Source organism: Musca vetustissima, unplaced genomic scaffold (assembly GCF_032173495.1).
Source record: "Musca vetustissima isolate MV318-11 ecotype Yass unplaced genomic scaffold, APGP_CSIRO_Mvet_v1 utg217942, whole genome shotgun sequence".
NCBI lineage: Eukaryota > Metazoa > Arthropoda > Insecta > Diptera > Muscidae > Musca > Musca vetustissima.
The window spans coordinates 1-56,905 of NW_026884438.1; the positions used below are offsets into that span (position 1 = coordinate 1).

General features: G+C 33.3%; 1 protein-coding gene and 1 non-coding gene across 2 annotated transcripts; one reads left to right on the forward strand and one right to left on the reverse strand.

Moving 5' to 3' along the window:
• Positions 1-4,854: 4,854 nt before the first annotated feature.
• Positions 4,855-10,399, reverse strand: LOC133331452 (cytochrome P450 4g15-like; the record flags this gene model as incomplete). Its single annotated transcript, XM_061539844.1, has 3 exons — positions 10,197-10,399; positions 5,328-5,525; positions 4,855-5,037 (listed from the first exon to the last, which is right to left on the reverse strand). Coding segments are annotated over exons 1-3 (583 nt in total), but the record flags the coding sequence as incomplete, so codon positions are not given.
• Positions 10,400-36,564: 26,165 nt separating this feature from the next.
• Positions 36,565-36,636, forward strand: Trnag-ucc (transfer RNA glycine (anticodon UCC)). Its single transcript has one exon. It is a non-coding gene; the product is annotated as a tRNA-Gly (tRNA).
• Positions 36,637-56,905: the final 20,269 nt, after the last annotated feature.

Consider the following 56,905-nt stretch of genomic DNA (forward strand, 5'->3'; position numbering starts at 1 on the left):
AAGTGGGCATTAAAAATACCTGAAATCCCAACCGTTCTTGCGAGTATTTATTCATTAAGTAAAATGGAATATTAAAACAAACAATTATCTATGTAGGAAAACTTGAAAAGGACTTTCAAGATACTCAAAATAATTCGAAAACTTAAAACAACAAAATTTACCTATTTTAAAATTGTTTTGCAATATTTTATACTCTGAAACCATTAACAATAATTGTATGCAGATATTGTTTTTCGACATCGAAGAAACCTCAATGCGGAAAAGTGAACGTGACCTAATAACCCAATGTGAAAATTTCAACGCACTATGTTAAATATTTTATATCTATATCTACAGACATAATAATCTCGAATATATAAACTTTATGGAGTCTCCGACGAATATTTTGGAAAAATAAATTGAATACCACACAATGGAAATGGGTTTTGTATATAATATGGTGTAATTTTTCAAACATACGTTGGCCCTTTCCTTGCTGTGTTTTTCTAAGCGCTTGGATAGGTTAATGCCCCCTAAAATATGACCTAATTTCTTTAAATTATATTGACCACTTTTATGGTATATAAATACCAGAAAACCACCTCCTTCACAATTAAAACACTAGTGGCCAATATTCCCAGAAATAAACGCCTCCTCTTGTTGTCTATGCAATCTTTTACTATTTCATCAGCTGTTTGTTGTGTGGCTTTGTAATGGATTAATGCCACCTTGCAGTTGCAAGTCAACAACCGACCTAACTGACGACCAAAAAACAACAATTTTTGTGATGTATATTGCATAACCTGAAAGTCTGGATAGAGTAGTGGATAAATAGTAGTGGTAGTTAGAGTTTGTGTTTAGATGGTACTAACTTTTGGCGAAATGCAACTAACCAAACAAACAACCAGCCAGCCATTAATTCTTGTTGCCGGTTTCTCAACATCTTTTAAACCACCATGACCAGACTAGCATTCATTCATTTATAATCAGAGAGGCTTAGTAACTGGTAAAAAGTGTTAGTGTTACTCAAAGAGGACGATCACTGACGTCGTTGTCTACATCTTTTGCCAAAGAAAAATGCAAGTTGAGTACAAAATTTTCATTTCATTTGAAAATTCGCCTATCAGCACCACAGTTTGACTTACTTCAAGTTGGTCGCGTGAATGGCTAACAAATGACTGAATAAATGTTGGCTTTATGGTTGATATTTCTGGTTTCTCTTTTCATGCTTTTTCCGCTTAACGTCATCATCGGACACGGGGAGAGAGTATGCATGCAAACAGTTGTTTGATTAGTTTTTACTGCACTTAGCGAAATTCTGGTTTTTTGCTCATTCACAGGTGGGTCATTTGTTGATTTGAATATGTAACTCTTTTATAATAGATGATTTGAATAGGTAACTCTTTTATAATAGAAACCGCGTCAGCTATTAACAACTAATAAAAAAGCATCTTCAAAAAATGCATCTTTGAATCTGCCAAATATTTATGTATGCATATTTTTTTGCGTGTAACCATTATAGCTTTTAGGCCAAAAGAAATGAAAAGCCATTTGCCTGGTATTGCAACCAGCCACGCAAATGGGACACCAGGTTAAGTAAATAGCATAGTCTCACACACATAGATATAAATGGGTAATATTTTATACGGTATTATATAATACGTTTGTTTATTTGTTTAGTTAATATGATTTTGATAATATCTAACGGCTGGCTTTGAGTTTTAAAACTTGCCGAAGTAGAGGTGATTAGGGAAATCACATCGGTTATATATCTAAATCTTAGTGATAAGAGACGGAGTGACTGACTGACAGATCATCGCCCAGACGAAACTGCTAAAGCCAGAAGCTTGAAATTTTAATTTACATTTTTTGGAAATTCGAACAAGAAGGGTGCAAAAAGTACTAAAATGTACTAAATATGGTATACTAGGCAAACGTGAAGAGCTAGAATTCTGATATTTAGAATGTGGGTCACTGATGAAAAGTTAGAAAGGGTTATGGAAAATTCGATTCGAAGTGTACGAGAACTACTAAACTGTACTAAATTTAGTTCTAATTATATAATATTGAGCGTATATAGCTAGAAGGGGTGTTTATGTATGGAAATGTTTTTAGAAATTCGTAGTTATGTGTATGAAAAGTACTACATGGTACTAAATTTGGTACTATTTGTATTTAATTGAGCGTATAATGAGGTGGAATTCTGAAAATAGGAATTAGGATTACTATTGGAATACAGGATTGAGGTAACTTTAAAAAAAATCGTACTTATTGGTATGAACAATACTAAATTTAGTACACTTTAGATTTTGGGTGAACGGGTGGAATTTATGTTAACGTTGAAGAGTAGGATATGGAGAGAGCTTTGGAGTTTCGTAATTGGGTGTACGAAAGTACTAAACGGCAACAAATTTGGCAAAATTTACGTGTACTAAATAGTACTAACTTTGGTACAATTTGATTTTGTGTGGATTGAGGTAGTTTAGGAAATTTTTAATTATGGAAACAAAAGTACTAAATGGTTTTGGTACCAATTGTTACAATTTGTTTTGGTGTGAACGGATAGGGCTGAAATCGTAAAATTTGGAGGATAGGATTGAGGCATGGAGGTACTTTTGAAAATTCGTAATTGAAAGATTGGAGTGAACGGATAGAGATAGAAAACTTATAGATGTAGAAAAGAACTTAATGACACTAAATATGGCACAATTAGGATATATGTGAATGGTACGTACGAAAAATAATAATTGGCACTAAATATGGTACAATTTGGATGTATGTGAACGGTACGTACGAAAAGTACTAAATGACACTAAATATTGTACAATTTGGAACTATGTGAACGGAGAAACGAATAAATCCGGAAAATTTGTGATTAAAAGACGTACTTACGTCTATGAAATGTGATAAATGGTACTATATTTTGTACAACTTAAATGATGGTGAACTGATAGACCTGGAATCCTTAGATGTGGACTTATGATTATTATTATTGGAGTGCATGACTAAGGTAGTTTTGGAAATCCGTACTTATGGGTACGATTTGGACTTTGGGGAACTAGATTGAGATAGTATTGATATCTGGGGAGGATTGTGAAAATCGTCTACTAGAGTTTTTTTGCAAATAGAGAGCAGGACTTCTATGACAGAGGCATTATGAAGTTACCTTTAAAATGGCAACAAATCATACAACAAATCGTTTCATTCCGAAGCATGTTAAATAATGTATTATAGTTCATATAAAAATAATGGAATTCTGTTTTCCCCAACCTAACATTTTAAAACAGGATTGAGTTAGGTTTGGAAATTCGTACTTATGAGTACTAAATTTGGTACAAGTAGGATATTGGTGAACATAATGAGCTGGAATCTTGAAATTGGGAATTAAAATTACTGTTGGAGTGTGTATTGAGGTAGTTAATTAATTCGTACTTATGGGAACAAAATGTACTAAATGGTATCAAATATTTTACAATCGGTTTCTGGATGAACTGATAGGTCTGAAATTCTTAAATTTGGGATTAAAATTATTGTTTGAATGGTTGTATATTGACATATGGAGATAATTTTGACAATTCGTAATAATGGTAATAAACTTGATATTAGATGTAGGAATAAAGGTGGAATTCAGAATTATAGTACCACAAATTATAAAGTTTTCACGATTTCCATACTATTTGTAAGTTTTGTATTGTATTTTGCACACGAAGTAGCGGGTACTTCGGTAGTATACATATAAAATTCATAATTCGATTTTAATAAAATCGTATATTTACAGATTGCTGGTCCATATATCCCCTACCATAATGAGGAGACCCCATACACAAAGTGTATATACAGTCGAAATCATCTATAATGTCAATGTGTTTAAAGACATATCGGATATATCGGCAGTATCCAAACGTACGCTCTGGTCTTAATTTGATATTGATATTATATATCGATAATTTCACAGGCCACTTTACCGTCGTTTCAAGCCATTTCGACTGAATTCCCAATTAGGATAAAATTCTATGCCAGTCTGTTCGTTGGAATCATGATACTGCTTTCAATATTTAAGATAGATCGTAGAAATTTTGACTACCAAACTACCCAACTACTACCCAAGGATGTTTGGTATTAGTCAACATTTTGGTAAAACCAACATATAAATATTCGGTATTTTAGTCACATTTTAACTGAATTGAATAGCCCCCATTTAACCACACCTCCTAAATTTTGGTACCTTATGGAGTTAGGGATGGAACTCCATCAAATTGACTGACATTTTATATTTTGGATTAATTTTGGGTAAAAAAGTCCCTACCAAAAAATTATCAATATTGGCCACAATTCCGGGTAAGCTTTCATAAAATTGTACCTCCATTTTTCGGTGTTTTCGGGAGTTTGGACACATTAATATTTATTTGTAGAGCTTCATATAATAGAAGGTATAAAAAGTCCAGTTTATTTTCTACTCGCGTGCAAATTTTACCTCCTGAAAATTGGGAAACAATTTAAGAACTTTAAAAAATCATTCATTCTTTTTGAGCCTTAAAGAGGTCTAGAGTTATCAGTCTCTCACTCTATCTGTCTTTACATACAAACTATGCATTTTCTTTACATCTCACATCAAATTTGTGTCCATCAATTTCCACCCGGTCATCGAAGTGTTAATATGTAAATTTGATGTACATATAATTGTCACAATAACCCATAAAAATATGACTATCTATTGTCCAACCAATAACAATAATAGTTATAATATTATTAATAACCGCAATAACCATCATCCTCATCATCGCAGTGTCCAACAATGAAAAGACTATCTTTATTCACACTAACATGGCAAATATCGTGTGAGCAGTTAGATTTTTCTTCACTATGACTACTTACCCAATAGAATCTCTACGGTGGCCTCACTCATATAATCGTGACAATCGAATGTTTTGCCACCCTCCGACTGAAGTTTGCGGACCACATTGCGTGAATTTTCATTGAATAGATCAATGAAACTTTTCAGAACGTTCAAATGGAATGTGGGTGCAATCAACTTGCGGTGTGATCGCCATTTATGACCTGTGTGTTTAAATTAGAATAAAAAGTGTCAATTAATAATAGCCAGCGATAACAAAGCGGAATAGATAGATATATATGTTCTATTGTGTGTGTTATTAAATATTTAAAAAAAAAACATATTAAGGAATTTTTCTCATTTGAGACTTTGTTGGTTTTTATTAATAAAAATGAAGAGAAGAAATGGTTAGAAATAGAGGGAGAGAAAGCTTGAACAAATTTAACTTCCTTAAGAAATAATTTTCCTTTGAATAGTAAAAATATATTCTGTTTTGATTTATAAGTTGACTCACCTGTACTAATTAGCAGACCATCACCAAGCCATGGCTTAAAGAATTTATATTCTGATGCCTTGTCAATATAGACCTGACTGCTGAGTAGTATTTCAACATCTTTCGGATCATAGATGAATACCACCAGTTTCGGACCAATCCACATTTTACATACATAGGGAAATTCAGAACTTTTTCGTATGACCGTTCTGAAAACCGCTGAAATTAAAGAGAAAAAATAATAAATTACGATATTTTAGGAATTATATAATTTTTTCGAAGGTATATTATTCTTAAATAGGAATATGACACCTCGCTAGATATATTTAACATAACCAACTCGTTAGAGAATATCAAGATTCAAAAATGTATATTCTTTGTGAATTCTTTGGCAAATTTCTGGTGCAATGGAATAACACATTTAAGGTACATTCCACCTTATGGTGGAAAATCTCTGTAAAAAGTCAGAACGATTTTCGTCATTATTGCAAGAATATTAAATTTTAACTGCGGAACAAATTAAACATGTAGAAACTGGGAACTGACAGAGGCCAGAAAAACTATTAAAATACACCACTGTCAAAAAGAAAGACAACGAAAAACGTACCAATATTACGAACGAAATGCTTTACATAATTTAAACTGTTAAATATTTTTTAAGATCCTTTAGCAATTAAGTAACGGTCAACTATGTTAACCATACATTTTACTATATTTAAGGGGACACCACCTAGGATTATTAAAATCGCACAATTGTTAACATAATTCTAGATTTGATTTTTAGAAAATTAGCTATTTCAAATTCCAAGTTAGAAAATAAGGAACCTCTTGCCCGATTTCATTTATCATACCTAGTTCATAAGACAGCTGTGTACGTACAGATTAACGGGTTAAAATTTTGAACGGATTCGATAATTAGTTTTTGAGTTATCGTGGCCGCCATTTGTAAAAACAGAAGTTCTAGATAAACGTGCTTAATGTTTGAGAGGGACTTGGGCTATATCTTTAAGAGTTTTTAAGATTTTCACTTAAAAAGATATTCTTGAATTAGTGGGAGGTGCCCCTTAACGCAATTTCATTCACATTGATTGACCAAAGTATATAATAATTTCACTTAAAAAAATTAATAAAAAATCAAGGACTATCTTCTCAAAAACATTTCTTAAATCCACGTTTATGTGCTATTTATTCTCAAAAAATAGATCTTAAAAATTTTAATTTTTTGTGAGCTTAACTAAATACTTGGCTGAAATCCCTAAGCAATTTAAAATCAGTACCATTTTATAGGAATAATAAAAAAATAAGTAAAAAAGTGTCAGTTTGTGTTGCAGACAGATAAATACCCTTAGCCTCAGATTTGCGGAGATCTTCGAATTTACTCACAAGTTTTATTATTGGCTTTATATAAGGTAGGGGAGACTGGGGCACATTCGGTACTTTTTTAGAGCTCTATATTTCAGTACTTATTCAATAGATATAAAAACTTTATGGGTGAGTATTGTCCTCAGATACTTTATTTTAAATAAATTGTACCAAACGCATATAATAAATTAGTATTAGTTAAATATTTTTACAGTTTTGTCAAAAAAGTTAAATTCTTTGAATGTGCTCCAAACCCGGGGCGTTTAAATTTAAAACGTTTTATACGTGAAATGGAATGGAAATATTACAAAAACATCTGTAAAAACACAAAAAAAACCTTGCATCTAAATAATATTATTAGCTAGAGATTTCAACCCTTGGGACAGTTCTTTATTTTGATATTCGATATATCGAAAATGCCATTGTCGAATGTGTCCCGATGCCGAAGGTGTCCCTGTCTCTCCTACTTCTCTTGGACATACAAGAATGCCATGGAATGTGTCAGTGTCAGTTGGTGTTGCCGACAGATATTTACCTTCAGACTATGGATAGCGGAGTTCTACGGAATTTAACGCAGGTTTTATTATTTTTATCGGGATGTACTAAGGAGAGTGGAACGATGGTTTCCACCTTCCGACTTGATAAAATATTTCTATTTGCAAAGTTTCGATCAAATCGGATTTAATTTGATTGATATTGGATTAACAAATGAAAAAAAAACTTTGATATAGTGTATATTTACCAGAAGGAGTAGACCGACGATTTTGCAAAGTTTAATTCAAATCGGATAGGTCGTTCGCATGATGTTACAGCAATTTTTTTTTAGCAATAAATTATTAATGGATTGGTCTCATCATTGGATTCGATCTAGTCTACGTGAACAAAATTCTTTACAATTTTTCCAAATTATGACCCTTTGTGAGGAGGTACTAGAAAGAATGTCCCTATAACTCCAATATCCCAATAATATACAGGCATGATTAAAATATTAGGTTGTATAATCTTTGGTTTGAATCGCATGTTCTCTTCTCTCTAAAATGAAATTTTAGCTTAATTTTGACCATTTTATGGGTGAGGTACCACCGACATCATCTAACTTAATATGAGTTTGAAAGACATTTTACGATGTGCATAATTTGGTTCGGACGTTCCATTAGCCTAATATTGGATTTATAAATATTGAAAATTTTGACCATTTTGTGGGGAGGTACCAAATAGAGAGAGGACCAATGGCTTCTATCTTTGAAATTGATCAGATAATAGGTTGTTCAGTCTTAGGTTCAAATCGGATCGTCCGTTCGCATAATATTATAAAAATAATTGTCAGTAAAATGTTGACCATTTTTTGAGGGAGGTACCAGAGGGAGTGCACCGATATTCCTCATCTTCGAACTTAAACTTAGTTTGAAAGAAATGTTACAATGTGCGAAGTTTGGCACAGCCACAGAGACGAACGGACATTTGTAAATCTACCTGTTTGAAATTTGGTCCAAAGAAAAAGGTTTCTTATACATAATATTAAAACAAATTGGAATAAAACAAAATTTTCAAAAAAATAAATAGTAAGAACTTTGCTGTTGGTCGGTAGGTCTTCGAAACATATTTAAAAAATATTTTTTTTGTCTAAATTACCTTCAAAAACATTCTTAGAAACCAATAATTATTGGAATACCGCTCTTAAGAAATATTTTCTAAAAAATCGGGTTTATTGACCAATTTTTATTTGAATAACTATGTTATATTCCAAAGATTGGATTTTTCATTCACTTTTACTGGCCAAAGTTTTTTTTCAATAAATTAAAAAAACATCTTCTCTAAAAAATTGTAAACAATCAAGGAACTGTTTTTAAAAACATCTTTGACATCCATGTTTATTTTCTAACTATACTTGAAAATATATCTTAAAAAATTTAATTTTTTGCGAAATTAATAAATACCTACTTCGCTGAAATCCTCCCCTGTTATTTAAATTCCAATTTCAAAACGTTACTCTAGGCCGTGAAGATCTTTCTTACGTTTTAACTTGACTTGTGGTTAAAAATTGGAGATTTTCCAAAAATTAAATTTGATATGTCTGCCATTTTGGTAATTTTTATGCAAAAATAATACTAGTTCACACCAGAGCCAGACATGTACCCTTTCAAATCGGAAATCATGCGCGCCGTCTAAAAGAAAAGCTATTCTTTAAATGCTATTCTTTCCAGATATTTTCTTCTTGAAGTCTTCAAATGAGTCTTCTCTTTGCGCCGTTGAGCGTATGGTCTAGGGGTGAAAGCCCTAGTGTATTAAGCCCGAGTATATTAACATTAAAGAACTTTTTTCACCAGTACTCATAAAGAATACTTTTGGAAAGAACATCCTTCTTGTATGTTGAGCCCTTGTCGAATTTTATATACTTATAAGCTTGCACGGTAATTTAAATAGAACATCATGAGAATTGTTGGCCTACTAATATTTCACAAAAATGCCTCCAAATATTTTACTTAAGATTTTAGATGGGACCTCCAAAGACAAGAAATCGATATTCGCCTGTTTCCATCCTGATGTTCCACTTTTACCCGATCCTTTCTCAGAAACCCATATCCCATATATCCACGAACATTAATAAATTTTACATTTGAAGTAGGATCCTTCTAAAATATTTACCTTAGGGGACCCTCCCATTTTCAATTTTAAATTTTGGTAAATTTTAAACGGCTGACAAAGGAACGTGAATTAATTAAGACTATGTATTTAAAGACTTAAGGGATAAGAAAAATAACAAAAATATGTAATTTTTGTTGTTTTGTAGTTGATTTTTGTAACTAAAGAACATTTATTCTTATCAATGGCAGCCATGATTTCCGACCACGAAAATTCCAACGGCATTCGAAAGGGTTTATGTCTGGCTTGGGTATGAACTTAGATTATTACCATCGCACAAAAATTAACAAAAATGGTGGACTTTGGAGATTTGATTTTTTTAAATTCCTTCCTTTCGTAAAGACACTGTTTAGAGCGTTTAAAGTTTCTGCGGTCACTGGATGCTAATATAAGAAATCGTCTATATCTTTCACACTTGTTGAGTTTTTCACTTGAAATTTTATAGTGACATTCTTGAATCGGTGTAGGTAGGAAATAATTAAAGCTCACAAAAGAAACTATTCACCAAGAAAGAAAATTAAAAAAACTTAAAATCCAATTTCTAAAAAAACATTTCCATACATGATTTAAATCGTTTCACTCCAATATGACAATTTTTATTTTTAAATACCTATATATTATATTTAAATTCACGATTGCTTACTGGTTTATTTTTGGAAATAGATTCAATTTTTTTCTTAATATTATTTGTAAATATTGAAACCATTACTGTTTTTATTACAATTCAAGAAGAAATATTTTTTTAAGATTTCGGCTAGTTTAATATTCATAATGTTTTCAATCCATATAGTTTACACACATTTTTATCTTATGTTTGGGTTTATATATATTTTTCGATATTTCGTCATATTTCTAATTAAACACAAACACCAAATTAACACATACATGATGCTGGTCCAACGACATCGAATAAATGCCCAACAATGGGTAATCCTTTGGGTCCTGGCAATTTCTCAGCCAATTCGTACAGATGGCGACGTGATAGACGCCAATAGGTAAACCATAGCGTCAGCAGCGGCAACAGCAAAAAACAAAAGACGCTTGCGGGTGATATCAGTTGTGGGTCTTTGAGCACTTCCAGAGTCATTTTGGTTGTCTAATTTCTGACAATGGCGTCGAGAAGCGTTTCCGTTTTATTTTCTTGTATTTTTTTGCTTTTCTTCAATTAAACATTTACTTTGCAATGAATTAGACGAAGGAAAAAAAACACAAACAACTATGAAAAGGAAACGTAATTTGTCGCTGTTTTGTCCACTTATTTAGTTTAGATTTAAGTTTAGTTCATTCATTAAAGCGAACAATTAAGTAAAATTTATCAACCGAGCAGACACATTTTTTTCTTCAAAAAATCTTATTTTGTTCACTGGCTTTTTGTGTCCGCTTTGTATTATGTGGTCGATTGGTTGGTTTGTGTGGGGGTATATCTGGATTTTCTGTTTTTTATTCGTTTCGAAATGTTACTCCCGCAACCGTCGTCCGAGTTAAGTTAGAAAAGCGCGTCCGCGTATAACTGTGAATTGTGCCACAAAGTGTAGCTTACTTTTATAGCTTGCGCTTGGCCTAAGTTACCTAGTAGTCCCGGGTTCGTTTTCCATTCTGCTTTCAGGTTGCTTCGATTCCTCCATACACATTTACTTATTTTTAAAATGTGCCATACAGGCACACAACAACAATCCGCAATCATCATCGTGTGGCAATCGGGTTTTAAAAACGCATTGCACAATGGGAATGAGTAATAATAAATATATGTGTTTTATACAAATTCGGAATAGCTTGTATTTAATAAAGTCAAATTCGGCAAATATTCTGGAATGTCAAAAGAAAAATATGTATTACATTTCTGGTTTAAATTTTAGAGACCATTTGTTATTAATACCCATACGTTCGATTGCTGATTTTTTTCGAGCTTCAGATTCGTCACCAATTGACAAGCGACTTTTTTGAACGTTTTTTTTGTTCATACTTCACGATCATTCAAATTTTTTTTTTTTAAATTTATTTTTCACGTCGTCGTCAAACCGTCTAAGTAGGTTTATCCTAAAAACGTCAAACTTTCAGATGGATCATGGCAACAAGTAAAATTTAGGAATAATTTTAAAAATTAAAAATGTTTTATATCATAATATTTAGCATTTGTTTTGAAAATTTCAAATTGAAAATATATTTGAAACATTTTTAATAACTGTCCAAAAATATATATTTTTAATATATGATTTTTTAAATTAATTCTTCTATTTTTTGTCTATAGGAGAAAATTCTAATAAAGCTTCTTCGTTTGCAGGTTAGTAAATTAATGGCGGAAAAATTTATTATCATCAGTTACTTCCATTTTGACATATTTGCATTTAAAGTTATATTGAGTACGAATTGCAATAACTCGAAATATTCACCGAGGAACCATAAAGTATTTATATACATTCTTGGTTACAATAAAATAATATGTCGTTTTAAGTATGTCTGTCAAACTCACGTAGTGCTCGCAATATTAAAGAGCTTTTAAACTGTGTACTGAAATGGGATACATCGGTCCACGTTTTGTCCTTCACAAACCATTTGTACAGACAATTTTATACATAGGTCTTTAAAACCCTCTTGTCAATGTTATATCCTACTTGCGTATTTTTAAGGATTTCCAAGCATTTACTCATCGAAGTGGTTGTAATTTGAAATCTATGTTAGCCGAAAAAACATCACCCTCGCTAGTCTGTAATTTATCGGTAACTAGCATATGCCCGCTACTTCGTTAACCTACAAACCTACATATTTCAAAGGAGCTATCAACAATGTAAGTACCATTTAGTACATTTGTTCCCTTTAGCACGTATTTCCAAAACTACCTCATATCTCAACACTATATGCAAATTTTGACCGCAGCAGAAATGTAGCTCTATTCTAAATTTGGTACCATTTTGTTCTCTTGTAATATTTTTTTTCCCAAATTCGAGCTATAGGTTTACCAAATTCGAAATTCACAATTCCAAATTTTACCAAATTTAGTACACATTACTATAAAGTTGCATATTTACCTACCTTAACAATGCAATCCTAACTCCAAATTTCAGGATTCCAGCTCTATCGGTTCAACCAAAATTCGAATTGTTCGAAATTAAGTACAATTTTAGTACACATAAGTTTGAATTTCAAAAACCACCAATATCATACAACTATTAGAATTATTAATTCCCAGACCTATCGGTCCACCCAAATCCAAATTTAGTACCATTTAGTACACATTAGTATAAATTTCCAAATCTTCATACATATCCCAATCCTACACCCCAACAGTGATCCTATCTCCAAATTTCAGCATTCTAGCTCTATAAGTTCAGCCAAAATTCAAATTATAGCAATAGAATTCGTTTTTTCCAGTTTCAATACTTCAATAATATTTAGTACACATTAGAACGAATTTCCAAAACTTCCTACAAAGTCCAATTGAACATCCTACCTACAAATTTGAGGATTTCAACTAAATCGGATCATCAAAAATTCAAATTATACCAAATTAAGTACCATTTAGTACACATAATTACGAATTTCCAAAACAACCTATACAATACAATCAATATAAACCTTATTTCCCAATTTCAGGATCGGTTCAACCAAATCCAAATTTACTACAATTTAGTACACTTTAGTACGAATTTCCAAAACTCCATACACCCTAACAACGATCTTAACTCCAAAGTTGAGGATTCCAGCTTAATCAGTTGACCCAAAATCCAAATTTTACCAAATTTAGTGGAGAAGAGGGGGCCTTTTGAACACTTATTGCTTTCAAGCCTCATACAGTTTTTATACCCTTCATCACACTGTGGTACAGGGTATTATGTCTTTGTGCATATGTTTGTAACAGGCAAAAGTAATCAAGATAGACCCATGGTTCCTTTTGAGAATATTCATAGAATCACTTTCTGAGTCGATTTACGCATGTCCGCTTGTCCGTCCGTCCATGTGTTTTTGTGAACAAAGTACAGGTCGCATTTATGATCCGATTTGGATGAAATTTGACATAGGTCACTTATTTGACCCAAGGACAAACCCTATTGAAATTGGGGAAAATCGGTTCAGATTGAGATATAGCTCCCATATATATTTTCGTCCGACTTAATGTAAACGGTCCCTATATATATTTCGATTTGCATTCGATTTTCACGAAATTTGGTACAGCCTAATGATTTGGGTCTAAAATGATGTGTGTTAAGTTTCCAGAAAATCGGTTAAAATTTAGATATAGATCCCATATATATTTTCGTCCGGTTTAATGTAAATGGTGCATCGAAGTCCCTATATATCTTTCATTTGCACGAAATTTGGCATAGCGTACTGATGTGTGGTAAGTTTAGGGAAAATCGATTCAGATTTCGACATATCTACAACATATACATAAATACTCGTCCGATTTTACATATATGGTGCACCAAACTCCTAATGTTTGTCCGATTAACACGAAATTTTGCACAATGTATCAAATTGAGACTTGAATGACGGTATTGCGTTTTGTTGACATTGGTGCAGCTGCAACCATAGCTTCCATATGTATTTCGAACGGGTGTCTGATTGAGATTAAATTTTTTTTGCTATAAATCGTTTTCCATAAATTTGTCTCATGGTACTCAGACGACTCTAAATCTGCCCGAATGAAATTAAATTTAGCATAGGTTGTAGAAAGACATGAGTATGTTCCTTCGAGGGAACATTGACATACAATTGTAAGGATACATATGTACAATGTACACAAAGCGGTGAAGGGTATAATATAGTCGGCCCAGTGCGACTTTACTACTTGCCTTACTTACTAAATTTTAATTGATAGGTCGATTTCCAAAACTACCCACATACCTCAATTCTACAATGCAGTAGTAATCTTATTTCCAAAATTTAGTGTTCCGGTTCCCCCAAAACCAAGTTGTACCATATATTATTTTTCGTACACATAAGTACAAATTTCCATATTTACCTACATATTGCTATCCTACACTCCGACGGTAGTGTTATTTTCCAATTCCAGCTCCATCTTCCAAATTAAAATTGTACCAAATTTAGACCGACGGGTCCCACCTTCGGACTTGGTAAAGGCAATAGGTTGTGCAAAATTTGGTTCATTTAATTCGCCTGCTTTTGAATTAATAAATACTGGAAATTTTGACCATTTTTTTCGGAGGTACTAGAAGGAGTGGATCAATGTTTCACATCTTTGGGCTAGATCTAGGTTTGGTAAAGATACAATGAAAGCACACATTTCTAATTTTTCCATTGTAAAAAAATTGCGGATTCGTCTTTTTTGAACACCTGTTTCTATATGAAGGAGTCGAATCTAAGAACTTTCCGAACTGCCCTCGTATGGGCATAGTTTGCATCAAATGGCATATTCCAACAAAATTTCAAAAGATTGATAATTTGTGGACCTATTTTTGTGCCAAGTTTGATATAGATTTCCAGCAAAATTTTTACCATTTTGTGTGGGAGCTACTACAAAGCGTGTACCGATATTCCCAATCATCGATCTTTATTTATGTATGGAAGACGTAAAAACGGTTATTTCGAGGGTTATCTTGCGCATCAGCCAGACAGATAGACGGACATTTGTAAATCGACTCTAAATTCTATTAAAAAGACTTGATCCAAGGTAGCATGGGTTAAAATGTCAAAATCTCAATGTGGCACATTTGTGTCGTAGCAAAGTGTATATACCCTCATTAGTCTGTTTCTCTTTGCAACGCTTTTATGATTATTGCCCATTGTGCAAACGTCGTAGGCCTTTTCCTCGCTGCAATGCCAGAGCGGACAGCATAACTTTTGCTATGAATATTTGAATAAATGCAGTTTTTTTCTATATGTATTTGTAACTGCAGCAGTTACATATTCGATTTCGTGTAACTTCGTCTATTTGAAGAAAACACATTCATACACACACATACTTACAAATCATGTTCACACAATGAAGCCCAGATGCAAATGCATTTATTGTCATCACAATTATTATTGTGGATTTGTAATAATAATTTTGTTTACACTTTTCATTCAACAAGTTGTTGTAGTTTTTTCCCACCGAAAATTGTTTTAGGAAAATTACCAAAAAAATTTTACGGGAATTTTAAGAAAATTTAACGTTTGATTTGTATTTGAAAAATGAAGAGAAAAGAGGTCCTCACATTTAATATTTAACTTCAGGGTATATTTTTTTTAGCTTTTGAATTGTTGGGCATAAATTGTTTAGGAAAAAAATTGAGCGGGAATTTCAAGAAATTTTATATATATCCTATCGGAAATCCCAAATATACAGCCAATCAAATTTTCTTTCAAATATAAGAAAATTTGCAAAAATATGGTGGATGTTTACAGTTGATATAAAATAATGCCAAACAAACATTGAGAATAAACATTTGGAGGCCTCAAATTAAGATTTATATCTTTGCTTTGGATTTGAATTGTGACAATAACAACAACATATGTTACTGATGAAATACTTTCATACATGCATCCATGCATATGATGATGGGATGAAGCTACCAACCAATCCGACAAACAGCCTGCCAACAAACTGGCGTAATAATCTCAACACTTCTAGTCAGATGATGACTGATGGTCACTCGCTCGCTCAACACTCACAATCATACACACATGTTTATTCTGGATTTTTGCTTGTTTTAATGTTGTTCTTCTCACCTTAGGTCACAGATCCAACACTTCCTTTAATGTCGTTGCTGTCGTCGTTACTGTCTGCCTAAATTATTAATTAATTCGATTAATTAATTAAAACAATTTGTTTGTTTGTTTCTCTATTTATTTATTATTAGTATTTATGCTTTCATAAATACTAAATTCCAAGCACGTGAGTGGAACAATTCCATGTACAAAATAATCTGGCGCTGACGACTAGCTTTTTGTGATAGTCAAAAAAATGAGTACAAAAATACAAGTTAAAGGTGTGACATCAATTTGTAAACATTACACAAAACTAGATGAAGAAAAATAAGTGTCGACAACAACAGGTTGTTGAATGAACGGAAAACAGTTTTTTGTATGTTGTGCTACATCTACTTCCTGGCGGGTTAACAAATAAGCTAATTTATTACCGTAAGGCTAAGAACAATGTTGAGGATTATTTAACCTTGCGAATATTTTCCTAAATTGTTGTAGTGGTATATAAATTAAGCATTGGGCGCCAAATGTGAGCAGAATTTCGTGATGGTAGGAAAACTACAACTACTACATACGAAGGATTGCCTTTTTTATTGCATCTACAGAGTCGTAAAAGAGTATACAATTATAAAGTTTATTATGGACTTCACATATAGCACGAAAGGGAGAAGCGGGTGAGCTAAATCTGCATTCCATGGTAAATCAGCAGAAAAAAGAAATTGCATTTGAACGGATTCTAATTTGGGAGAATAACGCTTATAGAAAGGACTCCAAAGTACGCAACAATATTCCAAGGTAGGTCTTCGGCACTTTTTTAGAGCTCTATAGATCAGTACTTATTCAACAGATATACAAATTTTATGGCTGGTTATTGTCGTCTGATACTTAGTTATAAAAACTAGTAACAAAAATATATAATAAATTAGTATTAGTTAAAAATTTTTATAGTTTTGTAAAAAAGGTCAAATTCGCCGAATGTGCCCCTACCCCATTCCGTACCATAGTCATAGCCTGGTAATTATCACCGCTTTCAGTCTGGTTGAAATAAAGGCTCTATTTTGTTTTAATATGCGACTTAAAGTTTTGCTTTTATAGATTTATTTTCTAGCGGCGGACGTTGACGTCTCAATAATATAGCACTCTGTATATTGCCGAATGTACCCCAATTCAAAATGCCGAATCTTCCCCGAAGGCACTTTCTATACCCTCCACCATAGTATGGAGGGTATATTAATTTTGTCATTCCGTTTGTAACTCACCGAAATATTCATTTCCGACCCTATAAAGTATATATATTCTTGATCAGGGTAAAATTCTAAGACGATCTAGTCATGTCCGTCCGTCTGACCGTCCGTCCGTCTGTTGTAATCACGCTATCTTCCGAAGGAATTTAGATAGGGTGCTGAAATATTGCATAGGGTTGTCTTTTGTCTGCAGGCAGGTCAAGTTCGAAGATTGGATATATCGGTCCACGTTTAGGCATAGCTCCCATATAAGGGTACCCCCAAATTTTCGGAATTTTGGGGTTCTTGAGCGCGTTTTTCAACCGAATTCGCTGAAATTTGGTACATTGGGTTCTTATTGGGTACAAAAAATTCTAAATATAGGTCCACTTTTTCTGGTAGCCCCCATATAACGGTACCTCCTAATTTTCAGTATTTTGGGGGTTTTGGTCGTATTTTTCCACCAAATTGGCTGTAATTTAATACTTTGAGTTCTAAATAGATTCCAAATCACTCCACAAAAAATTATGAATATAGGTCAATTTTTTCTGGTAGCCCCCCATATAAGGGTACCCCCAATTTTCGGTATTTTGGGGTTCTTTTTCGACCGAATTCGCTGAAATTTGGTATATTGGGTTCTTATTGGGTACCAAATATCTCCACTAAAAATTATAAATATAAGTCAATTTTTTTCTGTTAGCCCCCATATAAAGGTACCCCCAAATTTCGGCATTTGGAGGTTCTTGAGCGCGTTTTTCAACCGAAATCACTGAAATTTGGTATTTTGTAGCCGTATATGGAAACAAATCTCCCTACCAAAAATTATTTATAGTCAACCCCTTTTAGGCGTAGTCCCCATATAACCCCATTTCTAACACTCTGTTGTAATCATTTCACCTGCGAAGGATATCGAGATAAAAAACTAGAACGTACGGTTCGATAATGAACAATATATGAACTATAACCCGTATTTAGACCTAGCCCCTGTGTGGGAGGTACCAGAAGGAGTGGACCGATGTTCCCCATCTTCGAACTTGAACTAAGTTTGGAAGATTGCCAAAGTTTGGATGAAATCGAAATTTTCTGAAGCAAATTTGATCCAAAGAAACATGAATCTAGAACCATTTTAACCGTGTCAAAGTGTATATGCCCTCATTATACATAAAGCTGAGAGAATAATTGTCCATTAAAAATTTCTGAAATTTGTTTTATCGTTTACATTGTGGTTTATATAACCGGTTTGTGGAAATGTCGATATAGGTGCACTTTTTGGTATTTTCCCTATATTTTTGTGTGTCCGTCTGTCTGTCCATTATCATTTGTAAACACGATACAGGCCACAGTTATGGACCAATCTTCACGAAATTTTGCATGTAGGATGGGTTCTGGCCAATGAAGACCCTTATTGTCTTTGGGAAAGATCGGTTAATATTTAGGGGATGAAATGGACCAAATACTAAATTTTTGTCGGTTTTTCTGGTCGCTCCAGAATCGGGCCAGAGGGTGCAAATATCACGAAATATTGCCCAGACACGGAATAAACATCCGCAGAAAATTTGAGTTCCGTGGTAGTTGTGTAGGGTATCGTATGGTCGGCCCCGTCCGACTATACTGCTCCGCTCACTGGTTTTTAACTTAGTTTGTAGTCAAAAATAGGCGAAATAACAAAAAGCCCGCCACCCTTGGAATTTTCGGATTCCGATGTTCCAGTGAGGAGTTGTTATGCCCGCCATCAAATAAGGACGTTTCTTTAATCACCAAAATAACAACCAAAATTTTCAAATTATTTTTCGTCTCTTTTAAATCTTCAATTATATATGTGTAAAGTTACAAACTTTAACATGCGTAACATAATTTTCAAATATACTACTACTGTGTGAAGGGAAATTATAAAACTAGATCTCCAAAAATCAGGAAAATATCCAGAACACAACGAATCATTAAATTTATTAGTAAAAGGAATACAAAATTCATGAGCACAGAATTTAAGGATATATGCAGGAACACCATCAGGACCGAGGGATTTAAAGTATGTACTTTGAAAAAATCTTCAAACATATTAGATATCAAAAATATATCTTCGAAATTACATGCAGATAACAGCTGGCCTTAATGCAGTAAGCTGCTATCGACTTAACGTTTGCCAATAAATGTAGATGTAGGGTGGTATTTTTGTAGGAATTCGCTATTTGGATGGCCTTATAATTGGGCCAGGATTCCAATACAGTTTTTTAATAATGTTAACCGCCAAGACCAGCTGTAGTCTTTATCGAGTGTGAAAATTTCTAGTTTGAAGAATGAATATACAAACCGGTGAGCGGAGCAGTATACTCGGACGGAGCCGACCATACGATACCCTACACAACTACCACAGAACTCTATCTTTCTGCGGATTTTTTATTCCGAATATGGGTAGTATTTCGTGATAGTTGCACCCTCTTACCCGATTAAAGGTCAACAGCACCTTTTCCTTACACGGACATATTTTCCGAATATTACCAATATTCAGTACAGCCCTTCTAATTACTTGTTATAATTGTAGCCTATAGATCGAACCAGAAAAAAACACACAAAATAAGTTTTCGGTCCACTTCATCTCAAAATTATTTTCTGTTCATCACCCAAAATTATAGGCGTTGCCCTTGACCATAACAGGAACCTCATGGAATATTTCAAAACGATCAGCGATATATTTCCACCCTCTATATACATTTAACTTCTCGGCTCTATGTCCACCAAGAGTAAATATATACCCTATAGAATAAAAATTTTGTCATTTTTCACACAAAAGTCAGGGTCCATTTGACCCGCTAAATATTAACCTATGTCCACCAAGAGTAAATATATACCCTATAGAATAAAAATTTTGTCATTTTTCACACAAAAGTCAGGGTCCATTTGACCCGCTAAATATTAACCATCAAAATATGCATGCTTATTCTTTGGCCCAACCCCCTTCTCCGTGTAAAAATTTGGGATGTTTGGGCCATAATTGCCGCCTCTGGAGCGACAAGAAAAACCGACAAAAATTAAGTATTTGGTCCATTTCATCCCCAAAATATTAACCGATCTTTACCAAAAACAATAAGGGTCTTCATTGGCCAGAACCCATCCTACATGCAAAATTTTGTAAATATTGGTCCAAAATTTTGGCCTGCAACGTGTTTACAAATTATAAGGGACAGACGGACGGACACACATGTCTAAATCGATCGGTATATTTAAAAGTGGGTCTAGGACCAATATTTCGCGGGTATTATAGCTTTGGGGCTGCACAAAGCTATAACACCCTGACAACTTAGTTGTGTAGGGTATAATTAAGCTTTCAGCCCACTTCATTCCAAAATAATTATCTGATCATCACCGAAAATTATGGGCGTTGTCCTTGACCATACCTGAATCCTCATGGAAAATTTCAAAGCGATCAGCGCTATATTTCCGCCCTCTATGTGGCAATGGGTTACTAAATAATATCTAAATACGTAACCACCTGTAAATATTTAAGTGTAACTCCCACATCTGTGTACATACGTCAATATAATTGGTATCAATTTAAAGGCCAACCACTCCTCTTAGATATTATATCAACTTCTTGAGTATATGTCCTTCAGAAGTAAATATATACGCTACAAATTTTGTAATTTTTCACACATAAGTCAGGGTCCATTTGACCCGTTACATATTGACCGATCTTTATAAGAACAGGCATGCTTATTCTTTACCCCGATCCCGTTCTCCTTGTACAATTTTGCGATGTTCGGGCCATAATTGCGGCCTCTGGAGCAAAAATAAAGTTTATGGTCCATTTCACCCCGTAAATATTAACCAAAAACAATGGGGGTCTTCATTGGCCAGAACCCATCCTACATGCAAATTTTGTGAAGATTGGTGCATAACTGTGGCCTGTATCGTGTTTACAAGTTATAATGGACAGACGGATGGACGGACACACATGTCTAGATCGACTCAGCTAGTCGAGATATGACGATCGGTATTTCGCATCCAACAATTCTCGGCTTCACAAACCCTTGGGACTGCACAAAGCTATAATACCCTGACAACATATTTGTGTAGGGTATAATGAGCTGCGCTCAAACGAATTTCCTGACAAAATAATGTGTTTTCATAGTAAAATCTCAAAAACATCATATGCGCTCAAACGAATGTCCCTCCATAAGGCTGAGGGTATAAAAAGTGCACGTATCGAATTTCAAGATTATCCATTCGCAATACGAGGTTTTGGACAATTACATATTCAGCATGCTTGAGGAAATCAATTTTAACAAATCAAATTTAATCTAACTCCTGCAAATACGCACATATTCGGTTGTGTAGCCTGTAGACCAGATTTTAATTAAAAATATTGAAATGTGTACGTGATTGGTATTTTCAGGCAAATCAACATCTTGATTTTATTAGATACATTCTAGTTGAATTGATTCAACATAATTCTTGAATGTTGATGATTTAAAGTTAAACAAATTGCCTTGTTTTAGTTACATTAGGTTTTTTTGCCTTTTAACCGGATATTATCAATATAATAAAACCTATATTACCTAATTTAAATACTCATAATTGTAACATGTGATAATTGGCAACTCAATACAAATTTGTCATTTTTTTGCCGTAGTTTAATGGAAAAGCATGTCTCATGTGGGCAATAAATGAATGATTTAACTTGGTTTTCCAAAACGACAATTACGCCATAGGAGCGGGGAGGGTTATATGGAAAGAGTGACACAAAATGAACTAATTCACAAATTATACAAATGTTTTTTTTTTTTTGTCAAATATATTTGGACGAATCAAATGTCGTCTACATCGTGGACAATGTCTTCGCCTTTTGTATAGTAGAAATGGCAGATTATTTGATCGTGTCTCTCTAACAACCGAATACATTTTACTCGTGCATCATCGTCATGATCATCATCTGCTGCGACAGCATCATCACATTTGAGAGTGAGTGAGTAAATAATAACAATTAAAACGCCATCAATTTCTGTCTCGTAAATTAACTTACAATAAGTCTTTTATTTATACACATAATTTACAAACAAAATCATTTTTAAAAAAAACTAAAAATGTTTATAACATAAAAGCTAGAGAAAATCAATAATAAAATAAATAAATTACAATATGTATTTGCAAAAATGTTATTTCTTTTAATTTAGCTTAAAATTACGTACAATTTTTAATTATGGACTACTAATGGATTTGAATTATTTTTTATAGATTTTATTTAATACTTAGGACTAAATTCACAATCGACATAAATTGGTTGTTATGCTATTAGGACAGTTGTATTTTATTATAATTTACATGTTTATATTTTTTATTGAATTATAGTTGTTTTATTTATATAATTTATCGAAGACGCATTTTGTTTTTTTTTTTTGTGCTTTGAAGACAATTCCACTGTAGACATATTTTGTATATATCTTCGACAATGTGCAGTTATTTTATTTCATATAAAATTGATTTATTTTATTATAATGTACATTTGTATATTTAATTGAATTATATAATTTATCGAAGACTAATTTTTTGTTTTATTTTATTTATATTTGTGTTGTGAAGACAATTAATTTCGCTAAGCTATTAAATATATTGTTATCATAATTTATTTAATTTGTTTCAAAAATTATTTATTTTACTTTTCTGTTTCATACACAAAGGCAGGTTTTTGTAGGCATATTATACACAAATATTTTTGCTTATTAATTATTAATACGAGATTAGTCATTGCAAAAACTAACTAATTATTATGTAGTCGACGAGGCTGATCATGTTATACCCAATACCGGGGGTGTTCTAACCGAAAGTTTTTTCTTTCTTTCGATTTCACGTGGCAAACCGTTGTTCTTTTTTTTTTTTTTTGGAAAATGTGTGTTTTTTCTTGTCGAAGTCATATTAAAAATAAGAAACACATTTGCCGATTGGATTTATAATAAATCATAGTCCATAGCTATGTATATAAATAATAAAACATTAAAAAACAAGTAAGGAAAGTTCAAAAGTCGGTCGGGCGCTTCACCACTTGGGTACATACAAGAGATGCTCATATGTACAATATCCTTTAGATTGAACAGACATGTCATCTTTGGAGGATCAATGAAATGGAATCGGACGAAATTAAATACGTGAAGATATTTGAACTAAATTAAAACAATAAAAAATGTTGTCTCAATCGGAAAACATTGACAGTATGGTGCATCATTTACATAACATCGGACGAAACTATATATGGGAGCTATATTTAAATCTTAACCGATTTCCACAAAACCTTTGCATACATCAATATGGACCTAATTCAGTACTCTGTGCAAAATTTTGTCTCAATCGGACCAATATTGGCAGTATGTTGCCCAATTTACATAAAATCGAACGAAACTGTATATGGAAGCTATATCTAAATCTGAACAGATTTCAACAAAACTTGGTATATATCAATATAGACCTATATCTAAATCTGAACTTCAATAGGGTTCGTCCTTGGGCTAAATAAGTGATATATGACATCGAATATATTTCATCGAAATCGGATCCTAAATGCGACCTGTAATTTGTTCACAAAAATACATGGACGGACGGACAGATAGGCAATCGTAAATCGACAGAGAAAAGGATTTTATGCATATTCTCAAAAGGAACCATAGGTTTATCTCGATTCCTTTTGCCTGTTACAGACATATGCCCGAAGGCATAATACCCTGTACCACAGTGTGGTGAAATGTATAATTAAAGAGTTAAAGGGACTGTTAATGGGACATTCTTCGTAGGGGGATCTTATAAAAAAGGTGTTTGAATAGATACGACCATCTTCTTTTAAAAAGGGTTAGAAGTTATGGACTTTTTGAAATATTTATTTTTTATTGGTGTCGTATAATTGCTGCCAATAGTCATATGCCCAAGGGTATATTCTTATTGTATATATCCTTAGATTGACGTGAAGAGTTTAAATGGCCCTTAACATTTTTTTTTGAAAAATTCTTCAGTTTATTTTCTTATCAAATTTTAATAAAAAACAAATACAAAGTACCAGTCGGTGGTGCCGACAGATATATACCCTCCGTGTATGGTGTGCGAAGGTCTTCGGAATCATACACAGGTTGTATTATTCGCTTTATATATGGTATGTGTTTTTATCAAAGATGGGTTATTCTAGTAGGTTTAACTTAGGTGGAGGAGGTAACGGAAGAAGTGGACCAATGGGTCCCATCTTCAGGCTTGGTAAAGATAATAGGTTGTACAATGTTTGGCTCAAATCGGATAGTCCGTTCGCATGATATTTTAAAATCCTTTTTTTATCAAAATGTTGACCATTTTGTGGGGAGGTACCAAAAGGAGTGAATACCCATTTCGAACATGAACTAAATATGGAAGAAATATTTCGGTACGCAAATTTTGGTTGAAATCGGTTAACCCCTTAGAGAACTATCGTGACCAGACAGACGGACGGACATTTGCAATTGCATTTTGGGTCTATACCCAATATTTCAATGAGGCACATTTTTGCCTTATCGAATTTTATATACCCCCATTAGCCATAAGGCTGAGAGTATCAACATTTTCCACATTGGCCATAATGTCGTATAATTTTTGTCAATAGTTATACGCCCTAGGACATTTTCTATTTAATATTGAAGCAATCTCTATGTTGAAGTAAAGCCTTTAATTGTCCATAACAACTATCTTGAAAAATTTTTCGATTTATTTTCGGATATGATTTTAACATAAGCAAATATTACCCCTTCTACCTGCGTCAGAGTTTAATTTCATTTGTTTTCAAATCTGCTATTTTTTAGATTTCTTTTCGAAACAACCTTTCTTCCCCAGCTTCAACACTTCCCACCTTTACATTGGGCGCCAGTTAATAAATTATAAATTTTTAATTGATATATCTAAAATTCCAGTTAATAAAATAAAAATTAATAAATTTCCTTATCAAAATGTTTGAATAAAAACAACTCCACATTGGGCGAGAAAACTCCAAAAATTCAAGAAAACCGTTGAATTTCGAGCTCAAAAGTAATCTTATACAGATTCCAAATAGAATAAATCTTATTAAGTAGTTATATTTTGCCATCAAAATATCTAAGAAATATGGATCTCCACGTTGGGCGCCAATTCCAAAAATGGCCCAGACTTGAAAATGGACATCGGAAATGATTCATAATGTAGCCCATAATGTAGTAAAATGAACGCTCCATGAAGCATACCATGTTCGAAGTTCGAACCAAAAAGTCATCTTTTACAGATTTCAATTATAATAAATCTTATTAGTTGCATTTTGTCATTAAAATATCTAAAAATTTTCAACGTCTTCATGTTGGGCGCCAATTCAAAAGATGGTCCAAATTGGAAAATGGGCATCGCAATTAATTTATAATGTAATCAGTAAGAAAAATAAAGTCTTCAATAAGCATAACTTGCACTAGAAAATATATATCTCCATGTTGGGCGCCATTTCAAAATTGCAAATAATTTTAAAAATTTTTGATTGATATATTTTAATTTCCAATTGAAAGAACATAAATTATTAAATTTTTTTACCGAAATAGTTGCAAATTCATCTTGGGCGCCATTTCAGAAATTCAAGAAAACTGTTGAGTTTAAGAGTCATCTTATACAGTTTTGAACTAGAATAAATCTTATTAGTAGCAGTTTGCCATCAAAATAACTAAGAAATATGTTGAAAAATATCAACTCCACCTTGGGCGCCATTTCAAAAATTCAAGAGATTCTAGATATTCCAACTAGAATCGACCAAACGGACTTCACAAATGATTTATAATGTTGCCAGTAAGCAAAATGAAGTCTTCAGGAAGCTTTTTGGAATTAAATATGCACTATGTCCATATTGGACCCCACTTCGATATTTCAATGGATTTTCTACAGATTTTTTGTACGAAAATTTAATTTTTTTTGGGTCACCCTGTAGTTTTCTAATATAAATTTGTAAAGGGCGGACAAAACTGAAAACAAGACATCGCAAATGATTTATAACGTAGGCAGTGAGTGAAATTTAGCCTTCAGGAAGCATGTATTGCTCTAGAAATAAAAATATGCGTCAAATCTATATTGGACATTTGAATGATTTTTTAGTCTTTTTGTAAGAAAATTAGATTTTTTTTGGTCACCCTGTTGTTTTTTAAATAAATGTATGATTACAGTTAATCCCTTCTGTTCGTACCCGTTCAACGCTTTGGGAACAGGTGATTCTACATAACCTATAAGAATGTGAAAAAAGTGAACACGCCTTTAAGTTGGGACCTTTATTTGGCACATATGTCAAAACATAAATCCAAGGAATTGTTATCATCTGTGAATACCAAATTTCAGATAGAAAAATTAAAAATGTAAAAATTCGGTTACGATCTTCGACATACCCAAAAAGAGTGGAATTTTTATATGAGGGTTATATTAAAATATGGACCATCGTCAGACGAACCCTAATTAATTTTTTATATAGCTTCCATATATATTTTCGACCGATTTAATTCAAAGTGTGTCCGATTGCGACAATTTTTTTCTCACCCCACTATGTTCTCACCAATGTCGTGTTTGAATTTGAGAAAGGATGGACTTATTGCACCTATAATACAGATTATATACATATTTTTAAACCGTTTTCTACATTTCACGAATTTATTGATCTGTCCTCGTACTGTATGTAATTACTACATAATTAAATTTATCTTATGGACTATAATTGATTTAATAAAGATATTATTTTTTAATTTATTTCAGATATTGATTAACTTATTCGTGAATTATTCTTCGGTAAGTACGATATTCCTATAATAACTATATTCTTTTTTTATATAATTTTATTTTTCCCTTTTGAACACATAAATGTGCGTTAACTTTAAAACTTTTTTTTTATTTTATATAAAATATACAAACTTAATGATTACTTAGAAAATAATTCCGAATGAATAACAAAAATACTTAAGAGACAATTATTAACTAACTACTTAAATGTTAATAATAATTTTAGCTACATTAAAATTAATTTTAAATTAATTATATTATTTTTTAATTATTTATATATTGATTTATATGTTTTAAAACCTACAGAATATTTTGAAATATTTCAACTACACCGACGACTCATAAATGACAATTTGTAAAACTTTCGGTTTATTATTTTGTGCCTCTTTCACTTCCTTGAGAATGGCATTGGTAATGGCTTCCAGTGCTGCGATATCCGCATTATTGGGATCTTTGCGTGACATATTCCATTTGGGCATGGAGACCTATAAAGAAAAAAGGAAACAGATAAAGGGAGGAATATTATCATTGGTTTTAAGAATTATCAGAATCATAAGGGTGGATTTTTTAAAGAATATTTTTGGAGGGATTTCAAGGATCATATGCGTGGGCCATAGGCGTGGATTTTTTAAAGAATATTTTTCCAAGGATTATAAGGGCCAAAGGCGTGGATTTTTTAAAGAATATTTTTCCAAGGATTATAAGGGCCAAAGGCGTGGATTTTTTAAAGAATATTTTTCCAAGGATTATAAGGGCCAAAGGCGTGGATTTTTTAAAGAATATTTTTCCAAGGATTATAAGGGCCAAAGGCGTGGATTTTTTAAAGAATATTTTTCCAAGGATTATAAGGGCCAAAGGCGTGGATTTTTTAAAGAATATTTTTCCAAGGATTATAAGGGCCAAAGGCGTGGATTTTTTAAAGAATATTTTTCCAAGGATTATAAGGGCCAAAGGCGTGGATTTTTTAAAGAATATTTTTCCAAGGATTATAAGGGCCAAAGGCGTGGATTTTTTAAAGAATATTTTTCCAAGGATTATAAGGGCCAAAGGCGTGGATTTTTTAAAGAATATTTTTCCAAGGATTATAAGGGCCAAAGGCGTGGATTTTTTAAAGAATATTTTTCCAAGGATTATAAGGGCCAAAGGCGTGGATTTTTTAAAGAATATTTTTCCAAGGATTATAAGGGCCAAAGGCGTGGATTTTTTAAAGAATATTTTTCCAAGGATTATAAGGGCCAAAGGCGTGGATTTTTTAAAGAATATTTTTCCAAGGATTATAAGGGCCAAAGGCGTGGATTTTTTAAAGAATATTTTTCCAAGGATTATAAGGGCCAAAGGCGTGGATTTTTTAAAGAATATTTTTCCAAGGATTATAAGGGCCAAAGGCGTGGATTTTTTAAAGAATATTTTTCCAAGGATTATAAGGGCCAAAGGCGTGGATTTTTTAAAGAATATTTTTCCTAGGATTATAAGGGCCAAAGGCGTGGATTTTTTTAAAGAATATTTTTCCAAGGATTATAAGGGCCAAAGGCGTGGATTTTTTAAAGAATATTTTTCCAAGGATTATAAGGGCCAAGGATTATAAGGGCCAAAGGCGTGGATTTTTTAAAGAATATTTTTCCAAGGATTATAAGGGCCAAAGGCGTGGATTTTTTAAAGAATATTTTTCCAAGGATTATAAGGGCCAAAGGCGTGGATTTTTTAAAGAATATTTTTCCAAGGATTATAAGGGCCAAAGGCGTGGATTTTTTAAAGAATATTTTTCCAAGGATTATAAGGGCCAAAGGCGTGGATTTTTTAAAGAATATTTTTCCAAGGATTATGAGGGCCAAAGGCGTGGATTTTTTAAAGAATATTTTTCCAAGGATTATGAGGGCCAAAGGCGTGGATTTTTTAAAGAATATTTTTCCAAGGATTATAAGGGCCAAAGGCGTGGATTTTTTAAAGAATATTTTTCCAAGGATTATAAGGGCCAAAGGCGTGGATTTTTTAAAGAATATTTTTCGAAGGATTATAAGGGCCAAAGGCGTGGATTTTTTAAAGAATATTTTTCGAAGGATTTAAAGGACCATAATATTGTTCTGTTTTAAATTATCCCCCTAATATTTAATGGGCATTTAAAGTTTGCCAACGTATTGTTTTAGCTTGCACATCAAAACAAATTGACCCACTTTACACTTTCGAAAAAAAAAAGAGAACTAAAGCCAAAAACATTTTAGCTCAGCATCCTTGCTGCAACAATTCCGCAAAGCAACCCAACCAAAAAGCGAGGATATTTATAGCCTACATACCGTTAAGACTTTTTGTAATGCTGCATAATCTAGGCCAGTGCCGGCTGTCTCGCCTAAACGTCTCAGTGTTTCTGCCATGGGACCGGAAAGTTCCTAGAAAATAAAAATAAAAAAAAATTAAATTAAAAAGTAAAAACAACAGTTCATTAATCTCCATTTGAAGTTGGGTGTCGAATAGCCAAAGAGAAAATAAAAAACCAACAACAATAAAACATAACACTTACTTGCAACTTGGCCCAACTGGTGGCATACTGACGTCTTACCAATTCAATAATGGTAGAGGTTAATGCCAAACCAATTAAAATATATAATGTGCACAGCAGCATATAATTGGGTTTCTCTGTGGAGAGGGGAAAAAACGGGAAGGATATAAATATAACAGGACATTCAAGGATATGCGAAACGTAATTATTACATATGATCACAAAACATCTCGCACTTACTTGGTACTAAATCACCAAAACCTATTGTTGTCATCGTGATGAAGCAGAAATAGAAACCATCAAAAAATGTCCAATCATCCTCCCACAGCAGCAGCAGACCCGCTCCAATGGCCAAATAGACACAGAGAAACAGCACCGCTGACAGAGCATAAAACCAGGTCTTACCAATGAAATTGGTAACTTTGGGTGTCTCTAAAGGGGTGAAAGCAAAATCAGGGGGACATTTTTATTTAGATTTTTTAATCCCTTAAAAGACTTGCTTGACTTACTTGGCATATGCCGGCCCAATACCGAAACTGCTGTCGCAAATAAACGTCCCCAATCCGCTATTACCGTCAGCGTAAAAGGAATGCCTATTAATGCGAAGCATATACAGAATGCTCTGCCCCCGATTGTAACGGGCACAATGTTGCCATAACCTATTGTCGTCAGGACCGTCGATGAAAAGAATACCGCCTGTAGAATGCTCCAACGTTCATAGGGTTCGGGAAAGTCTTTATCGGCTTCTATTAACAAACCACCCTCGGCTGCTTCTTGGACGGCCTGGAATAAAAAAAATATTTAAAATAATTTTAAAGAATATTTTTTCAAGGAATATCAGAGGCGTGGATTTTTTAAAGAATATGTTTTCAAGGAATATCAGAGGCGTGGATTTTTTAAAGAATATTTTTTCAAGGAATATCAGAGGCGTGGATTTTTTAAAGATTTTTTTTTTCAAGGAATATCAGAGGCCTGGATTTTTTATTTAAAGAATATTTTTTTATTCAGGGAATATCAGAGGCGTGGATTTTTTAAAGAATATTTTTTCAAGGAATATCAGAGGCGTGGATTTTTTAAAGATTTTTTTTCAAGGAATATCAGAGGCCTGGATTTTTTAAAGAATATTTTTTCAAGGAATATCAGAGGCGTGGATTTTTTAAACAATATTTTTTCAAGGAATATCAGAGGCGTGGATTTTTTAACCAATATTTTTTTCAAGGAATATCAGAGGCGTGGATTTTTTAAACAATATTTTTTCAAGGAATATCAGAGGCGTGGATTTTTTAAAGAATATTTTTTCAAGGAATATCAGAGGCGTGGATTTTTTAAAGAATATTTTTTGAAGGAATATCAGAGGCGTGGATTTTTTAAAGAATATTTTTTCAAGGAATATCAGAGGCGTGGATTTTTTAAAGAATATTTTTTCAAGGAATATCAGAGGCGTGGATTTTTTAAAGAATATTTTTTCAAGGAATATCAGAGGCGTGGATTTTTTAAAGATTTTTTTTCAAGGAATATCAGAGGCGTGGATTTTTTAAAGAATATTTTTTCAAGGAATATCAGAGGCGTGGATTTTTTAAAGATTTTTTTTCAAGGAATATCAGAGGCGTGGATTTTTTAAAGAATATTTTTTCAAGGAATATCAGAGGCGTGGATTTTTTAAAGAATATTTTTTCAAGGAATATCAGAGGCGTGGATTTTTTAAAGAATATTTTTTCAAGGAATATCAGAGGCGTGGATTTTTTAAAGAATATTTTTTCAAGGAATATCAGAGGCGTGGATTTTTTAAAGAATATTTTTTCAAGGAATATCAGAGGCGTGGATTTTTTAAAGAATATTTTTTCAAGGAATATCAGAGGCGTGGATTTTTTAAAGAATATTTTTTCAAGGAATATCAGAGGCGTGGATTTTTTAAAGAATATTTTTTCAAGGAATATCAGAGGCGTGGATTTTTTAAAGAATATTTTTTCAAGGAATATCAGAGGCGTGGATTTTTTAAAGAATATTTTTTCAAGGAATATCAGAGGCGTGGATTTTTTAAAGAATATTTTTTCAAGGAATATCAGAGGCGTGGATTTTTTAAAGAATATTTTTTCAAGGAATATCAGAGGCGTGGATTTTTTAAAGAATATTTTTTCAAGGAATATCAGAGGCGTGGATTTTTTAAAGAATATTTTTTCAAGGAATATCAGAGGCGTGGATTTTTTAAAGAATATTTTTTCAAGGAATATCAGAGGCGTGGATTTTTTAAAGAATATTTTTTCAAGGAATATCAGAGGCGTGGATTTTTTAAACAATATTTTTTCAAGGAATATCAGAGGCGTGGATTTTTTAAAGAATATTTTTTCAAGGAATATCAGAGGCGTGGATTTTTTAAAGAATATTTTTTCAAGGAATATCAGAGGCGTGGATTTTTTAAAGAATATTTTTTCAAGGAATATCAGAGGCGTGGATTTTTTAAAGAATATTTTTTCAAGGAATATCAGAGGCGTGGATTTTTTAAAGAATATTTTTTCAAGGAATATCAGAGGCGTGGTTTTTTAAAGAATATTTTTTTCAAGGAATATCAGAGGCGTGGATTTTTTAAAGAATATTTTTTCAAGGAATATCAGAGGCGTGGATTTTTTAAAGAATATTTTTTCAAGGAATATCAGAGGCGTGGATTTTTTAAAGAATATTTTTTCAAGGAATATCAGAGGCGTGGATTTTTTAAAGAATATTTTTTCAAGGAATATCAGAGGCGTGGATTTTTTAAAGAATATTTTTTCAAGGAATATCAGAGGCGTGGATTTTTTAAAGAATATTTTTTCAAGGAATATCAGAGGCGTGGATTTTTTAAAGAATATTTTTTCAAGGAATATCAGAGGCGTGGATTTTTTAAAGAATATTTTTTCAAGGAATATCAGAGGCGTGGATTTTTTAAAGAATATTTTTTCAAGGAATATCAGAGGCGTGGATTTTTTAAAGAATATTTTTTCAAGGAATATCAGAGGCGTGGATTTTTTAAAGAATATTTTTTCAAAGGAATATCAGAGGCGTGGATTTTTTAAAGAATAGTTTTTCAAAGGAATATCAGAGGCGTGGATTTTTTAAAGAATATTTTTTCAAGGAATATCAGAGGCGTGGATTTTTTAAAGAATATTTTTTCAAGGAATATCAGAGGCGTGGATTTTTTAAAGAATATTTTTTCAAGGAATATCAGAGGCGTGGATTTTTTAAAGAATATTTTTTCAAGGAATATCAGAGGCGTGGATTTTTTAAAGAATATTTTTTCAAGGAATATCAGAGGCGTGGATTTTTTAAAGAATATTTTTTCAAGGAATATCAGAGGCGTGGATTTTTTAAAGAATATTTTTTCAAGGAATATCAGAGGCGTGGATTTTTTAAAGAATATTTTTTCAAGGAATATCAGAGGCGTGGATTTTTTAAAGAATATTTTTTCAAGGAATATCAGAGGCGTGGATTTTTTAAAGAATATTTTTTCAAGGAATATCAGAGGCGTGGATTTTTTAAAGAATATTTTTTCAAGGAATATCAGAGGCGTGGATTTTTTAAAGAATATTTTTTCAAGGAATATCAGAGGCGTGGATTTTTTAAAGAATATTTTTTCAAGGAATATCAGAGGCGTGGATTTTTTAAAGAATATTTTTTCAAGGAATATCAGAGGCGTGGATTTTTTAAAGAATATTTTTTCAAGGAATATCAGAGGCGTGGATTTTTTAAAGAATATTTTTTCAATAAAATATCAGAGGCGTGGATTTTTTAAAGAATATTTTTTCAAGAAAATATCAGAGGCGTGGATTTTCTAAAGAATATTTTTTTCAAGGTCTATCAGAGGCGTGGATTTTTTAAAGAATATTTTTTAAAGAAAATATCAGAGGCGTGGATTTTCTAAAGAATATTTTTTCAAGGATCCAATATAAGGCGTGGATTTTCTAAAGAATATTTTTTCAAGGACCAATACAAGGCGTGGATTTTCTAAAGAATATTTTTTCAAGAACCAATACAAGGCGTGGATTTTCTAAAGAATATTTTTTCAAGGACCAATACAAGGCGTGGATTTTCTAAAGAATATTTTTTCAAGAAAATATCAGAGGCGTGGATTTTCTAAAGAATATTTTTTCAAGAAAATATCAGAGGCGTGGATTTTCTAAAGAATATTTTTTCAAGAAAATATCAGAGGCGTGGATTTTCTAAAGAATATTTTTTCAAGAAAATATCAGAGGCGTGGATTTTCTAAAGAATATTTTTTCAAGAAAATATCAGAGGCGTGGATTTTCTAAAGAATATTTTTTCAAGGACCAATACAAGGCGTGGATTTTCTAAAGAATATTTTTTCAAGGACCAATACAAGGCGTGGATTTTCTAAAGAATATTTTTTCAAGGACCAATACAAGGCGTGGATTTTCTAAAGAATATTTTTTCAAGACCAATACAAGGCGTGGATTTTCTAAAGAATATTTTTTCAAGAAAATATCAGAGGCGTGGATTTTTTAAAGAATATTTTTTCAAGGCTTATTACCCAGGCGTGGATTTTCTAAAGAATATTTTTTCAAGGCTTATCAGGAGGCGTGGATTTTCTAAAGAATATTTTTTCAAGGCTTATAAGGAGGCGTGGATTTTCTAAAGAATATTTTTTCAAGAAAATATCAGAGGCGTGGATTTTCTAAAGAATATTTTTTCAAGGAATATCAGAGGCGTGGATTTTTTAAAGAATATTTTTTCAAGGAATATCAGAGGCGTGGATTTTTTAAAGAATATTTTTTCAAGGAATATCAGAGGCGTGGATTTTTTAAAGAATATTTTTTCAAGGAATATCAGAGGCGTGGATTTTTTAAAGAATAATTTTTCAAGGAATATCAGAGGCGTGGATTTTTTAAAGAATACTTTTTCAAGGAATATCAAGGACTATTTTTTAAGGCGTGGATTTTTTCAAGGACTATTTTTTAAGGCGTGGATTTTTTCAAGGACTATTTTTTACGTCGTGGATTTTTTCAAGGACTATTTTTTAAGTCGTGGATTTTTTCAAGGACTATTTTTTAAGGCGTGGATTTTTTCAAGGATTATTTTTTAAGGCGTGGATTTTTTCAAGGGCTATTTTTTAAGTCGTGGATTTTTTCAAGAACTATTTTTTAAGGTGGGGATTTTTTCAAGGATTATTTTTTAAGGCGTGGATTTTTTCAAGGATTATTTTTTAAGGCGTGGACTATTTTTTAAGGCGTAGATTTTTTCAAGGATTATTTTTTAAGGCGTGGACTATTTTTTAAGGCGTGGATTTTTTCAAGGACTATTTTTTAAGGCGTGGATTTTTTCAGGGACTATTTTTTAAGGCGTGGATTTTTTCAAGGACTATTGTTTAAGGCGTGGATTTTTTGAAGGACTATTTTTTAAGGCGTGGACTATTTTTTAAGGCGTGGATTTTTTCAAGGACTATTGTTTAAGGCGTAGATTTTTTCAAGGACTATTTTTTAAGTAGTGGATTTTTTCAAGGACTATTTTTTAAGGCGTGGATTTTTTCAAGGACTATTTTTTAAGGCGTGGATTTTTTCAAGGACTATTTTTTAAGGCGTGGATTTTTTCAAGGAATATTTTTTAAGGCTTGAATTTTTCAAGGACTATTTTTTAGGTCGTGGATTTTTTTAAGGATTTTTTTAAGGCGTGGATTTTTTCAAGGACTATTTTTTAAGGATTATTTTTTAAGGCGTGGATTTTTTTAAGGACTATTTTTTACGAATTATTTTTTAAGGCGTAAATATTTTAAAGGATTATTTTTTAAGGCGTGGATTTTTTCAAGGACTATAAGAGACATACTGGTATACTGGTATAAAAACTAAAGTTTTATTTCTGTTTACAAGTCAAACAAATACCACCACCCTTTTAAGGCCTTCCGAACCTATCCCAATCACCTAAACTTTTACAAAAGCAGCAAAAGTTATAAAACTCATTCAAGCATATGAAACAAAGAAAGGACATTGTGTAAAGTAACGCCATCCTTGCTAATGATCCTTGCCAAGTTAATTGGCCAAGAAATTATGAAGCTGTTTTGTACGAAACGTGTCGAAATGATTCAATCATAAATTAATTGTCCATCATTAACGGAATGAAAAAGTGTTAATATCTTTGAGAGTATAAAGGGAAGTGCTAGAAGGATGCTTAGGAATCGCTAAATAATATTGTCATATAAAAATCATAAACATTGAAGTTTATTGATTGAGACAGTATCAGTGAATTGGCAAGGGAACAGTGGGAAGGAAAAAAACTAGGCAATGGATATGTATGAAGGACTATGAAAACCCAAAATACCAGTTTATAGTCACTTCGGTTGGAAAAAAAACTTTAAATAGGATATCTCCTTTAAGAGGGCGATATATCGAAACATTGTCGAAATATTGAAAATTTTCTACAAAATATCGAAGATTTGCATACAAGTTCGTTTCAAGATTGCCTGTAGGTTTGTCTTTCCAATACATCCTGGTTTAAATAAGAAATTAAATTATTTTTTTTAATTCGAAGGTAAGTTGTGGTTTTTTACTCCCTTCACCCTCTCTTTATATAAATTGCAGAATTGTTATTAAAAAACATTTAATTAGTAGGAATATTTTAAATTATGGCCCACTGTTCTAAGGGATAATATGTATATTTTCACTATGTTGACAACAATAACAAACCATCTGTGGTAGGATTCTTTATTTTGTGACAATTTAAAAAAAAAAAAATTTTGTCGCCTGGTTTGGCGATAAACGATGCGGCGATAACAGCTTTGCAAGTGTACCATACAACAACAACATAAATTCACCAATGCATGGATGAATACATCGCCGCTACCCAGAGGCATCAACACAGAACACAGCCAATAAAATATTTTTTATGTTATCACCACGACCGCCAGCAAGCATTATCGTATTTTGTTGTAGTTTATTTTTCCCGCACAAAACCAGAAGTTAAAAGCTTCCACCATATTTTATGTTCCATACCTCATGTCTTGTGTTCGTGTTGAAAACAAAAGGTATCAAATCAACTCTGTAAAGTTAAAAATACAAATCCCAAAGCTTTTTTAATTGAAAATGTTGTTGTTTGGGGAAGTTCATAATACAGTTATTTCTGTTTAGTTACCAGGGCGTTGGTGGTGTAATGGTCAGCATAGTTGCCTTCCAAGCAGTTGATCCGGGTTCGATTCCCGGCCAACGCACATCTTTTTTTGTTATTTTTTTATTATTTAAATGTTAAAAAAAAAACACAAAAAAAGTTAAATAAAAATAGTATCAAGATGTCATAACCATAATTTGCTATATAAAAAATATGGAGACATGGACGATATTTTCTATTTCAGAGATTTTTTCCACTCATTGGATAGAAAACCCCAATGAAATTATAAAAATCCAAAATGAGGATGAGGGTATTTTCCAAATCAGATTTCTTACTTGTAAATGTCATAATTTACTGTTGGAAATAGTAATGATGAGAAACAAAAATAATCGCTTTGCGGTCTAAAAAAATAAAATCGAAATGGAATAAAATACAAATTTAAAAATGTTTCTTAAAAAGGGAGACGGAATTAAAAACATATTTGTATTCCCCAAAGGTTATGATTCAGTCCAATAGTTTAAAAATTAAAAAATACCAATATGATTTGAAATAAATCCCAAGGAGAGGGGACATCTTTGAACAGCCCTCATAATATCTCTGTTTAACACTTTTCCAACCCGCAACCAATTTTTTTATATGACAATCCATGTAGATGAGTGTACATGTTTTCGCAGTGTCATTGTACATTTTGTAACAGGCAAAGGAAATGAGGTAGTTCCTTTTGAGAATATGCATAGAATCACTTTCTAAGTCGATTTATGCATGTTCATTCGTCCGTCCATCTGTCTGTCCGTCCATGCATTTTTGTGAACAAAGTACAGGTCGCATTTATGATCTGATTTGGATGAAATTTAGCACCGCTCATTTATTACGCCCAAGGACGAACCTTATTGAAATTGGAGAAAATCGGTTCAGATTTCGATATAGCTCCCATATATATTTTTATCCGATTTTATCTAAATGGTGCAGCAAGCTCGCAATATTTTTCCGATCGAGACAAAATTTTGCACAGCGTACCGAATTAGGCCTTGTTTAATTTCTGTAAAGTTTTGTTGAAATCGGTTCAGATTTAAATATAGCTTCCATATATCGACGCCTCCGAATCATAGTATGCTAAGTCGACTTAGCATGTTTTAAAGTTCTTCACGTTTTTAGGTACTACGGTCTTTAATTTAAATTCTCTGAAATTTTGGTAATCATCGGCCAATCCAAACCAAAGTTATAAGCTAAAATGTACTTAGCATGGCATAAAGAAACTTCCATACTTTGAAAGCTTCTACTGAAAAACTCACTTTTCAGACTTACTTTCTTCGATTTTAGGTACATGGAGCACAAAACTCCCAATGTTTGTCCGATTGAGGCAACATTTTTTACAGCGTACTGAATTAAATCCAAATTAATGTCTGTGAAGTTTTGTTGAAATCGGTTAAGATTTATATGTGGCTCCCATATACAGATTCGTCCGATTTTAAGTAAATGGTCCACTAAACTCCAAATTTTTGTCCAATTTACACAAAATTTGGCATAACGTATGAAATTGAAAGTAGGATAGAGTGTGTCAAGTTTTATTAAAATCGGATCAGATAAAGATATAGCTACCATATAGAACTTCCCAATTTTTGTCCGATTATGACGAAATTTCGCATAACGTATGGAATTAAGACAAGGATAGAATGTGTTAAGTTTGACTGAAATCGTATCATATATAGATATAGATCCCAAAGATAGCTTCGTCCGATTTTAGGTAAATGGTGCAACAAAATCCTTAGGTTTGTCCGCGAACTGAGTTAGGTTCTATCTGTACCTATGCGAAGTTTTGTTGAAATTGGTTCAGATTTTGATATACCTCATATATATTGTTTCGTCCGATTTTATGTAAATAAAACTCCCTAAATTTTTTTCGATTGAGACAAAATTTTTTGGAGTGTATTGTAATGTACGTAGAGCCTATGTTTGTTCGATTTATACGAAATTTGAAAGAGTTTAGAATAATGTGTATTAAAGTTTCAAAACTCCGTTTAGATTTAGATATATCTCCCATATATTTTTTCGTCTGATTTAATGTAAATGGTTCACCGAGGAGCCTACGTCTGTTCTATATGTGGACAGAGCACTGTGCTGCAGCATACCAAATGGTATATGCCACGGTTGCCCAATTAGGTCCAAATTTACATACATACATAATTTTGCTCGGTTTCATACAAATGGTACACCAAAGAATCGAAGTCTCCCCGATTGACCAGGAAATTTTCATAGATTTTAAGAATGATCACACATTTAATTTCACCCGATTCTATTTTAAAGGTCCTCTAAATATGATATGTCTGTTCTATCTACAGGATATTGTTTATCACCTTTACCACCGCAAAATTTTCTGCAAATCTATATTCCTTTTAATCGACTAGACATTTACGACGCACGATTCAAATTTGGTTATTTTACACACAAAAGTCTTGGTTCAGTTGACCCTCTAAATATTACCCGACTATTTTTTAAACAAACATTCTAAGTAGTTTGTCAAATCCCTTATCTGTGTAAAATTAGTGATGTTGGACTTACAACAGAGGCCTCTAGAGCGACAAGGAAAGCATACAATAATAAGGCTTTAGGCCCATTATATTCCCTAAAATCATCTGATCGTCACCAAAAATTGTAGGCGGAGTTCTTGACCAAACCGTGAACTTCCTTTCAAAAATCATAGAGATCCGCGCGACATTTTCACCTTCTAGTCACCTAAAAAAAAAACAAAATACGTAGACACCTGTACTTATTTTAGAATAACTACCACATCCAAACACCTACAACAGTATATTTGTGTGCCAATTTATAGGTCAACCATTCTTCTCGGATATACTATACACTTCTCGTGTCTTTGTCCTTCAGGAGTTTATCTATTAGCCCCAGAATATAAATTCTGTAATTTTTCACACAAAAGTCTGGGTCTATTTGACCCACTAAGAATTTACCGATCTACATCAAAACAGTCATGGTTATTCTATGGTCAGACCCCTTTCTCTGTGTACAATTTCATGATGTTAGGGTCATAAATGTGGTCTCTAAGCGACAAGAAAAACAGACAGAAGTAAAGACCTTTCATTCCCTAAATATTAACGGATCATTACCAAGATTGGTCTTCTTAGACCAGAACCCGTTCTAAATGCAAAATTTCGTGGCGATTTGTCCATAACTTAGGCCTGTACAATTTATAATGGACAGACAGACGGACACACATGTCTAGATCGACTCAAAATGTCGAGATATGACTTATATATATATATATAGTATAGTTTGTAATTTCCTCACCTCGGAAAAGTAATTTACTAATGCCACATTTCGAGTACAAAAAGTTCGGCCGGGCTGAATTTTATTCATAATTTAATTCATAGTCATTTTTTCCAATTTGTAAACGTACCTCGATTAGAATACAAGCTAAAATTCTTATAATCACGAGAAAACCACTATTTTTCTCAAAAAATGTAAACTTGTCATTATTATTACAACTATTTTCCTACCTACTTTACCACTAAGCAACACCGCAACCACCATTTATTGTTCGGCTGTGTTTTGTTGTCGTATCGTCCCCTTACTTGGTGGTTGTTGTTTTTGCAACTGTTTATTTGGCTACTGATTTTGTTGCTAATAACCATCGACTTTCCATTTACTCCAATATTACTAGTTATGAATTCCATTGTATCTTTATATCAGACACTCTTACCGACCTCTGTATTAGTGTTACAAAATTCGCATATGCATTTTCCAAATTATTTCGATATATCAAACAAGTGTTGATACGAAAAACAAGTCCAACCGAATGTTTAACATTGTATATGATTGTTCTAATGACGCACAACTTGAACATGAAAGTAAGTAAGAAGAAACAAGACATAACAAAAAAGAAGAAAGAAACATATAAAATAGAAAAATAAAACGGCAATAAGTTCTGTGCATTATAACCCCCAACACCACCAAACACACACACTTTAAAGTTGTTTTTTTCACTCTCTGGCAAGAAGGAACTAGTATTTTAAGTTGTATGAATTATATTCATAAAAGGCAGAAATTTCGACATTGCAACACTTTTTGAACACTATTCATATAATATATGAATTATTTTTTCTGCTTACAAACTTAGCTTAATTTTTTATACATAAGAAATGAATAATATCCAATAACTTACCGCTTCATATTTTGCTAATTCGAATTTAAGCAATTCATCCAAATTATTGACATCTGTATTATTAACTATCACATTTATGAATTTTTCACGCTGTGTCTTTACAATGGTTTTTAATTCCTGCAGGCGTTCAACTTCAGCTGGTCGTTCCAGTTGTCGGAATATCTGAAAATAAAAATAATAACAAAGCATTAGTTGACAAAAAGTCTGAAGATAAATGACATTGCTTTTATTCCAAAAGCCTACCATTTTCAGAAGATAAAAATATATTTGTTCTACGGATAAAATATAATTTTGAAACAACTAAAAAAAAAAATCCACCAACCAACCCCCTCAACCACACGCCAATAATCATCAAATATTGCATCATATTCCAAGTGAAAATTGATTGATTACATTCTTAGAATAAGCGCATCAATTGTGATGTTTTTGCCTCATACGAGAGTGTTATACCCTCTCCCCGCTAAATGCCAAAAATGCTGCTGTATATTAAATACAAACATCGAAAAAAATGATTTGTTTACATTTTGTATTTCAAATAAGTCCGAAAAAACAATAAAAGCCCCCCTTCCATGAAGGAGGGGTTGTGGTGGGTAGATAACACAAAGTAATTGCCTGTTGAACGAGAGTGTGTCTGTGTGTGTGTTTTTGTATTTCGCGAATAAACATTGGTTGTGAAAAGATTTTTGTTTTTTTGAAATATATTTTGTAATATTTTTGACATTTTAATCTCCAGGTTTATGGTATAAATATCTGGAAGATGAAGATATATGATTGTAGGTCATGCTAAGATTTTGTTTGAAAATGGGAAACTTTTTCCTGGTATGTTGAAAAATAACACTAGGATTTTTAGCATAATTTAAAGTAAATTATTGTTGTGTGAGACATTATCCCCAAATAGACTGCAATTCGTCTAATAGTAATGGGGACAACTTTGTAATTTATTTTTTTTTATTTTCGGTGGAGAGAGGGAGAGAAAACATATTTGCATCAGTTATGACATATTCTTGAAATTTTATTGATGTCACATCATTAATACATAATAAATCTAAGGCCTGACCTGATTGTCATATATTTATGAATTTTAAACTGCTCTGATGTGTATAAATAACACTGTAATCGAGTAATAAAGCTCATGGACTGAGGTTGGGAAATTCCTTATGGGGATTAAAGGCCTTGACGAGTATATGAAAACAGACCTGGATGACAAATTCGTAATAGGTAAATTTTTTGAGTTATGGCAATTCTTTGTATGCAGCTATTGTAGGTTATTTTAGACATGACATTTCTTCAATCAAATCGAATGAGGAACGTTTTTGTAAAACATATCCCTCTTCTATCTCGAGTTCATGTACATCATTTGCGTCCTCATTTTCTTGATCCGTAAAATAAAGACGAGGTTTTTTACCTCCATATGTTCTATACAAATGTCGCACATAAAATGTTGGTCTCCTACGACGAGAAATATCCGATATTCGCTTGTTATATGAGGCTTAACTCACGACGAATTATAAGTTTATGGTTATGTCGTTTAAATTACAGCTTCACATTCTCGTTGTAAAAAATCTAAACTACTCTCGATTTATTGTGTCAGCATCAATCGACGGTATGACCGCCATCGGAAAGGATTTTTCTTTAATTAAAAAACAACAAAATTTTGTCCAATTATTTTCTTCTTCTTTTAATGTTTAAATCCATATACGTATATTTGCCAGCCAAAAATGTCGACATTTTTAAATAGAGAATGGGTGGGTTCAACTTAATAGGATTTGCCATCATTTCATTTAAAAAGACTTCGTCCAACTCCTACATGAAGATTTACTACTACATCACATCTATAAAGGCACTTTGACATTCAGGTCGCCTACAAAGTTTCCCGTCTATAAGGCTACCATTCGATTTTTTATAAAGACTAATTTCTTTAACTTTACTATAAGAATTCCCCACTTCAGCTAGTATATAAATACTCACAGATTCAGTGCATCAATAAATCAGCTATTTTATAAACACTCCAGGGCCTTCTACTCGTATATAAAGATATACTTCTTAAGCTCGATTAAGGCTTCCCTACCATAAGCTTGTAAATAAAAAATCCCCGGCTTTCAGATTGTACACTAAAACCCCCGCTTTCAGTTCGTGTACAACGACTCACAGCTTCAGTTCATACTTGAACCTTCTGCTTGTATATGAAGACACACTACTTAAGCTCTATATAAGGATTCCTACCATAAGATAGTAAATAACAAATTACCGGCCTTCAGATTGTCTACTAAGACTTCCTTGCTCGTGTATGAAGTCTTGAAACTTCAGTCCAGTAATAAATGTTCTTTGCCTTTAGCTGAACTATAAAAACTCCAAGGCACTGAGCTCTTAATATAGACATTTAACTCTTTTATAAATGTTCTCCCAGCCTTGCCTTTAACTGAACTCCCTGGCCTTATAAAAACTCCAAGGCAGGCCTCCTTCAGTTTCTTTATAAAGACCCTTATCTCGAATCTCGTCTATAAAGGCTGGCCTGAACTTTAGCTCGTCTATAAATACTCCATGTAGTTTCAGTTCATAAAAAAAACTCCGAGGGTTACAGAATTTCTATAAAAATTCCAAGGACTGCATGACCTACAGATTTTACACGAAGACTCACAGGCCTACATATCATCTATAAAAACTTATGTCTGATCTTTAGCCATAGACTAGGAAGATCCTTGGATTTCTATATGATTATAAATATCCCTGACCTCGATATCGTCTAAAGAGATTCCTTGGCTTTCAGCTCATCTATTAAGGATAACTTTCCCGTATCTCGTCTATAAGAACGCCTGAGATTTTTGCTCGCCTATGAAGACTCCTGGTTCTCAGGATCTTCTAGCTCGTACATAACAACTCTCTGGATCATCTATAAATACTTTTCCCTATAAAGTTATCAGTCCTTCAGTTTATTTATAAAAACCCTTGGCCTGAACTATTCTATAAATAAAGACTGTTAGGCTCTCATTTTGTTTTGAAATACTGTCTGTTTTTATAGCCTAGCTGAACGTCTATAAAGTCATCCTGCCTACGTTTCTTCTCTCTTATTTAAAGATTTCTACTTGTCACACTTTCAGTCAATAAAGGCTCCATCCCTTGACATCCCCATATAACTGTACCTTCAATTTTTATTTAGAGTCCGTATGGGGTACCACATGTCCATATTGGTCCCAATTTTCGAGTAACCATAAAACGTGCCTCAAAATTTGTGGTATTTTGAGAAGTGTGTACACGTTCTAATTTGGTATTTACGCTTTCAATGGGTGTCTACCAAAAATTATTATCGGCTCAGATTTTTGTATAGCCCCCATATTACGGTATTCCCAATTTTCGGAGTTTTGCGGATGCCAGACACGTATTTTAATCGAATTGGCTGTAATTTAATATTTTAAACTCTCATTGGGTGACAAATCCTCCTACTAAAAATTGTCAATATGTGGTACCATAAATTTGGGAAATTTTGAATATTTCAGGCACGGCTTTCAATCTTGTTACACCAAATTGATATTACACAAAAATACAAAAAACACTCAAAAATATGTACCGGTCGATCTTTGGGTAGCTTTTGATGGAGCATTTTCCAATCGAAGCGACTAAATGTTGGCATTTTCCTTTCTTGGTGGGTTAAATGCATATTTTTTAATTTTTTAATAAACGTTTTGTACACCTCAATATTCGGTATTTTGACCAAAAGTATCAAAATACCGAATATTGAATACGAATACGTTTTTTCAAATTAATATGCTGTAATTGGGTATTTGAGTTTTCAGTGGGTAGAAATTCTTCGGTACTACAAATGATAAATATGGGTCAACTTTTTTGGGTAGCCCCCAATTCAATCAGTAGAAAATCTCCCTAGAGAAAATTATTAATATTGGGGCGTGTTTCGAGGTAGGCCCCATAGAGCGGTACACACCTTTTTTTGGACACGTTTTTTAACATAATCAACATTGATTTTGTATTTTTCATTTCCATTAAATAGAAGCATTCCATACTAATAATTAGGAAAATAGTGTCCCAAGTTTCCTGGTAGCCTCCATATTATGCTACCCCCCATTATTTTTATTTTAGGCGGTTTGGACATTTTTTTTAACCCGAATTGAATCTTATTTAATTTCTCAGGTTCTTATGGGGCGTCATTGTTCCTCCAAAAAATGATCACTATAGTCCCCTAGCCTCCATATCATGCTACGCCCCATTATTCGGTATTTTGTGGGGTTTGGTCACATTTTGAAACGGAATTGGCTCGTATTTGATTTTTTATTTTTTATGGGTTAAACATTTTCCTAACAAAAATGATAACTATAATACCAAGTTCCCGAGTACCCCCTTATATTTGGAATTTGGCTATTCTTTTTTTGAACCGAATTGACTCTAATTTGACTTTTCGGGTCTTTATTGACTTGTTCCTTTCCTCGTACCAAAAATTATATTTGGCGACATTTTCCCATCGATGCCACCGTATTTCGGTATTGAGGGTATAAGATGTTGACATGTTCAATGTGGGTTCATGTTATGTCAGTCCCCATATAAAAAAAGACCCGCTCCATTTTAAGCATTTTGAACTTAGGCGCTGAATGCTAATAATTTGGTATTTCGGTTTCTCAGGGGATAAAAAGCCTCCTGGTATAGTCAAAAATACCTAAGTATTTTGTATGGTCACTTCATAGTACAGGGTATAAAAATATCAGCTTCGCCGAATTTGACGATTTTTAATTGTTTTGAAAATATCCTTTATATTTTATTTCATTGTAAAGGCAAGTGTCGTAGGTCTGTTCTCTCTATTAAGAATTTGAACACTCCCTTCCCCGATGTTGAGAATTAATTCCGTTCCCCAAAATCGTGTGCCCTATTTTCCCATCCATAGAATATTAGAAGGCTAAGCGATATTAATGAGTTCACTCAGCTACCGATGACAGTAATTTAAGCAATTTAAACGGACAAAATATCACTTTCTTTCAGATAATCTGTTAAATGTCATAATTTCATCATGTGTTGTCAACTAATCTGTCAGTTGGAAGAAACATATTATTTTTGTTGTTGTTCTACGGGGGGAAATGCGTAAAATTTCCGTGTTGTTTTCGTCAGCCATGGACAGCAGATTGTTTGTTTGTTGTGCCTCTTGTCAAAAAATATACCGACAACATAATTCAAGAAAGCAACTGATCCAGTGGTTAATTTTTATGCCATCTATCCCAGACAACGACTGACTACTAATACTAATTTTGTATGTCTAATTATTTTGGCCACGGGCCAAGGTGAGATAAGAAAACAAAATCTGGCAACAACAAATGTTGTAGCAAAACTATAACAACAAATCTCTCGGGGGACATTGTTAGATTATCACGATTTGTTGTCGGACAACAAAAACAGAGAAATTGATATTTCACACCGGCTATTGGTACTGCTGCTGGCGTGATGTTGATCATGAAAACAAAATAAACACAACAAAGTCCAATAATAACAGCAACATTGGTGAAATGTCAATCACCGACGCAGAGGCTATTGATACGACGACCAAGCAAGCAGCCACCACAAGTGGCCGAGGTGACAAGTGTTGCTAATGTCCATCACCTCCACCCTATAAATTAGAAGGTGAAAATTATTATTTTATGTCCACGGAACAGCAATGCGGAATCCAGTGCTTACACACACATACACAGCGTTATTCATGTATATGTAAAGTGTTTGTATGTATATGTAAATCAAATCGAAAAGGTTAATTTAGATTGATGTTAGATTTTTTTTAAATTTTTTTAGACCAAATGACAATTTGAGGCCTACACTCACCCCAAAAAAAATAATATTTGAGTCACCCCAAAAATTGACCGCCACTTGTCTGTTTGCCCACCAGTTGGAGGACACCGCCAAAAAAAACGAGCCTCTAAATTTAATTACAATTGTCATTTGGCGATGAGACATTTTCCATGCCATCGTTCCATGTGGTGGTACCCCACACTTTTTATTGTTGTTGTATATTAAATTTATTGATGATTTTGTGGTTTTATAGTGATTACTCACTTAACCATTTGTCATTATGTATTTTTTGCCATAAAGAAAAATTATTAATTTTTCTTGTGTGTGGAGTGTTTAAAATATTTTTTGTAATAAAATAGATGTTAGAATAGTTTAGAAAATTAATAAATTAATGGACTTATTTAATGGCGGTTTTGTGTTGACACTTTAATGGTTCATTATGTTTTGGTTTTTTGTTTTTTAAAATTTCAAATATTTTCGATTTGGGCGCCAAATTATGTGATGGATGAGACAAATTTTTTTAATTCGAACAATAATTTTTAATGCTGTCGGTCAAAGTTGTATTGGTTTGTTTTAGTTTTGACCATTTTATATATATATATTTTTTTTTTATTTTCCCTTCGCAAATGCCTTAAATCCGCAAAGAATTTCAAATAATATTTTTGCGATATCACTGGAGGTAGATTTGTTTTGCTATAAAAATACCATAATGTTTTGTAGAAAAATTTGGAAAACTTTTTGTTAGATTCCCAAGAGATGGACAGAAGTTCGCTATAAAAATCCCCTTTTCAAAATGGTAATAATATTGAAACATTTTAAATAAATTTCATGTTGATATTAACATTTTTACGAATATTTTGAAGTTTGCAGGTTGTGTGTTCTCATACTTGATTATTTGGTTCTGGCTTGTTAATATTCAATTCCCAATTCTATGCATGCATTTTCTTATGCTCCTTTGTTAAAATTTTGAGAGCTCATAATCCTATGTCATATGCTACATTGTATATATATCATGTGTTGTTGGTATAAATAAGATCGGCAACGACGACTGGTACTTTTTTCGACGATAACTGTTTTTATATCCTTCACCACACTGTGGTATAGGCCAAACTTTGCAATGCGCACTGAATTCTTGACGTCTGTGAAGTTTTGTTGAAATCGGTCCAGATTTATATATAGCTCCCATACATAATTTCATCCAATTTTAGGTAAATGGTGCTCCAAACTCCCAGCATACTAAATTAAGTCCAGTTTGGTATCTGTGAAATCGGTTAATATTTACATATAGCTCCCATACATAATTCTGCGGGATTTCATACAAATGTTACACCAAAAAATCCAAGTCTGCCTGCATTTTTTCATAGATTTCAGACTGGTTTTTATTGGTTCAAATATCTTTGTAGATTACAATTTTTTTTTCATTTCAATGGTCTTCCAAAGATGCTCTGTGTCTTCCATCAACAGAATGTTTTACACATTATCATCTATTGTATTTACCGAAAGTGTTGATTTGATCTTTTCCAATTTTTGATCTTTCCTTACCGTTTATTTTTGGTAATGCTACGAATTTGCAGTATTCAGTGCGCCAAACCTAAATAAAAGATATATTTAGCTGAACAAGATAATAAAGAAAGAAATAAAAAGGGTTGGAAAACAGGTTTATTCTCCAGGAATCCGATAAGTCAAAATACAGACACTTCGATTAAAAAAATTTGGTTTAAAATGTATTAATTCCGAAAATTGGATGGGGCTTTTATGTGTTGGTTATATCAAAACTTAGACCAATATGTATACATTTCCACAAAATTTTGTTTTACTCTCCAATATCCCGCAATGCCAAATTGCAACTGCTCAGAGATGGCCCGTCAGAAACAGCTACGTAAATGACATACATTTTCGACGTATAATACATACGTCAGAAACGTCGGAAACTCATGCAAAACCGTTAGGTTTTTGACAAAAGCGTTATTCCCATTAGAGAATATAAATTTAAAATATATAAATTTTCAAAATTTTCTTCTCAAAATGTTTAGAGTTTTTTTATCAGGACTAGTAAAAATGTTAATTTTTAAATAAATTACGTTTACTACATTTATTACATTTTATACAGGTATATGGTTTAAACATTTTTGACAGTCGACAACTTAAAAAATTCGCCATACGGACTATCTCTGCAGAATGGGAGAATATGGGAAACCCTTGAAAATACTGACATATGGGCCTTTATAGATCATTTACTGTATGTATGTAATTTGGTACCATTTATTACCTTTAGTACTTATTTTCAAAACAAATCCCATGTTTCATAATTTGAGCTCTGTTGATTCACTCAAACTTTACCAATTGTAGTACGAATTCGTACACATTAATATAAATTTCCATAAGTACCCACCTCAACAATCCAATAGAAATCGTATTTCCCAATTTCAGGATTCCAAGCCCGATCGGTTTCAAACTGTACAAAATTTGGTATCATTTAGTACACATAAATCCAAATTGTATCAAATTTCGTACCATTTAGTACACATTTATATAAATTCCCATAACTACCAAGCTCAACAATCCAACAGTAATCTTTATTTCAAATTTCAGAATTCCAACTCTATCGGTTCACTCAAATCCAAATTGTATAAAATTTACTATTCCAAAATCATACACCCCAAAAGTGATCCTAACTCCAAATTCTGAGAATCCAGCACTGTCGGTTCATCCAAAATTCAAATTGTACCAAATTTAATACCATTTTAGAACATATTAGTACGAATTTACAAAACTTATTATATATCCCAATCCCATACCACAACAGCGATCGCAGATTTTGATACTCTAGCTTTATCGGTTTACTCAAAATTCAAATTGTAAAAAATTTTGTACCATTTAGAACACACAAGTAAGCTTTATCTGTATTTCAGCTCTATCTGTTCATCCAAATCCATACTGTATTGAACACAGTACACATAACTACAAATATCCAAAACTACCTAAATTTCCCAATTCTACACTTCGACGATAATGTTCCGTCCTTTTTTTTCAAATTCTAATTGTACCTATTTTGGTACTGTTTATTTCAAGTTTTAGCTTTATCCGTTCTCAAGCTATGAAATTGTACCGATACTTATAAGTCGAATTTCCAAAAAAATACACTTTAGTATATCTATTCTGCACTCCATCAGTGACCCTCTTTCCAAGTTCCAGAGTTCTAGCTCTATCGTTTCACCAAATACAAATGGTACCACATTTAGTTCTTTTTATTCCGTTCTAGTACGAATTTCCAAAAACCCAGCCTTATCTGACACCTTCTGACCAAGAGTGTTCCTCATCCCAAATTTCAAGTCAATAAACATGTGAGAATCCCTAATATACAATTAGAACCAATTCTGTTGAAAAGAGTGCCCAAAAGCTTCAAAATAACGAATAAATAGGGTACCGTTCCATGGGGACCATTTTAAAAATTGGACCAATAATGAAATGTTTTCTATATCGCGATTTCAACAGAGGGACATTGCTAAATCGACATAGAATTTTATTCAGATGAAGAATTATTTTTTTTTGGATCGACTATTTGATATTTGATCGGAATTACAAATTAATATCTCTACGTGAAGCAATGATTGACATCTTGTCTTCTTTGTATTGAGAAGACTTGCGAATTTGGTTGGTTTCTAAAAACATAATTTTCGGTAAAACTTGGAAGGAATATTTTGGATAAAACATTCGAAAATGAACAGGAACTATAACGATTTTCGTATACTTTTCAGAAACTAAAAAAATCGGGCGTTAGATCCGAAAGTTTAATTCGAAAATCGTAGGCCTGGAGACGACATTGGGACACTTACTTACTTAATTAGCTGGCTTGTTACAGAACGGTTGTTCCATAAGTCGAGCGATTTCTCAGCGCGTCGGTCTTGTGCGCATCTCCTCCAATTTGAAAGACAATGTTCCGAGATGTTGTCCTCTACTTGGTCTTTCCATCTAATTCGTGGCCTTCCCCTTCTGCGTGAACCATAACTAGGTTCGTGTTTTCTAAACTGGTGTCATCAGTTTTATTTATGGCGGTACCAAGGCATATAAATCTTTAACAACCTCGAAGCTGTAGTTTTCAAGTTCCACAGTTGGTTCGAGTCTACTGGACGTCTTGCGCGTTGATACCATCAGCTTGGACTTCTAGACATTTACTGCCAGACCGATGTCGATGTCATCGGCTTAGGCGAGTAACATGTGGTGTTTGGACAGAGTGCTATTTCTGTTCACCTTTGCGTCTCGTATGACCTTTTCCAGCAGGATGTCAAAAAGATCACACGACAATCTGTCACCTTGTCTGAATTCTCGTTCGGTAACTGCTGACTTTAACGTATTAATTTTAAGCGAATGCCAAACGCGGGCATGTTTTTAAATACCTCTGAACGGGTAGGGCTGTCGAATGCGGCTTTATAGTAGGCGAATAGGTGGAATGTGTCGATGTGTTTTTCGTGGGTCTTTTCCAGGATTTGCCGCAGAGTGAAAATCTGGTCAATGGTAAATTTGCCAGGTCTGAAGCAGCATTGGTATGGTCTTGGCTTCAAACGTTCACACAGCACGCTGGATAGCACTTTTTATGCGATGAGAAGGAGACTAATTCCTCTATAGTTGGCACATGTCGTCTTGTCTCATTTTTTGTTCTCTGTACAGAGAGTTCCAATCATTGGACATGCATACCTCTAGGTAAATTGTACTAATCAGCTGGTGCATGCTCCTTACCAGCATCTGACCACCAGTATTGAATAGTTCGGTTGGTAATCCATCGGCTCCTGCTGCTTTATTACTCTTCGGCCGATTGACGACATCTTGGCTAGGTGGTATATACTCTACCCCGTCATCTCTTATTTGTTCTGTGGTATCTTCCTCACCGCCACTATTTGATACCAGAAGATTTTCAAAATGCTCCTTTCAGATCCTCAACAGGCTGTCTGTCACCAGGTTGCCTTCTATATCTCTACAGGAAGATGTGCCTGCACCAAAGCCTTCGGTTTGGTGTTTTACTCGTTGGTAAAAATTTCAGACTTCATTCTAACTCCTGTACATCTCGATTTGCTCACGCTCACGTTATTCTTGTTTTTTCTGAAAATACATTTCTCCTCTCTCCTTTTCTCCCGATAATTCCCCATCTTATTACGTTTTGCTACTGTCTGCAGGGTTGCAGCGTTTTTCACATCAGTAGCATTACGACACTCCTGATCGTACTATGAGTTTCTTGATGGGGGTCTTTGATACCCAAGTGTTGCTTTTGCTGTAGTTTGTGGGGATCGGGCAATTCTTTGCCATTGTGCTTCTATACTATTATCGAGATGAGAAGTGCTTTCGTCAAGCAGGTGGGTAAGTTGAGCGGAGTAGGGCTCTGCTATCTGTTGTGTTTAGATCGCACTTTTGCTGTTACATTATGACGAGTGTATAATATATTGATCATTTCTCGAAAGGGGGTTCCTTTCAATTTTGTTTGGAATTTCCCTATAATTATTTTTTGTGTTGCGAAGTATTACCTTTTACTTTGAAATTAGTTCATATTATGATTTCCCTAAATGCATTTAAAAATCTCCCTTTTCGTTCTACCCAACCTCCTTCTTTTCGTCATAAAGAAAATATAAAATGCGGAAGATTTTATAGAAATTGCCTGAATTGTTTCTTTCACAAATAAAATAAAACACAAAATTTCCTTTCCAACACAATCAACCATATAATATATTTTTATTTTATTACTACAGCCGATTTTTTATTATAAATGACAATTGGTTGTCTTCACAATTTTATGGAAAATTGCATTTTATTTAAAAGAGAATGAGGAACGAACGAAAAATGCATCATAACATTCTCTTAATGAAGTGGCTATTTTGGACCACTTAACCCAATTTCTATCTGGTGAACGACAGCCAGCCGACTGTCACTGTTTATCAACCTGGAGGCAGGCACGAGCGAACGAAAAAAACGAAACAAAAACAATAAAATGCGGCATTTTGTGTTCTTTCTTTATTTTTATTTTACATTGTTTTTAAATTAACAAGTCTGACATCCAGCACGATCCACTTCACGAAACTGTGAAAATGCAATGTGTCGGTGTGGATTTTCCATTTTTTTTGTTGTTGTTGCTGCTGATGTTCATTCTTTGTGATAAAATACACACTGTAACATGGAATTTTCATTTGATTTATGTTGGAATGCCAAAACATAGACGGAAGGATGGGTGGGGGAGGGATTGAGGGAGATGTATTACAGCACTGTGAATAAAATGCGACCAAAGTGTGGGGATCTATAATAATTTAAAAAAAATATTATTTTTTTGGGTAAAAGCCGTTGGAGGATAAAAGTGATTAAGTCGAATTTTTCAGAGGAACGTAGTGTTTTTATACATTACACCAAACTTTTGTATGGGGTATTATGTGCTTGTGCAAAAGTTTTTAACATGAAAATGAAACAAGATAGACCCATTGTTAAGGCGCCGAAATTGCGTTTCGAAAAAGGGAAAGAAATAAAACACGAACGTTTTAGTTTCTGATTCCAGAATTTTATTGATAAATTAAATATAAATAATAATAGGGGAAGAAAAGGAGAAAGAACCGATTACCTGTGTTACGATGTAGCGATCGAGACGAGAAGTAGATGAACAATAACAACAACAATGCTGCAAAGTGACATTGGCGCAAAACAATACTCATTAGAAAACTGACAGTTCAATGTTGTAACAATACGGAGTATGCAGTTTTCTAATGAGTATGCAAACAAACACAATGAACACGAGCGTTCAAAGGATGCATTTCCCAACAATGCATATAAAGGCGATTCTTACTTAAACATTGGCGCCCACCTTGCAACATTATAATGTTGTAACACAGATATTCAATTTTGATAGTTACTTAAAGTAATATATAATAATATGGTAGGCGGTGCAGTGTGGGTGAGCAATTGAGATTTTTGATTTTTTTTTTCAAATTCAAACTTGAAACAGCTTACTTATAATACAACTATGTTTCTGGGGAGCATACGAGTCGCCCGCAGTAACGGACGTTCTCCCCGATTCAACCATACGAACATGGCGTGATTGTTCATGGAAGTGATCGCGATTGAACCCACAGTTATAGATTCATATTTTTGATTACCAGGTACGAAAGAACCCGCAGTTACGGGTTGAATATTGCTTAAATCCACAGAGACGGATTTCGATATTATTTTAGTTTCTTTTAGATATTTTTGACTATAGATTCGGATCCGCAGTGACGGATTCCGTTTCTGTTTCAATGCAAACAATTTAGAAATAGGCCGCTTTACAATGCCCGTTGTCGACCGAACGTCAACGATTCTGACGTGACAACCATTACCGTGCAATTTCTCGTTATGAATTACGACGACTTCAAACCAAATTAGAAAGCTTTGAACTTTACGAAACCTATACACAAGCAATATAGGTTAGTCAATTACGACAGTTTCTGGAGGGGAAATTTTTTATTCCTGCTTCCCAGAGTCCACCCGAATGTGGAACACCAGCTGGAATAAAATACCACGATAGTCCCTGAGTACCAAAGCAGCGAAATGGAATCACGATTTTCACAATTTATATGCACCAACTTTCGACGTAAATCACGCGAAACGGCCTCAAAAGTCGTACTATTTTTCAAAAATATCGAGTGGAATAAATTTGGTGAGAAACGCAGGAATACACCAACGTATCCTTTGTTAATCTTGCAATACGGGTCTGTGAAAGAATTTACTCAGCTACGACATTGCAGCAAGAGATTCCGTCGAACAAAACAGTTTACTTTTGATAAAAGATGCACGAACACATTGTTATCGGTCGCATCAAGGTACCCCGCTTTACGCTACTCCAATTAGTAGCGGCCAAAAGTGGATCGCCGCGATCTATTCGATCTAACCATATAATTTCTACTATAATTTTTGCGGGCAACTAAAGTGGCAAAGGCACGAATCTCCGACGATGGGATAGGTCCAGTTACAAGCCACCCGAAAATTGAATTTTGAGCCAGCAAAGTCCCAGAAAGAATTGACTGAGAACCCTCCAACATAATTTTTGGGTACAAGTCTGCACCCAAAAGAAGTTCCACAGGACGTGAATTAAACAAATCATCATCTGCCAAACGAATACTTGGCATTTGGGCTCTAAAATCCGACGAAACATTAAACGAGGGCAAATTCCCCGAAATGGACGGCAAAACCACTGCACGAGTTTCTAAAACCACTGAAGGATCGAAACGACTTCCAATTTGCAACGAGCATATTTTACTAGAATTGGCCGAAATTGCACAATTCACCCCAGAAACAGTGACATCTGTTGAACTTACTGGGAGTTTCAACCTATTCTGCAAGCCTTGGGTCAGAAACGATGATTCTGATGCTGGATCTATTAAAGCCCTAGCGGGATACGAAACACCACAATGGACGATATTTATAATAGCTGTCCCCAATAGAACGGATTTATTTTGAGCCGTGTGGAAAACTTGCCGAGAAGCACTAGTTGATGTGGATGGGACAGAAGGATTGATAGGGGCAGGATTTGAAGAATTTATAGGGTTCTGGTTTACCGAACCAACCGAAGAAATCGAATTATTGGGTGATGTGTCACTACGATGCAGTAATGTATGATGGCTTTTAACGCTTTCCACGCCAGACCAAAACTGCGGTTCGTTAAGGGGAATTTGGAAACAATCTCGCGAGCTTCCCCTCTAGTATTTCGTGTCAAATGACAAAGACGCTCGATATCACTCAATCGAGCATTGTTTATATAGACCGCGCTAAAAAGATCTCTAAAGGTTGGCCACGAAAGAAAATCGCCCTCGAAGACATCCGTATCACAAGGAGGCAACACCAGATTATGAACCATATCTGAATTCGGAGGATCGACAATAAAACTCGAATTACCTCTAGGATTCCCAATACCTGCTATTGGGGAGCTAGCGGCCTGATTACCCACATTTCGACAAGTGTGGGTGGACGAGTTCGTTTTATTTAAATCAGTATCGCTAGCCTGGACTTCCTTAGGAGGTGCAGACTGTGTTTGGACTTCTTGAGGAATATCAGACGGATCCCGATTTAATTCAACGTTTCCTTGCCGAAGTTTGTGCAAGGCACGGTTTATCATTGCCAGACAATCCATATACATGTCATAAACGACCTCCTGCTTTGATTCTACAGACTCAATATCTTCTTGACACGAATCCTCAGACGATTCCAAAAAGAAAATACATTTTTCAAAAGAATTTTCCACGTTTGCCCATTTTTTACTAAATTCCGTACTTCTAATTTCTAAAATAAAGATATCTACATCTTCTTCCTTCAAAGCCCGAAGTTTATCACACATTTTGACTAGAGCGTCAGAAACTCTGATGTAGGTATTTAGAGGAGTAGAAGGCATGATTACAATTTATTTTTAATCGCACGAACACGAGAAATTATCAAAAAGAAGAAACTATTTAGTTAGAATTGAAACCAAAGCTTTTCCAATAAAAAGCTGACAACAAATTGAAATCGCTACGACAAAATAAATTTCTTCCCAAAACAGCAAAATTTGCTAGAATTCCGACGAATTTACCACGAGTTTCAGAAATAATCTGCTCGAAATAGCTAAAACAACTCAAATATTCGAAATAATATTTGAAAACGGATGGAAAAACAATCCAAAATTGTTCAAATAACAATTAATTCCAAAAAATTCTAAAAATTTCCAAAATTTTCCGAAAAATGTCCAAAGAATATATCAAATAACCACAAACGGTTGAATAAAAACCAAAAAGGAACGAATTATTATGCAACAAATCGATCAAATTTTCAAAATTATAGCCAATAAACTATACGAAAAAGCTTAATTTTCCAGAAAAAATAACGAAAAATCCACAAAATTGCGAAAAAGTTTAAAAATATTTACAAAATTTCCACTGAATTTGAGAATTTAAATCAAAATAAATGATTTACAAATATAAATATATATAAATATATCAAATTTATATTATTTTTATTAAATTCAATATAAATAATACCAAAAATTATTATTTATATGATTTCGATCAATGCGGACTGTAGGGTGTAAGGCGTGATTATATTACACAATTATATTTCAACTAATCATACACACACTACTAATTCAATAATCAAAAATTTTCAACCTTGTAACAAACGTGTTAACTAACCACACTCGACCGACCCGATGTGTGTAGCGTACACGCAACAAAGAAGAAACGAAAGAAAAATAACTCAACAAGGCAAGCGACGGCTGCCTAAACAATGGTATGTATGTGTATAGCGTGTGTGTATGGTCAAACAACAGGCTAGTGGGTGACCGTCAGCGTACGTATGTCAACCAACGTAACTATGTAAATATAATAAATTAACGCGAATATATATATATATTTTTTTTTTTAGGTGTTTGGTTATTTTTCTC